The 69,167-nt window shown below is 49.8% G+C and overlaps 3 protein-coding genes across 7 annotated transcripts; 1 reads left to right on the plus strand and 2 right to left on the minus strand.

Moving 5' to 3' along the window:
• Positions 1-16,505: 16,505 nt before the first annotated feature.
• On the minus strand, positions 16,506-17,468 carry FAM229A (family with sequence similarity 229 member A). The gene is made up of 3 exons (XM_059136070.1): positions 17,213-17,468; positions 16,985-17,131; positions 16,506-16,771 (listed from the first exon to the last, which is right to left on the minus strand). Exons 1-3 carry the CDS (start codon positions 17,347-17,349, stop codon positions 16,669-16,671), a joined length of 387 nt encoding a protein of 128 aa, XP_058992053.1. The 5' UTR covers positions 17,350-17,468; the 3' UTR covers positions 16,506-16,668.
• A 117-nt stretch (positions 17,469-17,585) lies between these two features.
• TSSK3 (testis specific serine kinase 3) lies at positions 17,586-20,417 on the plus strand. 2 transcript variants are annotated; one of them, XM_059136069.1, is made up of 2 exons: positions 17,586-17,722; positions 18,863-20,417. In XM_059136069.1, exons 1-2 carry the CDS (start codon positions 17,710-17,712, stop codon positions 19,522-19,524), a joined length of 675 nt encoding a protein of 224 aa, XP_058992052.1. In that variant the 5' UTR covers positions 17,586-17,709; the 3' UTR covers positions 19,525-20,417. The 2 variants fall into 2 exon arrangements, with proteins under 2 accessions (XP_058992052.1, XP_058992051.1); XM_059136068.1 differs by lacking the exon at positions 17,586-17,722 and adding an exon at positions 17,801-18,129.
• On the minus strand, positions 19,697-43,680 carry BSDC1 (BSD domain containing 1). 4 transcript variants are annotated; one of them, XM_059136066.1, is made up of 11 exons: positions 43,617-43,668; positions 43,293-43,353; positions 38,358-38,474; positions 36,203-36,370; positions 34,533-34,587; positions 31,461-31,576; positions 30,977-31,045; positions 30,724-30,802; positions 29,013-29,492; positions 23,179-23,282; positions 19,697-21,693 (listed from the first exon to the last, which is right to left on the minus strand). In XM_059136066.1, exons 1-11 carry the CDS (start codon positions 43,625-43,627, stop codon positions 21,661-21,663), a joined length of 1,293 nt encoding a protein of 430 aa, XP_058992049.1. In that variant the 5' UTR covers positions 43,628-43,668; the 3' UTR covers positions 19,697-21,660. The 4 variants fall into 4 exon arrangements, with proteins under 4 accessions (XP_058992049.1, XP_058992050.1, XP_058992048.1 ...); XM_059136065.1 differs by lacking the exon at positions 19,697-21,693 and adding an exon at positions 22,681-23,004 and having other exon boundaries at positions 43,617-43,678; XM_059136064.1 differs by lacking the exon at positions 19,697-21,693 and adding an exon at positions 22,681-23,007 and having other exon boundaries at positions 43,617-43,678.
• Positions 43,681-69,167: the final 25,487 nt, after the last annotated feature.

Below are 69,167 nucleotides of genomic sequence, written 5' to 3' on the forward strand. Positions count from 1 at the left end.
GAACTAGGGAGTGGTTTTCAGGATCTCACAGAGGGCTCCATGAGGAGCACAGAGGGGGTCAGCAGGGAGAGGCCAGGCGGCCATGGGCTCGGGACCCCAGGAACTCGACTCCTCGGCATCCTGGAACATCGGGTTCTGTCTGGTTGTCAGTAGCACCCAGGTCTGCAGCCTCTCTGCCAGTCATGGGCCTTGGACCTGGGGCTGGATCCGGGGGCACCTTAGCGGCTCTTCCTCCGCATCCAACAGGTCACCAAATCACAGGGACAGGGATTCTGTAGGTTCCCTTTCCAATTTTTAGTCCAGTTAGCCCTCTTTTTTCTTCCTTCCCCTCCCTCTTCCCTTGGTCTGTGCGAACGAGAGCATGTGCGTGTGTGCGCACGTGGGCGTGCATGGAAGTGGGGTGGGGTGGGGTGGTTGTGTAACCTGGCCAGGGCTCAGTCACTGAGCTGACTCTCTGGGGCTCAATTTCCCCAATAGCCAAGGGGTGTGTCATCAGCTCACCTGCCTATCTTCCCCAGGCTTGATGAAGTCACCAGAAATTCAACCCGGGTGCCCTGGGCCGCCCGGAGCCTCCGCCTTCCCCCTTCCCTCCCCTCTTCCCAACTTTCAGTTTCTGTTCAGATCCTGGGTGCCACGGGGGGGGGGGGGGGGGGAGGAGGCAGCCGAAGGGGTAGAATGTGGATTGCTTACAACTTTCCAACCAAAATTCCCCTCTTCCGGGGGAGTCCCTTTAAAAGGGAAACTGAAACCCTGTCCGCCTCCAGTCCCCAGTCCCACCCCTTCCTCTCCACACTGTTTGGGTCCCTCACTTCTTCCATTCAGCCTCTTCCTCCAAATGATCTGGTCCCACCTTGCAGCTTTGTGACCCCTCCCCTTGCTTGGCCTCCCAAGGCGCACCCTGTAAAATGAGGACACTGAGTGCCACCTGAGGCTGTGACAAGGGTTCAGCGGGGTGTTTTAGGGTTGAGACAATTGTAGTGACGAAGCATCATGTCCTAGCTGTGTGGCTGGAGACCTGCTCTGAGCCTCAGTGTTCTCATCCGCAAAGTGGAAATGATAATAGCCAGGCCTGGGGTAATTGTGCAGTAAATGAGCCGGTGCCAGCAAGCGAAACCCTTCTACCCATCACCTGAGGCACAGAGCAGAAAGGAAGCAGTCAGCAACATTCACAGGTGCCACCGAGTGAAATGCTGGGCAAGAAGGAGGCACCAATGGGCATTCAACAATGTGCCCATTCCCTTCCCGGCCTGGGGGAAGGTGGAGGCAGGAGGCCAGGAGGCCCCTGAGACGACCTTGCATCCCCTCCCTCAACATTCTTCTGGGGGCAGTGGTAGAAGGACCCCCCCCCCCGGGCTGTTCTAAGGATGCTGAATTATTCAGAGGGAGATTTATTTGGCTCAATCAATTCCTTATATGGTAAAGGAGTCTGTCTCTGATTCTCAACTTCTCTTCCTGCAGCCCAAGAACTGTCCCATTGGGATCTTCTCTTAGTGACTTTTCCTAGAAAGACATGCTAGGAAGTCCCCCTCTGATACATCTGTCTGTCCCCTCTGAGCCTCTCCTCAAATTCTCCTTCGCTCCTGTCTACCGAGGTGTCCTGATATGCTGGTGGCCCTCCCTGAGCACTCCAGGTCACGCCTCAGAGAGATCAAGCTTGCCGCCTGTCTCCTCCCTTTTTCTCTGGCTCACTGGACTTCGACTCTATTGGCTCTTCAGCTCCTCAGTGTTGAGCTTCCCCTGCCTCAGGGCCTTTGAACATGCTGTTTCCTCTGCCTAGATTGCCTCTCTCCACTTCCCTACTTACTGAATTTCTACTCTTCTCTCTCTCTTTTTTAAGATTTTATTTATTTGACAGACAGAGATCACAAGTAAGCAGAGAGGCAGGCAGAGAGAGAAGAGGAAGCAGGCTCCCTGCTGAGCAGAGAGCCAGATGTAGGGCTCCATCCCAGGACCTGAGATCATGACCTGAGCCGAAGGGAGAGGCTTTAACCCACTGAGCCACCCAGCCACGCCCACTCTCTTTTTTAAGGTGTTATTTATTTGAGACAGAGAGTGAGGGAGAGAGACCATGAGTGGGGGTGGGGAGTGGGAACAGCAGAGGGAGAGGGAGAAGCAGACTCCCCTCTGAGCAGGGTCTTGACACGGGGCTTGATAAGGGGCTCAATTCGGGGCTCGATCCCCGAGACTCCAGGATCATGACCTGAGCCCAAGGCAGATGCTTAACTGACTGAACCACCCAGGCACCCTTCTACTCTTCTCTTAAAACCCAAATCAAACCACTCCCGAGGACCTCCAGGTAGAGAGGCTCTCCCCACCACATACTCTATAGCTCTGGGCTTAGGGCTCTCACTGCTCTGTTGCCCAAGATGGGAACCTGACAACCGCCCCCCTCAGCTCATCATCCCCCTTCCTCCACCTCCAGGATGGCGGCCCTTCTCACCTGTGCCAGGGGCCTGCACCACAGCTGCCTTCCCGTGATCTTCTGTCCCACATCCAGCCTCTCTAGCTGCTCTCCTTTGCCTTGGGGCCGCTTTCCAGTAGAGGGTGCCCAATAAATAATTCTTGGCTGATGGGGTAAATGTGCTGAGGAAGGCAGAAGGAATGAAAGGGATGTCAAAATCAAACATGTCCCCTTGGTTTGAAACCTTTCTGTGGCTTCCTACTGCCCTCGGGGTGTCTGTCCCTTATACTGAAGGTTTCACCCTCAGTGCCCAGGACACAGTTCGGACTGCCCACCAAACTATAACCTTGCTCTCCCTGCCATTACACAGGGAGTCCCTCAACCTGGTCTGTCCCTTGGCCAGGCAGTAGGGAGACACTGGGTGGTTGCAGTCACCCAGGCAAGATACGATGGGGACCTGAACTAAAGGTACAGAGCGCAGCCCACACCAGCATTTCCAAGCTGCACCTGTCGCCAGCGTGGGGGCTTCCACATGTAGCTTTGGAGTCAACATCTGAGATGCCCGTTAGAGGCCCCGGGGACAGATCAGGCTCCCAGATGGGTCCATGAGCCTGCACTTCAGAGTTTGGGGTGTCCCAGATTTTTTTTTTTAAGATTTTATGTATTTATTTGACAGAGAGAAATCACAAGTAGATGGAGAGGCAGGCAGAGTGAGAGAGGGAAGCAGGCTCCCCGCTGAGCAGAGAGCAAGGCAGCGGCTTAACCCACTGAGCCACCCAGGCGCCCCTGGGGTGTCCCAGATTTGAACAGGACTAGATGGATAGATGGAATTCACCAGAGAAGGAGTGGCTCGAGAAGGCAGCTCCAGAGGCTCAACAACATTTCGACTCTGGGAGGGGAGCTAGCGGGGGCAGCTGTCGGTCAGTGAGAAAGGAGGAGGTCCAGGGGTGGGGGTGTCCTGGAGGCCGAGGGAAGCAATGGTTTCCAAAAGGAATGAGTGGCCCACCATGTCAAATGCTGCTGAAGAGGGGGAGGAAGATGGAGGGAGAGCGGTGTGAGCGGTGTTCAGGGGGCAGAAGAGGCGGGACTTAGGACTAAGGACTGAGGGAGCTAGTGCGTGAGGGAGAACTGAGCACGAAGCCCAGGGAGGGAGGGCCCAGCTCAGGCAATGGGGGGAAGGAGGTGCCAAGCCGCACACGGGAGCCTAGAGGAGGAGTGGTGGGTACACATGGAAATGGAGAGGTCAGTTTGGGACAGGCTGAGGTGGGGTGACTTTGGAATGTCATTAGGATCAATGGGTCTAGAGCAATCAGTGTTGGAGAGTAAGATGTGTGTGTGTGTGTGTGTGTGTGTGTGTGTGTGTGTGAGGAAGTCTATACGCTGCTGACAATCAAAGTCTCTGTCTCGGGGTGCCTGGGTGGCTCAGTGGGTTAAAGCCTCTGCCTTGGGGCGCCTGGGTGGCTCAGTGGTTTGGGCTGCTGCCTTCGGCTCGGGTCATGATCTCGGGGTCCTGGGATCGAGCCCCGCATCAGGCTCTCTGCTCCGCAGAAAGCCTGCTTCCCTCTCTCTCTTCTCTCTCTCTCTCTGCCTGCCTCTCTGCCTACTTGTGATCTCTGTCTGTCAAATAAATAAATAAAATCTTAAAAAAAAAAAAAAAAAGCCTCTGCCTTCGGCTCGGGTCATGATCCCAGGGTCCTGGGATCGAGCCCCATATCGGGCTCTCTGCTCAGCGGAGAGCCTGCTTCCCTCTCTCTCTCTGCCTCCCTCTCTGCCTACTTGTGATCTCTCTCTGTCAAATAAATAAAACATTTAAACAAACAAACAAAAGTCTCTGTCTCTAGCCTGGATCTCTCCAGGACTCTAGCTATCCTTGGAGATCACTCTGGATGGCCCACAAGGACCTACAACAGCAGGAAAATAGGCCCCGTGGACTAGAAGGGATGGAGCTGTTGGCGGGAAAACCAGGGAGAGACAGGTCCAGATGAAAGCGATAGTGGCTGGGATGAAATGAGGCCAGAAGGCAGAGGAGAAGACAAAGTCCAGAGATGTTCAGGGAGCAGAGAGCTCCAGAGACAGGGACTGGGTCCCATGTGGAGGGAGAGGGGTTGAAGGTGGAAGGGAGATGCTTCTAGAAGTCTGCTCCTATGAGGAGCTGGAGTGGGGCTCCTCTGTTGTTACCTGTTTATGTGACTGAAGCCCCCACAAAGGGCATGGATGAGCCATCCATAGGCCTCATGAGATGGGGAAGGGGGCTGCTGTTGGCCACTGAATAACCGAGTTAGGGTAACCCCCCAAAGACTCCCTCATCTAGCCATCAGTACCTTCTGCCAGATCTTTGTAGGGAGGCTTGGACAGGATCCACTCCTGGCCTCAGCCTCAGGTAGAAGCTGGGAGAGTGTGTAAGAGGGAGCCCAGGGACAGGTGCCCTGAGGCCTTGGACCTGGGTGAGGGCCAGAGGCTACTCACTGCTCACCAGCATCGACTCTGAATCCCCGGCTCTAGACCTGGAGATGTCATGAGGGGACCATGTCCCTTCCTTGCTTGAACCCTGTCCATGGATCCCAATCTCCTCCTGGAGAATGTCCAACCCCTTGCTTTGGTGTTCAAGGTCTTGGAAGCTCCAGGTCCAGTTAGCTTCATTTTAGGCAGAGCCCCGGTGGCTGCCCTTCTCACAGTTACCTCAATGCGATGATCATTTCAGCCTATAAACGACCCAGCCTTTCTCCAGGCTGCCCATTCAGCCTAGAGGGCTATTCCCGGTGTGTGCCTACCCAGTGCCTGCCCTCAAGGGTCCCCTCCTGAGGTCTTTCCTGACCTACCAGAGGACTCACTGTGCCCCCAAACAAACTAACGGCACCCTCCCTCCCGTGGCACTTCACTGAGCTGGACTATGTCTCTGCTTTCCTCCTGCTATGGCACTGTGAGAGTCTGGAGAGCAGGAGCCGGTTGGGTTCCTCCATTCTTCCCCGTTGAGGGGGCCCCAGGGTGGGGGAGGGGCAGAGACGGGGGCAGTGGAAAGGTCAGGAGTGACAGCTCTCCCGGCCCTGAGGGTTCAGTCTAACTCAGCGTGTGGGTGAACGGGGAGAATCAAAATGATCACCCCAAAGAAGAGAGAGGCGAAAACGGCTTTATTTGGGCTGTGAAGGGCGGAAATATGGAGATCCCAGGGGAGAGACCAATGGCAGAGAATCTTCCCCACAGAGAGAGATGCGGGAGTTTGCGGTGCTCCGAGAACACCTCCCTGCTCATCCTGGCCTGGCTCCAGTCAGCCTTGGGACCATGATGCGATGAACCTGAAGCCTGTCTCCCCGGATCCCTGGAAGGCAGACATCCATGAGTCTCCTCTGGAACCTTTAGGCAGAGTGTGTGTAGCTGGGCACCCCACACTGCTTGGGGTCACACACAGCTCTGTCACCAACTAGTGGGTGTCCTTGGGCAGGTCATGTAACGGCTTGGAGCCTCAGTCTTCTCCTGAGGACAGTGGAAATAACAGCGGTACCCACCCCGAAGGTTTGTGATTAAGTCTCGAAAAAGAAAAGGCACGCAAAGTTTTAGCACACTACCTGGCAGAGAGTAAATGAGCAATACCTATTAGTTGTTATGATGATTACTGTTTTGTCAGGACATCTGGGTTCTGATCCCAGTTCTGCCCCATTTCTCTCTCTGGGCCTGCCTGAGTTTCTGTCCGTAAAATGGGGTGTTGAAGGACTAAGTGAGAAAATGGATGTGGCAGAGGCTTCCAAGATGAGTGATCACCCTGCCCCTCTCAGGTTCACCTCCCTGGGGCTGCACGGGGGTGATCACCCCCACTCTGTCAGGTCTTTACTGGGCTCTGTCCAGGCAGGACTCCTCTGCCCGCAAGCAGAATGAGAGGAAGGACTGTGGTTAGATAGCATGAAGGACTTCCTGCCAGGCTACAGGATGCTAACCCTGGAAAGGAGCCAGAGGTCGTGGGACTGAGACTGCTGGTGAGAGGGCCTGCTTCCAGGGGAATGGCCAGGCCAGGCTAGGCTAATGAGGCCAGAGTAGCCCAGAGGGTGAATCAGATCAGCAGTGACCTCACTTCCAGACAGCCTGGAGGGGCCCTGTTTAAACGTGCCTTTCGATTCTCAAGATCACAGAGAATCAGAGACACAGCAGCAGGGCTACTCCAGGGCAGACGGCCAGAGGCGAGGGGCCACGTACCAGACATAGGCTGTTCCCTCCACTCAGAACACTCTTCCCAGAATCTAGAGTGGCTGACCCTTCATCCTTTGAGCCTTGTTACCTCCTCAGGCAGGACTTGACCAACCCATGCATTCACTCAACATTTACTGAACCTCTATTATGAGTCAGGCACTGTAGTAGACAGGACAAAGTCCCTGCCCACTCCATATAAAGTAGCACGTGGCCCACCCTATTCTTCTCCAACCCAGCGCACTGTTTATCTCTGACTTCTTTCTATTGTTTCTCTAACCAGAATGTAAGCCCCATGAGGGTAGGGACTTGGATAGCTTGTTTTACCAATGTGAACCTGATGACAGGGTATAAACCTGGCACAAACTAAAATAGGCCTTTGATAAGTATCTGTTGAATAAATAAGTGGACATAGAGATTAGAGACAGATGGACACCCAGAGAAACAGTCACGCTCAGAGGCAGAGTCAGACATTCAGAGAAACACACAGGATGACTGCCACAACTGTGACTTCAAGGCCACCCAAGCCTTCCTTTCTCAGGTCATTCAGCTTGGTTGCTAGGTAGAAACCTTGTTTGGAACTCTATTTTACTTTATGCTTATGATTATGATTATTTTTAAAAGATTTTATTTATTCATTTGCCGCAGAGAGAGAGTGCACAAGCAGGGGGAACAGCAGGCAAAGTGAGAGGGAGAAGCAGGCTCCCTGCTGAGCAGGGTGCCTGATGTAGGGCTAGATCCCAGGATGTTGGGATCATGACCTGAGCCCAAGACAGCCGCTTAGCTGACTGAGCCACCCAGGCGTCCCTATTATTATTATTATAAAGTAATCTCCGTGGCCAACGTGGGACTCAAATTCAGGACTCTGAGATCAAGAGCTGCATACTCTACCGGTTGAGCCCGCCTGGCACCCCTATATTATTTTACCTTTTGAGGTCCCCTCTGATGAACAGAAATTTTAATATAGTCAAATCTGTCAATCTTGTAAAAACTCTTCCTGGCGGTCAAAGAAAGGAAGGGATGAATAACCCACAGAGTCCCACAGCTGGCCCGAGGGGTCCTCCCCACTGCCGATCAGCCCCTCCAGGTACTGGAGTCTGAGAAGCTGGGCTGCGGAGGTCCCATCGGTACCTTGCCCTTCCCCCAACCATCTCCGCTAGGCCCCGCCCCTGGAGCCCCGCCTCCTCCTCCTCCTCTATCGGCCGCGCCCTCTTTTGGCTCCGCCCCTCACCAGATCTCACGGGCGCAGGGGAACTAGATGTCTCTTCCTCTTGCCCAGGAATTGGTAGTTAATATTCTGCCATCGGTGCTTCCACCTAGAGGGAGGGAAAATTGGGCCGACAGAATGGGGGCAAGGCTCCGCCCCCGTCCACGCCCATTTCGCATAGCCCCGCCCCTTCCTTCCACTCTCTGCAGCCTCAGGCCCCGCCCCTCCCACCCAATTTCGCCCCCTCCTCCTGCTCCCAGGCACCGTCAAGCCTATTCTATCCAATCCCTGACCGGCCCTGGGCTCTGGGGATTCGCCCCTCCGTCACAGGCCCCGCCCCTCCCGCCCCCTCCAGGGCCTCCGCCCCGCTCCGCGCGCTCACATGAGGCGCGGACGCGCGCCGTAGCAGCTGGGCCAGCGCGCGGAGGGGACGTCGGCCAGGCCGGTGGCCCCCGGCAGCAGCAGCAGGTTGCGCGTCGGCCAGCGCCAGGCGGCGCCCGGCGGGCGGCGGCGCTGCGGGCTCAGCCAGTAGTCACCCAGGCTGCGGCGGGAGGCGGGCGCCGGCAAGGCCGGGCCCCGGCAGCCCCAGAAACACAACTCCTGGTCCAGGCGGTGCGGGGGCGTGGCCCGAGGCCGCCTGCGGGGGAGACGGGGCAGCGGTCACCTCGGAGCACCACGGGCGGGGAGAAGGGGGCCGCCTCGAATCCGACGCGGCGAGGCCTGCGTCGGAGTCACTCTTGGTGGAGGGACTCTTTAGGAGGACAGGGAAGGGCACTGGAGGGCCTCATGGGGTCCTCGGCCCGGACGCCACCTCCCCCAGCTGCTGGACCAGGCCCCTTTATGCCGCCGGCGCCCTCCCCGGGGCCCCCCTCACCGGGACAGAAGAAAATTCACCACGAAGTGGGCAGTCTCGGTGAACAGCATGGCGTCCAGCCGGCCCGGCCCGACTTCGACTTCTTAAATACCCGCCGGGGTGTGTGTGGGGGCGGGGAGGCCTGAAAACCCATAGTCCCCCCGGGACAGCCAGCCGTTTTTAGCAGGAGGCATCAGTGGGCAGAACGGGGTGGGGGTAGTACCAGGCCCTTTGGCATGTGGGGTCTAGTCCGTGGTCTGACCTCATCAGCCGTTTTGGTGGGAGGGGGCCAGGCACCGGATTTTGAGATCTCCTGAGACACTACCACTCCCCACCTCCCCACCCTCCCCACCCCAGTCCCCAGGACCAAGGACAGTAAAGGCGGCAGCAAGAGGGGGCCAAGGGCAGTAAGGTCAGCTGCAGGTTAGATAAACCTTACCCGTGGCCGTGCTCAGGCAGAACCCACACCTTAAAAGGTGGCCCGCCTCCCCAGGCAAAAGATCCCCCCCACCTATGCCTCCCAAGGATCTCTTACAAGAGCTTTTTTCCTTACCTCAGGGCACTTTCAAATGTGAGAGGCGGCCACCTCTAGTTTAGGAGTTCTTATCTAGAGACAAAATATGAATGAACTTCTGGGGAATCCAGGACCCCCTAAACTGTCTCAAAGTTCCAAATACACATATATTTCTGGAAAGAATCTGGAAAGGATCTCTGACAGGATCACACTGCCGGTCCAAGAAAAAGCTAGAAGCTCTTGATCTGGTCTAACACACTTGCTTGGGAGAAGGGGAAACTGAGGTTTAGAGAGTGGTTGAGAAAAGCCAAAAGTAAAACCCAGCTTTCATACAACTCTGCCCACCCCTCCAGGAGGTGAGACAACCCCCTGTGCCCTCCTTCTGAGTGGAGCATGGGGTTCAGGGCTCAGCTCAGGGCTTAGAGCCCAGGCTGGGCCCTGCTCCCCGACCCCCTGGGATCTAGAGGAACTCGCTGGCCCAGCTCCCTTTCCCACACTGCCAGTTTGGGCTATTTCCCCCCCAGTGACTCACACTGGCTGCTGGGGAGAGTGGGCAGCTGTTCCGTGCCCCCAGGGCCCAATACAGGCCCTGACTTGCCCCCCAATTGTGTGGCCATATTTGGGGATTTAATCTCTTGTTTTCCCTCCTTAGGGAATCTCCCTCCCCTCATCCCTTCCTCTTTTTCCTATCTCCAACCTCTCCCTCCCTGATGGCTCCTTCCCAGCAGCAAACAAACAGGCTCTAGTCTTCTCTATCTTTGAAAAAGAAGAAAGCCTTCCCTCAACCCTATGTCCTTCTCCAGCTCCCCTTCACAGCCAACATTCTTGAAAGAGTTGTGTACACATGCTGTTTCCACTTCCTCACTCAGCCCCAGCAATCTGGCTTCCTCCCACACCATTCCACAGTAACAGCTCTGCTCCTCAAGGTCATCACTGACCTCCTTGTTGCTAAAGCCAAGGGATGGTCCTGAGTCTTTATCTAACTTGACCCCTTAGCAGCGGCTCACTTCGATACAAATTCTTCCTGCTTGAAATACTTCTGTGTCCTTTTTTTTTTTCTGGACATTGTGCACTCTTCATTTTCCTGCGATCGTACTGGCTGCCGCCACATGGCAAATTTCTCATCCTTTGCTCACTGCCTAATCATGGCCCAAGGAAATCTCGTTGGTTCCCAGGCCTTGGGGATCTGCCTCTGTTAGAGACTCACTTCTCACTTTGAGCCTTCTTCTGTCTTCTCTGCCCCACACCAGTCTCCTGGCACCCCTCCTACCTCCCTCCTCCAGATGTCCCACCTCCCGGGAAATATGCCCCACACCTACCCTTCCTCCCATCCAGGTTCCCTAGCTTGGCCGTTTCCTCAGTTACCAGAACCAAAAATCTGGGTTTTGTTGTAGGAGCTTCTCTCTCTTTTCATATTGAAGCAGCTATGAAATCCTATCCTCTCCAGAACATTTAGTGTTTTTTTTTTGTAAAGATTATATTTATTTATTTGAGAGAGAGAGAGAGAGCTCGCACAATGGGAGGAGTGGCGGAGGGCGAGAGAGAGAGAGAGAGAGAGAGAGAGAATCTCAAGCAGTCCCTTTCCATTCACCCCCCCCCCCGGGGGGGCATGGAGCCAGACTGACTCGGGGCTCAGTCCCACCACCCTGAGATCACAACCTGAGCTGAAATCAAGAGTCTGACACTTTATCAACTGAGCCACCCACGCGCCCGCCCTGGACATTTTAAAAATCCCATAGCTTCTCTCCATTTCCACCGCCAGTGAGTGCCTGTCCAAAGCCCCCTCGCCTTTCACCTGGGCCCCTGCAGCCGCTGCCTGACTTGAATCTGTAGCCACTCTCTATCCCTAACGTGGTCTGTTCCCACAAAGCAGCCAGGATTGTCTTTCCAAAATATGAGTTTGTTCCTCTGCACAGTGTCTTCAGCACCAAGTTTACCCTTGGCATCTACCAGTACCGGTGCCAGGGATAGTCCCCTCATGTCCTTGCCTGGGTCACTGCTGCTTGTCTCAGCTCCAGCTTGTCTCTGTTTGTCCTTTGGGGAACCATTCCGGGCCTCCTAGCTAGCTCTGCTGTTAACTTCTCTTCCCAGCACTGGGGCCTCTCCTCTGTGGCCTTCTCAAGCGTTGTCTAGCTAGTCTAATCTGTAGACCTTCTCCCAACTCCTGAGCCCTGCCACTCGAGGCCCCTGGGGTGTCAGGAAGAACCTGACAGAGGCCCTGCCCTCAGTGAGTCCCCAGTGTGGTGGGGAAGGCAGACATTCACTGAGGAGCAAGGTATGTCTGAGTACACAGTGGGACAAGCAGGTGCTATGAGAGGGGAAGGTCAGGTGGTCTGAGGAGCCTTCTGCAAGAAGGGACAACTGGGGGAGGTTGGAAGGGTAAGTGGGTTGGGAGAGAGGCTGCTCCAGGCAGAAGGAGCGACATGCTGAAAGTGGAAGAATGTTACCTGCATCGCTGGGGGGGATGTCTGGTGTGGCTCGATAAGTGATGCAAAGAAGCCATTGATGAGTCTTAAATAGGATAATGGTATGGCTGGGTTTGTGGTCTTCATAAATAACTCTGGACTTGGGAATGACGGGTCCCTGTGGGGCAAACGGACTCTGGTTGCCTGGAAAGAAGGTGAGGGCAGAGACAGGGAACAAGAATATTTGTGTTGGCTTCACCCTGGAGAGTGGGTGGGGAGAGGCCCGCAGGTGCTGGGACACCGGTATCCCTGTGGTGTCCAACCCTCTAACCTAGCTGGTGTCTGGTTGCCTGATGTCTTCCCTTGGGCCCTCATCCAGCCTTTTCCCTGGAAGAGCAGGTGGAGGCCCGAGAGGCAGCAGGCTGCTGTGAGGGCCTCGGAGGAGGCAGAGGGGAGGAGAAGGGGAAGTTGGGCCAGAGTCCGGATGTGACGGGGTTTCAGGGAAAGTGGCATCTGGGGTTTCCTCAGAGTCTGGAAATTCCACTCTTTCTGGTTCCCCTTGAGGACCACCCCCCACACCGCCTCCTGTTCTGAGGTGCTCCAACTCAGGAGTCCAATCCCTGGAAGACCTCTCTAGGCTTTCTAGGGGCTGTGAGTCTCTGTCTGAAGGGTTGCGTCTGTGATGGATCCCAGGACTCAACAGTCCCTAATGTCAGCACCCATTTCCCATGAGCTGGCCCAGTGCCCATGACCCATGACCCCTTGTAGTCCTCACACTAGTCCTAGGAGGCATGTAGCTTACTTGTCCCCGTCGTACAAGGAGACTTCCAGGGCTTAAGGAACTTGCTAAAATTCCCACAGCTTAAATTTGAATGAAGATTTGACTGACATCAGAGGCTGCTTTTAACTCTGTGCTATATTAAGCCCGTCGACCCCCTGGTTGATTGGCTCAGTAAGGGAAGGAGGCTTTGTGGGGTATTTGCTTATGGTTGGGGTGGCTGTCCCCCCCACCCCCATCAAGCAACGGGAAAGGGTAGTACTGACGTCAATTGTTGCCATGACGATACAGCAACCTTTTCCCTGCCATCTCCATGGTAACCTGGGGGTCCATCTGTACTTCGCCCCCTCCTTCTAAAAGGGGGTCCTTTAGGGAGGGGCTAGCTAATAAGGTATCTGAGAGGCAAGTCAGGGGAAGCCGTAATTGGAGTATGCCCCTTTTCCCAGGTCCCTCCTTATTCTTTGGGCCCAGAGAATAAGGTTGGGCTCAGGGAGTCCTGCCTTAGGGTCTGGGGGCAGCTTTACCCTTAAGGGTGAGGGAGGAAGCTCTCTCTTTCCCACTTGGTGATTCCCCTGGAAATGCCCCCCAACCAAGATCCTAGGCTCACAAACGGAAAAGCTGGGAACTGGCAGAGAGAGGCAAGAGGGATTCCCCAGCCCTCTCCAAGGCTGGACCTCACCCAGGCCCAGGGGACATGACTGGCTGGCTCTCTGCTGCCCCTCAAAGCCAGAGGTAGGAGCAGCAGCAGCCTTTCTTGCTCCAGCGCTGTCTGTGCCCGAGACTCCTGCCTGGTGCGGGAGATGCACGCAGACTTCCAGCAGGTGTCATTAGCCCCATTTCACAGATTTGGAAATGGAGACTCAGAGAGGCTAAGTAACGAGACCAAGTTTGCACAGTTAGAAAATTGCAGAGTCGGGGACGCCTGGGGGGCTCAGTTGGTTAAGCGACTGCCTTCAGCTCAGGTCATGATCCTGGAGTCCGGGATCGAGTCCGCATCAGGCTCCCTGCTCAGCAGGGAGTCTGCTTCTCCCTTTGACCCTCCCCTTTCTCAAGCTCTTTCTCTTTCTCTCTCATTCTCTCTCTCTCAAATAAATAAAATCTTAAAAAAAAAATTGCAGAGTCGGGACTCAAATCTAAGAATTCAGGCCAGTGACTTTTCCGGGGGAACAAAGGAAGAAATGATAACAGGATGGACAAGGGGAAAAGAAATCGGTGAGCGAGCGCGTCAGGTTGGAGCGTGTCATGCTGTCACCTGTAGAGCGAAGCTCAAATCCAAGCCTCCTTGGTCCAGCTTCTCTTCGGTTAGGTTCTTCGTCAGATCCCCTGAATTCTGAGCTCTGCCAGGGCCAGGGATCTGTCAGATTCAAGTCTAGGTTCTCAGCACCTGGTGTAGCCCATATGGGTAGGTGTTGGAAAAAGGTGATTGAACTGATTTCTTGGAACACCCCTGCACTTTCCAGACTTCAGGCCTTTGCGCACAATATTCCCTCCACTTAGTGGAACTAACTGGCCCCAGGGTCTGACCCCTCCAGGCAAGGTGTCTGTAATGTTCGCCTCACTGACTATCCAAGCATATGGGGGATGGCTGGCAGTCAGTCTTTTTTTTTTTTTTTTTTCCTTTTTTTAAAAGGTTTTATTTATTTTAGGGAAAATGAGAGAGCTGGCGGGGAGTGGAGGTGGGGGAAGCGTGGAGCCCAATGTGGGGCTTGATCCAATGACCTGAGATCATGATCTGAGCATAAACCAAGAGTCAGACACTCAGCTCAACCAAGTCATGCAGACACCCCCCTTTTTTTTAAGTGTATGTGTTTAAGCAAGCTCTACACCCAACGTGGGGCTCGAATTTACCACCCTGACATCAAGAGTTGCATGCTTTTCCAACTGAGTCAGCCAGGCAGCCCCCCAGTTTTTTTAAACTAGTAAGGAAGGAACTTGCTGAAGTGAGGTCTTCTGCCCGCTAGGCTATATGAGTCCGTGAGGGCCAGTGCCCGTGTCCTTCAAGTTCACTGCTGAATCCCCAGTGCCCTGCATGGGCCTGGTGGATGGACTTGTACTGACTGAGGTAGGGAGAGCCCAAATGAGAACCCAGTGGCCTGACTCCTTTCACACTGTCCAAGGCTTCTCAGTGCCATGGAACAGAATAGCCACCCTGGCCCCTGCCACTGTCTCTCTCTCTCTCTGGGCTTCTTTTCCTCTCAGGGATACTGAATCTTTACATAAGCTCTCTCTTCTCCTGGAATATGTGTTTTGTTTTGTTTTGTTTTGTTTTGCATTTCTTCCCATTGTTTTCTGGTGATGCTGTCCATCACCTGGCCATGCTTCCACCTCAAGGGCAGGTTCTGCTGGCCCAGCTGGATCAGTTACAGTCTCGCATTTCCCTGAAGATGGTAATTGGCCAAAACAGTGTGCATGCGACTTAAATGAAGGGCCAATCACTGCCCTTCCCAAGGTCAGATAAACTGAGGCTGGGAGAAAGCACGTCTCCCTTCTACTGCAGATTTCCAAACTGCCACAGCCATGTTCCCTGCCCAGAGGAGATAATCAGGGATAAGAGATGAACAAAGGAGCAGTCCTGGTGGGCCCAGCAGACACTTTGGTTTCTACAGTTCTTCCTTTGAGCTTAGGTATCTGGAAAGCTTTTATTCTTCCCAGCCACTGGAAACAACCAATTCTTTTTTTGGCATAAGTTAACTTCATTTGTTTGTAAAGGAGAGACCTTACCAATACAGAGGCCAATAATTTTTTCTCTCTAAACTTACAGTGGTCTTGTAAGAAGGGGGGTGACTGTTTACAGGAAGGCCCCCTTCTAGCACAGCTCAGCGCGGGTTATGCCGAGTAGGGCCTGCCTGGCTGGAGTTTGATGGGGATGGAAACAGCTAGATTACTGCACTTAATAGAGTGAACTGAGAGCCCCGGGGGCTCTCTAAGAATGGAGGAGGTGGGGAATAAGGAGGAGAGAGAAGTCAGCACTGTGGCCTGAAGCCACGGATTCTTCTGGTGGGTGAAAGGGAAAGAGAAGCAAGGGAAGACTTTCCAACACCAGGGTGTTTGAAGGACCAGGCACTGAGTGGTCGTCTAAAATCCTCACTTTGAAGTAGACCCTTTATTGGCAAACATCATTTCCTCTTTTTTTTTTCTTTTTAATATTTTTACTTTACTTTTTTAAATTTTTAATTCCAGTTAGTTAACATAGTGTAATATTAATTTCAGGTGTACATTATAGTGACCTCTTCTCCTCTTTTAATGAGTCTCCTAAGTTTGGGACTGCCTGGGAGAGAATTAATGTGGAAACTGAGAATGGTGGTCCTTTTGGGTGAGTGTGGGATTTTGAAGTACTCTAGGGAGGGCTGGGAATTCTACTCCATGTGGATTAGCGGTGTTAGGTCCTTTGCCTTTAGATTTCAGGGGACAGGAGAGAGTGAACCTGACCTCTGGGTTATGTGTATTTTTTCCCCAATATTAAAATAATACAGACTCATTAAAAAACAAAACTGGAAAGTGGAAAATACTTGTTCAGCTAAATGCTATACTTCCAGGCATACTTGGGTCATGGATGGATTTTAGAGTATTAAGTCTGAGGACACTGAGAAGTGTGCTAGCCTATCAACCATCATCTGCGGGAGCCTGGGCAAGTGTCTCAGGCTCTGTTCCCTCGCCTATAAAAGGGGAATGAGAAATCAAGGTGTTTCAAACGACTTCTCTCCCAATCTTTTTCTGGTTCCACTATTCCTAGGAGAAATCAGGCTCTAGATGGCCCCTAACCTGAGGCGCCCAGGGTCACAGAACAGCAGGTAGCAAACTCTAATTCCAACTCGGGAGCATTAAATGGGCGGGTGTGGTTGGCCATTCTCTTTATTCTGAGTTGTCTGTCCAGCCCCTCCAGTCGGGAGCTTCTCTGGACCCCCGGAATCTAGCACAGCTATGCGGATTGCATTGGAAAACCCAGGAGAGGGATGAGGAGAAGGATGAGGCCAGGGGCCGAGGGGAAAGATAATCCTGGAAGGGGTCAGGATCAGTAAGAAGTTGGGTGCAGGGCGTTTGGGCCGACGGGGAGGGCCGGCCTCTAGGGCTAGGTCTAAGGGAGGAGGCCGCCAAGAGGAAGGAGCTGTTGGATGGGGCGGAGCAGTTTGCGGACCGATGGACGGGACAGACATACACGGCCAGCCCGGAGTGGAAAGAACAGTTTATGCTGTGCTTTATTAAAATGTGCATCATTCTTTTATTTTAAAATGTGCATCATTGTCTCGTGCTCGGCGCGCGCGACCTCAGCGTGGTGGCCCGCTGTGGGCCTCGTCCCCGCCCGGCTCCCGCGGAGCCGCCGTGCGCAGGCGCACTCAGGTGGCGCGGGCCCGGGGGCTCCCGCCCATGGCCAGGTAGACGTCGATGGGCACGTGCAGCAGCGTCAGGCAGTGGCAGCCCGGGCAGCGTCGAAGCGGCCTGAGGAAAGTGGGGCCCCGCCTCTGCTGTTGGGAACGCGCCTGGGGACTGCACCCGGGCCAACCCGCCCCCACGGGGGTTCCGCGGTGGCGGAGGGTGGGGGAGGCCCTGACGCCGGGACGGGGTTATGGGCAGGGAAAGCCTGGACGCAGGCGGTCCGGAGGCCCCGCACAGCGGGGACGGTCGGGGCGACGGGGAGGGCGCCGGCCTCACCTGACCGGGTTGTGCTCCGTGGCCACCGGCTCCGGGCTGTCCTGGGACTCGGGGGCGGCGGCAAGGCCAGGGGAGTCTCCGGCCTCAATGGGGAATCTTCGACCCTGCGGGGGCTCCTGGGCACTCATGTCCAGGCCCCGGGGCGCTCTGCGAGGGGAGTGGCAGTCAGGCCGCTCCTGGGCCGCCGGGCGCCCCCTGCCCGCGCCCGCCCCCTGGGCCGTTGCTCACCTGCCGGAGGCCGAGGCCGGTCCCAGGCTGGAAGCAGCTGCCGGACCCCTGGCCGCGGGAGGACGCTCCGGTCCAGGCGGAGCCCGGCAGGTGTCTGCGGCGCGCCGCGCCCCGGGCATCGAGGGGGCGGGCTGCATTGTGACCCGGGCCGCGGCGCGCTGACCTCACAGAGCCCGTTCCTCTCGCGGGGAACCACCCTCCCTCCCACCCCCATCGACTCGGGAGGCCCGGCACTCAGTGCGGCCGCGAGCCGGGGCTGGAGGGCTCCGGCCATGGCGCCTCGGCACTGGGTCGGGCCGACCCCCGGCAGCCCGATGGGGGCGCAGGAGGCGGCTGCAAGCAGCCGCGAGGTGGCGTCCACGAAAAGGAGCAGCTCATCCCGGGCAGCGCGCAGACGCCCCCGAGCGCCCCGGGGCGGGATGCGACTCCCTGCCCGCCTGGGGGACGGGGGCACAGGCGCGGCGAGGACTTAACCCGTGGTGGGTTTGGTGGTGGTGATGGTGAGGGCAGGTAAGGGCACTGACAATTTTGGCCAAGGGTCACACAGCATTTACATCACAATTGGGCCGGAGTTTTAAAATGTCTGGCCCTCTCCCTCCCCACCACCCGTGGCTGCTGTGTTCAGACGGAGAATGTTCTAGCGCTGGGGGCGGCTGCGCATGAAGTCCTTGGGGGGAAAAGGAGCAGGCCAAGGGCGATGGTGGAGTAGAGCTGCCTCACCGAGGCAGCATGAGCTGAGAGGGTGATAGGAAGGAAGGAGGCGCTAGACAGCATGGAGGACTTTCTGCTCTCCAGTGGGTACCAGCTGGGCAAGACCATTGGGGAAGGGACCTACTCAAAAGTCAAAGAAGCATTTTCCAAAAAACACCAAAGAAAAGTGGCAATTAAAATTATAGACAAGATGGGAGGGCCAGAAGGTGAGCTGGGGCCCCTTTGGAGGAAGGGAGGGCTGGTTGAGGTGGGTGGGCACTTCCTCCAGTTGGGAAGGATCGTCCCCTCCTCCCGTTTGGTCTGGAACCAAGGAGTGCAGGGGAGTTTGTGGCTCCGGGGAAGAGGAGTGGGGAAGAGGGGGATGCTGGCAGTCCAGGAACGTTGCACCTCTAAACCCCAAGATTAAAGTGGCGGGAGGTAAAGGGTTCTCAGAGGCACAACCCCAACTTGCTGGGCCTTCCCTGTTCCCTCTGTCCGCCACAGAGATGGGCAGAGAGGCCCTGGCCTAGGCTGGCAGAGGATAGGAGCTGCTGCCAAGGCAGGCGGAAGTGAGAAAAAGGAAGACAGGGCTTGGGAACCGTGGGTCAGGAGGCAGGTGTGTGAGGAGCTGGCCCACCACGCTGTGGGCAAATCAGGCCTCATACCTGAGATTCAGTGGTTTTGTCTAAAATCCCTCAAAGCACTTTGATATCTGTGGTTTCACAGGTTGCTCACAATAGTCCCTGAGGGTACAGGGAGTTGTTCCTTTGAATAATATATTAACTAAAAAATAAGTGTGAGCATTTTTTGCAATGTCCAAGCAGCTAGACTTTTACGATTGAATGGGAACCCAGGCACCAGAACCAGACACGGTGGGCAGACAGAAGCTGGGAGGCAGGAGACAGTGGAGAGTTATGCCCTTCCGGACTTGATACCCCACATCTTTTCCCATTTCCTCAGAATTTATCCAGAGATTCCTGCCTCGGGAGCTCCAGATTGTTCGCACCCTGGACCACAAGAACATCATCCAGGTGTATGAGATGCTGGAGTCTGCTGACGGGAAAATCTACCTGGTGATGGAACTGGCTGAAGGAGGGGATGTCTTTGACTGTGTGCTGAATGGGGGGCCACTGCCCGAGAGCCGGGCCAAGGCCCTCTTCCGTCAGATGGTCGAGGCCATTCGCTACTGCCATGGCTGTGGTGTGGCCCACCGGGACCTCAAATGTGAGAACGCCTTGTTGCAGGGCTTTAACCTGAAGCTGACTGACTTTGGCTTCGCGAAGGTGTTGCCCAAGTCACGCCGAGAGCTGAGCCAGACCTTCTGCGGCAGCACAGCCTACGCCGCGCCCGAGGTGCTGCAGGGAATCCCCCATGACAGCAAGAAGGGGGACATCTGGAGCATGGGTGTGGTCCTGTACGTCATGCTCTGTGCCAGCCTACCTTTTGACGACACAGACATCCCCAAGATGCTGTGGCAGCAGCAGAAGGGGGTGTCCTTCCCCACTCATCTGGGCATCTCGGCCGAATGCCAGGACCTGCTCAAGCGGCTCCTGGAACCAGATATGATCCTCCGGCCCTCAATTGAAGAAGTTAGTTGGCATCCGTGGCTAGCAAGCACTTGATAAAAGCAATGGCAAGTCCTCCCCAATAAAGCAGGGGGAGAAAGCAAACCCAAAAACCCGCTTCTAAGATGCTGATATGTATTTTACACTTTACTTCTCTCCTGAAACTTACCTACACCCTCCCCAGCTTTACTTCTCTTTCCCTTAAAAGATCTTCATGCAACCAGAGGGCCTCATTCAGACTTCCCTTTTATTACAGCTAACAAGTGATTTTCACACAGGTGTTTAACTCAAGTTAATGAAAAATAGACCCCAGAATCATACACACACACCGGGGAGGAGAGGGGAAAAGTGACCAAGAGCAACTGGAACCATCGCTGTTGCAACTTCCTTTCCAAATAAAAGCAGAAGCGTTGGGAATGCAGAGACGGCCTCTTGACTCCTTGCCTCAGTGAGAGGCCTGCTGGGGGCCCGGTCTCTGCCTCACCCCAGAGTCTAAGCTGAGTCTAAGGTGAGGACAGGGGACCTCCTAGGGACCCAGACCACCCCTGCTGCCATCCCTGCCCCTTCCCCAGGCTCGACGCCAGAAGCCAGCCTGCACACTGTATTTGTCCTGCCCTGCCTCTGGGGCAGCCACTGCTGGGGATAAGAATAGACCCCCAGACACCTTCCAGCTTCTGTTGAATCTCTTTAATGCTGTTAACGGCAAGTCTGGAAAAGGTTCAGGACAAAGTTCTTTTTTCTTTCTTTTTTAATTACAAAACTAACAGCTGTTAGAATCTTTTTTTTTTTCCTTTTTTCTTTTCCTGGCTACAAAATACTCTGGGGAGATGCATTATAATTTAAAATATATAATATTGCACAAACAACCAAAAGGTTAATTAAACTAAAATAATTACAAAGAGAAAAACCCCATCCCATCAAAAAAAAAAAAAAAAGATTCAACATTCTTTCCATCCCACCCCCTCACTGAAGGTCTGGAGTGGAAGTGACTGCCACTCTCTTAGCACACCTGACCACACTCCCTTTAGATCACTGGTGAATAAACCAGACTCAGTACCAGAATCACCGAGCAGCATCATGAAGCACCAGGGTCTCCAGGAATTCCTGCAGTCCCTCATTCCCCCAAGAGAGGAACAGCTTTACCAGAGTGGAGGGTGAGAGCCACAAAGACTGGGTCAGTCTTCAGGAAGAAGAGCTTTTGCAGAAGCCTGATGAGAGCCTCAAGAAGTTCACCCCCAGCATATCCCTTCAAGAAGCAGAAGGGCTGAGGGGGAGAAGCTGGGCTTACCAGAGTCAGAAGTACTCGGCTTCGATCGCTGCTCTGTACTGTTGGTAGCTGGCTTGTGTCCTAAGCTACAGGGGGGTGGAGGTGGGTAGCTGGTTGGACAAGGTATCCCGCCAGGCAATGCACAGAAGGGCCTGAAGTGACCCCCTCCCTTCTCAGGGAGGGGAAGAAATGCAAGAGCAGACTCTTGCTGGTGGCACAGCTGGGCTAAGGACTTGGGTGCATCTGACACAAAGAAGCCCTGGGAGAGGCATGGGGACATACCAGCCTGGGCCAGACAAGAGGAAGGAGATGGGAACTCAGGGTTTGGTCTCTAGATTTGGAACCACGAGGAACCTTTCTGGGAATGGAAAATGCCTGGGAGGGAGAGATTCCCCAGGAGAGGCAAGTTTCCCAGAGAGGAATGCCTCTTACTCACTGGGCTAGGAACCAGAATGTGCTTGCCATCCCGGTCTAGCCAAGGACGGTGGGATGGCCTTCCTTGCCTGCTTATGGGTGGACAGAGTGTTGTCTCCGCTTCCTCCAGGAGATGGTGCTTAGCTTCCGTCTACACAGGTAGAGGGGCTAAAATGATCCCTTGGGACTTCCCAGCAAGAGTCCCTAAGAACAATGGGTGTTCAGCAGAGAAATGTAGGCTCTTCTGGTGAGGGGGTTAAGTCTCTTCCCCCTTGAATCATCCTATGGTTGGCACAAGTCAGAGTTCCTGGTTTGGATTTAGTGAACCCCTTCCCGGATGTGAGCAGAGGTCCAAAGGACCAGCAAGGAGCCACCCAGAATCTGTGCCCAGAGCTCTAGTTGACAGAGGCCATTGGGGGGACATTCTCAGTCAGTGTCTTCCAGGGCTGGGCGGAGACGAGCGAGAGGGTGGGAGGTTCTATGGGCGGGGGAGCTGCACGCTCCGGCTCCCCTCATTCCCAGTCCTCCCACTCGACATCTTCCAGCTGCAGACAGAAGGGCATAATGGAGAGCACAAATACATATTTACTCCTCTGAGTCAAGCCCAGGCCCAACCTCCCCTTGCTGCCTCCATTTCTGCATAGTCCCCCCCGCAACACCCCCCCCTGCAAAGACCAGCCCATCCATCCCCCCCACCCCAGCCTCGCCTGGGACCATACCCTCCTGCCCTCTGGGAGAGTGAACCACTGTCTTAAGGAATGTGTCTGGGGAGCAGAGCTGCCCTCCGCCTAAGTGGTGGGTCTGCTGCTCTGATTATTCCAGACCCAAAGGAAATGCTTCACCAGCCAACACTGGATGCTAGAAGGGGACACGTTGCCTCCAGGAGCCATGTTGGTCAGTCCCTTAAGGAGAACTGGAGAGGGGCACTGTAACCAGAAGCAAGGTGGCACTGGGCTCGGGCACTCACAGGGTCTTCCTCAGGGGCTCTAGCACCCTGCTCCCCCAGCTCAAGTGTCCCCAGGGCACTTTCTGTCGGCCTGCTGTCAGCTGATCCCGGGTCTGAGAGGCGGTAGAATGACTCTGCTTACGTAACCAGCTGTCAGGTTTTACAGAGGGCCGTAGAAACACAGAAAGCATCAAGCCCCTGTGACATGAGAGGGGCTCAGGGGCCTTCTCTGCTCTGGGTATAGTGAGGTCACAGGAGCCAAAGACTCTTGGGTGGGTCTCTACCTCTCCCTGGGCTTCAGTTTTCCAATATGAAAACCGAGGCCCTGCCTGTCTCTCTCATCTGTTGCCCTCTTTACAGCAGGTTCATGAGCTACATGGTGGAAGGATTCATGTGGTTCTTGGGTGACAGTGGAAGAAACATTGACTTGAATCAGATGTCTGGGCTGGAGCCTCAGTCCTGTCACTTAGTAGTTCTGAGAGCTTTTCTCCCTGTCTTTCATTCAAAATGACCCACTCGACTCTGGCAGGTAAAGAAGCCTAAGAGCTTCTAGTTGGACTGGGTTTTGTGGTGGCTTCAGTAATGTTCACTGCTACTCCCATGTCTTAGGCACGATGCCTAACATGTCTAGGTGTGTTATCTATCACAGCTTACAAGCGTCTAGGGCCAGTTCTAGGTTTTCGATGGGGAAACAGAAGCTCAGGTTAAGTGACTTGCCCTAGATCACACTGCCGTTTGCCCCAAGGCCAGGAAATCTGTTCAGGTCCCATCGCTGGGGACCATGAATCAGAAGATGTGGGGCAGGGTTTGGAGCCTGCGTTTTTTTTAGTAGTTCCTCAGGTGACTTTCATGCAGAGCTAATGTCAGGAACTCTCCCACCATCCATCCTGGAACTTAGGGCAAGCAGAGCCTGCTGATGGGAACAATTCAGGGCCTGAATGGAGGCTCCAGCACCCTTCCCAGAACTACCATCTCAGAGAGGAGCAGGGATCCACCCTTAGGGGATGGCTGGGCCCAATGGGGAGAGTCCTCAGACCTTGGGATCATCGGGCTTGCTTCCCTGAGGCCAACCAGGCCCACTCACCTCCCCAGAGGCATCCACTTTGGAGAGTGCCATCTGCACTTCTTCTTCGGTCATGTCCAAGTCAAAGTCCTTTTCCCAGTCTTCACTGATGTCCGTGCTTGAGCCTGGAACCGAGATCCACAGCGTGAAAGGCGGGAGGGGGTATGTATGGACAGTCTATAGCTGGGGGTGACGGAACTCTTTAAAAGGGCCTGGCAAATATACATCAAAGGTCTCACATTCTGTTGTCACTCTGGCTCAGTGATCCTCCTTTTTGGGAATCTATTCTAAGGAAAAATCCTGGAGTCAAAGATTTAACCAAAAGGAATTTCACTGTACTGTTTATAGTGATGAAAATTAAAAAAACAAAAACAAAAACAAACTTAAGAGTTCACTGATAGGGAATTTTAAAAATAAATGGTATAGTCACATAATAGATTATGAGACTTTTAAATGTTAGGCTGCAGAACACTTATACACATGGCAAAACAGTCTAAAACTATTAAGTGAGAAAAAGGAAGTTACTATAGTGGTGACGCAGTCTGGTGTGGAGGCTCCCCATAGCCACAGATATCTTCCAGAAGAAATACACAAAGAACATTTTCCTTTTCACTTACTCCACTCTACCTTCACTGACCTTGCTAGTCCTGAAACACACCAGACACATTCCTGCCTTAGGACCTTTGCATGGGCTTCCTTGTACCCAGAACTCTCTCCTCAGACATCCACCCACAGGCCAACTTCATCTCCTTCACACCCTTGCTCAAATCGTCCCATCTAAATGTGGCCTACCCTGACAGTCCTACTTTATTTATTTTTAGAAGATTTTATTTTGGGGGGCGTCTGGGTGGCTCAGTGGGTTAAAGCCTCTGCTCAGGTCGTGATCCCAGGGTTCTGGGGTCGAGCCCCACATTGGGCTCTCTGCTCAGCGGGGAGCCTGCTTCCCTTCCTCTCTCTCTGCCTGTTTCTCTGCCTACTTGTATTCTCTGTCTGTCAAATAAATAAATAAAATCTTAAAAAAAAAAAAAAAGAAGAAGATTTTATTTATTTGAGATAGAGAGTGAGGTAAAGAGCATGAGCGGCATGGCCAGAAGGAGAGCGAGAGGCAGGCTCCCCGGCGAGCAGGGAGCCCAATAAGAGGCTTGATCCCAGGACCCCAAGACCATGTCCCCAGGGGAAGGCAGACGCTTAACCGCTTCACCAACTAGCCAGGCAGGCGCCTCCGCTGCCCCAAACCATCCTACCTTATACTTTAAACTACTTGTTTTTTCCCTGTTGTATTTACCAACTTTCGAATATATCACAGCATGAGACTAACTCTGCTTATTTGTAATAACAGAGGAACTGGAATGTGCGCTCCCCGAGGGCAGGAGCTTTGTTTTCCTTTCTCAGGTCTGCCAAGTGCTCAATAAATATTCATGGAATCCTTTTCTAAAGCAGGGTTGGCAGACGAGGCGCGGGGACCAAATCCAGCTTACTGCCTGTTTTGGGAAATTAAATTCTGGAGCAGGGCCATTGCCATTTGTTTCCCTATTGGCCACGGCTGCTTTCCTGTGCCGACAGCAGAGCTGAGGGCGTTCCATCAGACTGAAGCGTTTGTGATCTGGCCGTAGAGAGAAAAGCTCTACTAATCCCTGCTCTAGGTGATTCCGATGTCTGCTAAGTTTGGCAGTCACTGCTCTCAACATGCACATTTGGGTATGACTTACAGGCAATATTAAAAAAAAAATGTACACGTGAAAGTTATTCTAAGAAGAAAACTACAAAAATAGATTTTTAAAAAAAGTAGATGCGGAAAAAAAGTATATGCAGCATGATTCTATTAAAAAATAAGCCGAGATGTTTGTACACATACAGAAAAGATGCATAACATACCCACAATAATGCTAACAAGAATTACCTTTAGGAGATGAGGTTGGTGGGTAATTTTCTTTTTCTTTTTTCCCTAAAATGAACATAAACTACTTCGTATTTTTTCTCGTCTATTAAAAGCACCTTCAAAAAGAGTAGGTCCCTGATCTCTCAACAACATGACCTATAAACACGTCCTTGCTTTTTCTTGCTCAGCTTGCTCCTCACCAGGGACTCAGGCTCTGACACCCTTGCCCCAAGCACCCCTACGGTCCTTATAAGGGGTCTTGTACTGTTCTTCTTCTTAGCCACCTGGCTGGCCACAAGCAGCCTTGTGAGATCATGCCTGGTCTCTGGAGCCACGCAGACCTGTGAATCCCTACTTTTTTATCTATTGTACAGTCTTGGGTTAAGTTATTTTGGGCTTCAGTCTATTTATAAAATAAGGATAAAACCACCCTCTTTGCAGAGAACCACACAGGAGATTACAATGCAGACGACTGCCTCCCAACCCCCCTCATTCAGACCCTGCAGGCCCAGGTAAGTGGCCCAGAATTCTGCATTATGAATAGGTACCTGGGGACTCCTTGTAGGCCTGGGCCTGCAGTTCTAAGATACAACAGTGATATCAACGTGAAGTGCACGTAACATGTACACATGGTGGGAATTTAGCAAATGGGGCTGTCAGAGGCACTGTCTCCGAGGGAAGTCGTGTTGCATGTGGCCCCGTGACTGGCCAGGGCAGACCAGCAACAGAGGCCCGGATCTTCAGATGCCACATCCAAGTCTCCCTATGTCTTTGGGACACTCAGGTGGCACACACTGAGCTTTCTGTGGGTCAGAAGCCCAACTCCTGAAGGATTCCTCATCTCAGAGCTGTGGCTGTGGCCATGACAGCTTTCCCTGACCTCAGGTTGCCCTCCAGGGATGTGAAACTCTCATTTTCAGGCTTTAAATTCAAGGGCAGCCCTTCCAGGGGTGGAAAACAGAGTATCAGCTTACAGTTTGGAGCACTTCCTATCCACCCTCTGAGGCGAGTATGAACAGTCCCGATTTAGAGGACGAGATGAAGGCTTCGAGTGGCAGAGATGAGAATCAGGGCTTTCTTTCTCATGTGCCTCCTTCCCCCATCCTGTCCTGTCACACGACAAGAGTGCTAAGATCTCCCTGACACCGTGCGCGTGGCGGAGAACAGACTCATGCCAAAACAATTTAAGCTTTCATGAAGTTTTGCTGTTGTTTTTTTAAGAAAGGGGAATTTTCGGGTGATTATTAATCTCACAGTGTTGTCACTCAACTCATTTTATTCTGTTTAACCAGAACTCTGCTTCCCCAGAGAAGAAATGGAGGCAAAAGCCACTGTCAGGCCAGTCACTGGGGAAGGAGGGCCGTGAGCCCAGGGCTCCTCCTAGCTCGCGGCCACAGGCCTATCCCCAGCTCTCCTCCTCCCTCCTGCTGAGGGAACCTGAGCAGGCTAAGTCCAGGCTCTGAGATTAAGTGGATCTTGGGACAAAATGAAGGCAGAAAGCAGCTCGACAATGACAGTGACTGCCGCGGGACCTTGGGAAACCCTGTGGCGAGGCCACCGCAGGAGACTCTGCTGCGCGCAGGGACCAAGCTCTCCTCTGTCCTCTAAGGATATGGACATAAGAGGGAAAAGGAGTCACTGTCTCCAAGCCTTCATTCTTTTAAGATCCTCTCTCTCTACTCTGTTTCCACTGGGCCCCCCTAGTCCAAGACCCCAGCTTCCCCCAACTAAGTGATGACAATTGCTTCTAGTGGGTCTTCTGCAGCGACTCCCCAGCCCTCCTGCAACCCCCCCAACCCCAGAGCGTGTCAGAGGCAGGAGAGCAGAGGGATGGAGAGCTCGTGCTACAGCTTCTCCATAATCTCATTTTGTCCCGCTTCAACCCACCATTAATTCTTCTGATCCCGCTCTCGCATGGCCCAGTTCTACATAACCACTACCTCAAATGGGCCTGTTGCACCACCCAGCCAAACCCCCCACTGCCTTCTGGGCATCACCTGTTCTTCCACCTTCCCCAAACACTGTTTTACACTTTTCTGAATACTTGGTGGGTGGGTGATTGATCTGTTTCCTTCCAGTGGAAAAAATGGGGAAAATTACTCCGATCTCTTGGGCTTCTGTGAAGATTGAATGATGTGCATATACAGTGCTTAGCACAGACCTATACAGACATAATAAGTGCTCAGACATGGTTCCTTATTATCATTTCCCAAAACAGGGCTCTACTCAGATCTCCTCCCTGAATGAGGGCTTATCGTGAAACAGTTACCCCCAACTTACAGAGTATTGAATAAATGGGGCTTAGAGAAGATCAGTAACTTCTCAAGTCATATGGTTTAGGAGCAAGGTTGGGGTTTGGACCCAGAACTTTCTGAACCCTAGAGCCCGAGTCCTTAGCCCCGACATATAAAGCTCTCAGTACCGGTCAGGCCAAGTCCAACCTTCCAAGTTTGCCTTAAGGTTAGGCTCTTAATTTCTACTTCTGAGCTAATCCATCCATCCATTTTGCTCCTCTCTCTCCTAGGAGATAATACAGCAACAAAATGGGCTTCCGTCACCACTCCTGCAAGGTGCCCCGTGGCCTCTGCTATCCACGCGTCACAGGTCCCTCATCCGGGACTACCAAGCCCCCCGCACCTGCCCCAAACTCTCCACCTCTCCTCTACAACGCCCGTCTCCTCGGTGAAACAACTGCCAATGCCGGAGGTTCCTTCTTTCTCTGAACTCCAGCACTGAGCCTGGCCCATACTGCTTCATGCTCCATCATAAAGACTGCAGCTTTTGCCCCTCCCTCCTCAGTGTCTCATAAAGAGTAGGTAGGAGCTCAATGGATGACCTCACTGAACCAGAGCCAGAAGGGAAGCATTGTGTTGGAAACTGGAAACCCTACACTGCTGTTCCCATCAGGGAGCAGGGTAGGGGTGGGGCGGGGCCAGTCTCCCTTCCACTGCAACAAACCAGTCCTCACTGCGCTGTCAGGCATGGGCTCACCTGCTGGGCAAGTTTTGTGGCTGACTGGTACGCGTGTGAGCAGAGACTGTGTGTGTGTGCGCGCATGCATGTGTGTTTCAGGAGAGGCTGGTGCGTGTGTGTGTGTGTGTGTGTGTGTGTGTGTGGAGTGGCCTTTCGGACAATCAGCTATCTCTGAAGAGGCAGTCTGGATGTGGCAAAAAAGTCAACACCAGAGCTATCACTGTCCTTTAATTCCAGGAATTAGAGAGGTTCCCCTTTGACAAAAAGTCAGTCTCCAGTCTAAAATTCCATTACACAGATAAGAAACTAAAGCTTTATTACTTAAGCTGGGTCACAGCAAGTTCATGAGGATTCATTTTATTCTTTTTTCAACTGTGCCTCTAAGTGCTGTTTATGTTTCAAACTCATAACAATGAAGTAAGCTTAGGGAAGCTACATGACTTGCCTGAGGTCACCCAGGGGAGAAGACCTCTGACATCCATCAATGTCACAGGGATTTCCAACCCAGCACAAGGCTGCATCGTCCAAATGCAGGGAAACTGGCACAGGGTGGTAGGTAAGGGCACGGGCTCCGAGTCCGAGAGACCCGGGTATGAATCTGGGCCTGCCACTTCCCGGTCATGTGAATTTGAGCAAAGTTACTTAATGTTTCTAAGCTTCACTGTTTTCACTATAAGAAAGGACAATAATACTGACCTCGCTGGGCTGTGAGATGTAATGAGAAATTAAGCGAACCTGGCACAAACCTTACTTTGTTGAAACTAAGACCCTAACGATTGTAAGATGCACTCTCATTTCAGAAAACAGGTACATTTTAAATGCATGAAATATGGTAATAAACACTTAACAGACAGCAGCTGTCATCATCATCAGTATCACAAATGAAGGACAACTGCTGCTGGGATCCTCCCAAGGGGTGAGGACATAAGTCTGCCTTACAGACTAGCAATGCTAGTCCCCCCTCCCCCTGCCGCCCCCAACCAGGGCTTTGGCCTTGACTTACCTTTCTTTCCATTGTTAGAGGGGGTAGACTTCCCACTGTCGGAGTTCAGCTCAAACACCCGTAAGTCTGTGAGCACCTCCTCCCTCAGAGTCTCTACTCTGGCTGGAGGCCTCGGCTCTGGGCCACTGGGGCGGCCAGCAGGGGTGTGGGGCTTCAACGGAGCTGGGGGCGGGGGCCCAGTCTCACCCACATCCACAGTCAGACCCTGGTCCTCCAAAGATGCCTCTAGAAGCTTTTGGGACAGGTCCTTGGGCAACCCTGGTGCCTCGGCTGCAGTAGCAGGTTTGGCGATCTGCGTCACGAGGGAGACACTCTCGCTGCTCTCTGACGGGGTCACCTCTGTAGGAGGCTCAGCTGGAATCACAGGATTCTCTTCACAGGGGCTCAGGGGGCCAGGTCCTCCTTCAGGGGATGTGGAAATTTTGGCCACAGGAACCTTTGCCTCTTTTGGAGACGTGGGTGAAACGCTCACAAGCTCCTCTGTCGAGAGAGAAAGGGGAAGAGGGCTATGTGCCCTGGTCAGCCCCAAGGCAACCTTGGAGCGCTCTGCAGACAGACCTCAGGTTCCTGCCAAAGCTTACTCTGGTCAAGACTAAAGGGTGCCAGCTTCCTCATCCTCTCCCCATTATGGTTCATCCACAGATACTCCCTGTCGGTCAAAAAATCTCCTACCCATGAGGCCTAGCATATGGCTGGTGGACACTCAGCTTCCAGCAGCACAGCCCAAGGTGGTGTCATAGATTAGAAAGTTAAGATCTGACAGTAAATCAGTTCTGGGTTCAGGACCAGCTCTGCTATATCCTGACTGCATGATCTTAGACAAAACACTTAACCTTCCTTAATAAGGAGAACACTTAATAGATGTGTTAACGGCCTACGGTGGCTCTAACTTACTGCCTAAGCCAAGCTACCAGGTAGAGGATGCTCGGCTACCTCCGTAAGCCAACACTTTCCAATGGTTCCTGAACCCGGCTAGGCATGCACTTTACGAGGAGAGCTTGTCAGAAATACAAGTTTGGGAGCGCCTGGGTGGCTCAGTGGGTTAAGCCTCTGCCTTCGGCTCAGGTCATGATCCCAGGATCCTGGGATCGAGTCCCACATCGGGCTCTGTGCTCGGCAGGGAGCCTGCTTCTTCCTCTCTCTCTTTCAGCCTGCCTCTCTGCCTACTTGTGATCTCTGTTTGTCAAATAAATAAATAAAATCTTAAAAAAAAAAAAAAAAATACAAGTTTGGAGGTGCCTGGGTGGTTCAGTTGGTTAAGTGTCTGACTCTAGATCTCAGCTCAGGTCTTGATTTCAGGGTCACGAGTTCAAGCCCCGTGTTGGGCTCCCGTGCTTGAGCATGAAGCAAAAAGCAAGTCTGGCCACATCCCTCCAGAGTCTCTTTAGAATGGGGGGTGGGGGGTGGGAAGGGAATCTGGAATTCCAGTCAGCATCCCACGTGACTCTGAAGGGGCTGGTCCACGGGCTGGCAGGGGAATCTGCTGCTCCTGACCCAGTGATTTCTATACCTGAACCAGGAATTCCACCAGCCCAGGCAAACATTCCCTTGTTAGCTGAGCCTGTCCTCAGCATATACAGATGCTGTATATATGCCCTATGCTTTCCTGGGTATCAGGTCTCTTCTGGCAGAATGCTCACAGAATGGCCAGATGGTCCCCAGAGGCACGACAGGACCTGTTACTTGCCCACCACCTCTCACTATCTCTTACCTTCTTCCTCCTCCCAGCCAGGCTCTTCAGAGATGCTCTGTTCTGCCCGTTGCTTCAGGGCATCCCTCCGGGCCTGCTCCTGAGTGTGTTGGGGGGTGGGAAAAGATGGCCAGAAGCGGTCAGAGCCAGCTCTTCCCAGACCCTGGCCCTGACCCCAGAGCTCTTGGTACCAGGTGCCCCTTCTTCCCTCAACAAAATCCAGCCTACTTCCCCAAGGGCTGAGTGGAGGACCTCCCAGGCCAGGCCAGCATACCTGCTCTAGTTGATGGACTTTATAGAAATACCGAAGCCAGAATTCTGAATGGGAAACAGCTGCTGGGACCTGGAGGGAGGGGACAGTGGAGATGAGACTCTGGGAGTGGTTGTGTAGGGTCTGTGTCCCCAGTCTTATCAGCCTGCCCATAGCTGCTCTGGATTTCAGATGTGGTTAAGTGGCTGGGCGGTTCTTCTCAGAGCACTTACACCCTCCACCCCTACACCCACCTTCCCGACCCAGCTTGGCCAAGGAAGGAGAAAAGAATTCCCATTAGGCTTTGCTGGCCCTTCCATTTCTCACATGAGTGCCAGAAATCAGCTTTACCCACGTGGATTCTTAGCTTAGGACCTGGCTGGTCTGCCTCTAGAGTCTCTGATGGCTCTTTGGGCCAGATGACTCCGGAGTGACTCTGGATATGTCCCTCCCACCTCCCGACACCTGAAACCAAAGCTGGGTGAGGTGCTGCCAGCTGCGCCCTCACCATCTTGGTGTAGAGGGCCCGGATGGAGGGGCTGCCTACAAGGAGCTCTGAGATCTCCCCCTTCTTCTCCTCCAGGCAGAACTGGGAAAGCCAGGCGTCAAACAATTCCGGGGGCCCTGCAGAGGGACAAACACTGATGGTCAGTTTCCTGGGTCTGGAGAGGGAACACTAGGCCTACAGAAAAGACACCTAAGCATGGACAAGGACAGTGAGGGAAGCTTAAGGTTTTTTCCAAAGCCATTTTGCCAAAGGTGGGGGGTCCGGAAGGGTAATGGGGTAGTAGGCCCCACTGATATCATGGCAAGGCACTGAAAAGTGATCTCTAGGACGGCCTGTAGTCTGCATGTTCTCACAAGCCTGCTCACACTTTAGCCCACTACACTTGGCCACTGAGCCCCCTCCTCTCTGAAACCACTATTCTCAGGTCCTCACGGGCCCCATGTTTCCAGTCTAAAGGCTACCTCTCTGCCCTCCCTCATGTGACCAATCCATCTCCTGATCCTGGGAGCCCTCTTCTCTCCTGGCTTCTTGGGCTTTTGTGATTTTCCTCCCACCCTTCCAGTTGTTCCACCAGAGTCTTCAGTGGGCTCCTCCTTTCCTCTCCTTAGCTCTTCTCCTTCTCTTTTTTCCCATAAGATGAGCTCCACTAAACCACAAGTTTCAACCACTGCCTCCGCTGACAACTCTTCCATCTTCACGGCCCCAGCTACCCTTCTGGGCTCCAGATCCGGGGGTCCAGGTGTGCTCCGGACATTCCTGCCTGCTCAAGCACAGCAAACCCCACGTGTGTTCACTTTCTTCTCTCCCACGCTGTCCCACGTGGTTATCCCCTAGAGCCCTGGGGGCCCTCCTGGACTCCTCCCTTATCCGATCCCTCTGCATTCCACTTCCTCAGTGTCTTTGTATGCACACTGCCCTCTTCCATGCACCTGCCACTCCCTAGGCTCTGGCCTTCCTACCAAGCCTCCTACCCAGTCTGCCCATCTTCTGTCTTTCTCTAGTTTACCCTTTACAACCATGCTTGATGACTCTTCCACAAAACGCAAAATCTAATCACCCCAGCCCGCAAAACCCTTCAGTAGTTCTCTAGGGAGGGCTTTTATTTTTATTATTATTATTATTTTTAAAATATTTTATTTATTTATTTGACAGACAGAGATTACAAGTAGGCAGAGAGACAGGCCGAGAGTGAGGGGGAAGCGGGCTCCCTGTTGAGCAGAGAGCCCAATGCGGGGCTCGATCCCAGCACCCTGGGATCATGACCTGAGCCGAAGGCAGAGGCTTTAACCCACTGAGCCACCCAGGCATCCCATTACTTTTTTTTTTTTTTTTTTTTTTTTTTTTTTTTTTTTTTTTTTTTTTTTTTTTTTTAAAGATTTTATTTATTTATTTGACAGACAGAGATCACAAGTAGGCAGAGAGGCAGGCAGAGAGAGGGAAGGGGGAAGCAGGCTCCCTGCTGAGCAGAGAGCCCTATGCGGGGCTCGATCCCAGGACCCTGAGATCATGACCTGAGCCGAAGGCAGAGGCTTTAACCCACTGAGCCACCCAGGCGCCCCATCCCATTACTTTTTTATTCAGTAAATTTTTACACCCAATGTGGGGCTGAAACTCACGACCCTGACATCAGAGTTGCATGATCAGCTGACTGAGTCAGGCAGGTATGCCCTCTAGAGAGGTTTTTATTTATTTATTTTTTTAAAGATTTATTTTATTTATTTTAGAGAGAAAGTGAGCGTGAGCAAGTGAGTAGGGGGGCAGAGAGGGATGGAGAGGGATAAGCAGACTCCTCTCTGAGTCTTTGATCTCAGGACCCTGCTCTCACGACCCTGAGCCAAAACCAACAGTAGGAAGCTCAACCGACCGAGCCACTCAGGTGCCCCTAGGGAGGGCTTTTTTTTTTTTTTTTTTTTTTTTTTAAAGATTTTACTTATATATTTGACAGAGAGAGAGATCACAAGTAGGCAGAGCGGCAGGCAGAGTGGGAGGGGGAAGCAGGCTCCCTGCTGAAGAAGAGCCCGATGCGAGACTGGATGCCAGGACCCTGAGACCATGACTTGAGGCAAAGGCAGATGCTTAACCCACTGAGCCACCCAGGCACTCCTAGGGAGGGCTTCTTAAGCTAGGACCCAAGAATGGGCTTCAGAGGGTCAAAGAATTCCCCTGTTGCATTATAAAATTTTGTGGAGGGAGGGCTTATCATTATCAGCAGGTTTTTAAAGACCTCTATGACTAAAACAAGGTTAAGAACCACTACCTTGAGGCATACAGAGCAAAATTCAAACTGCTTAGTCTGGCACCCAAAGCCCTTCTGATCTGGCCCCCACGGGGCCCCCACCGACAGCTCTCATTGCCTCCTTCCCTCACATGCCCCCTTGTCAGCCTTCCCCAGTGCAGAAGCTTCAAATATCCTGTCACCACGCTTGAAAGGCCTTCTCCCACTGCCAAAAGTAAAATTAGTTTACTTCTCTTTTCTTTTTTTAAGTAGACTCCACACCCAATGCGGGGCTTAAACTCAGCACCCCAAGATCAAGAGTTGCAAGCTCCACTGAGTCAGGCAGGTGCCCTGAAATTAGTTTACTCCTAATTCACCCTTAAAACCTCCATGTCAGTGTCACCTCCTAGGTTCCCCAGGTCAGGCTGGATGCTTTCCTTCTGGGCTCCCATCTATGGAAGCAGGACTCCATCCCTACTATCACTGCTTCCACGGTTGCCCGTTTCTCTTTCTGAGCTCCAGTTCCCAGCCTGGGACTTGCTGCATGGCAGGGCTTGGCAAACAAATGCTCAAGAGAAGGCAGACAGGGCAGCAGGGCTGGGGTGGGATGGGGGCCTGAGCGGAGTGGGAGGGAGTGGAGTAAAGTCTCTGTAGACCAGGAGGAACACAGTTCAGGCTCAGGGAGGAAAAAGGACTGACAACCCATCCCGCTACATGTAAGGTGCGCTCTAGCCCCACTCTTGTCCCTCCACACAGGGGAGCCGGGCCTATGCTATCAGAGACAAACAGGGTGCTCATCCCAGAATCCCCCCATCTCGCTTCCCTACAGGCCTGCCCCCTCACAGCTGCCCCCTCACCATCTGGTTCATTGCAGTAGGTTGCCGGGTCTGACTGCAGGCTATAGAGGCGAGCCTGTAAGAAACAAAGAACAGGACTTCTGGAGTGCTAGGTAGAGAACACATGTCCTCTCTGGGAGCAGACCCTACCATTGTTGTTAATTTAGGTGCTTTGAAGATGTCCCTCCCCTATACATATCCTCCCACTAGAAGTCAACCTCAATCCAGCTTCTCCCCCTGCTGGCTGCCAGACCCACGGGGCACTCATCAGCTTACCCTATGGCTAGAGAGGAGAGCACTGTGCTATGAGGGCAAAACTGGGGCCTTCAGAAAAATAGTCTTTCCCCTAGTATTTATTCTGCCTTGGGAACTAAGAAAATACAGTGTAAGCAGACTACAAAATTATATGTATAAAATGCTTCTGAATTATGTGAAACTTGAAAAATGTTAGTTCAAATATATTAATAAAGCCCAAATTTATGGGTAAATTTTGAAGGAATGTAGCTCCCTCAAATTAAAACCATTCATCAAGAACTTCTTAATATTTTTTTCTTTTTAAAAGATTTTATTTATTTGAGAGAGTGAAAGAGAGGTGAGGGACAGAGGGAGAAGCAGACTCCCCACTGAGCAGACAGCCTGATATGGGGCTCGATCCCAGGACTCTGGGGTCATGACCTGAGCCGAAGGCAGATGCTTAACTGACTAAGCCTCCCAGGTGCCCCAAGAATTTCTAAATTTCATAGCAGTCTGCCAAATGAATTACCTCCTGGGTTCCTGTTAAGGTCACAGGAATGACAAACAGAAAACCTCACCTTCCTTCCTATTACGTGAAGCAAAGACTGGCTGTCTTCATCAGAACTTCAGCAAGGGCCTTTGTGATCCACTGCTGTTAGAATTTAAAATCCTACAATTTAAGAAATTTCACACTTCTACTCAAATGGTCACTAAGTGGTGGTATTAGTGATAATACTTGAAAAATCATTGTGTTTCAAATGGAATTTCAATGTGGTAAAAATGCTACGAAGGCCCAGCTGCCGTGACATCACACTGTGCATTTAGGAGAAAATACTCTGAAATGTAAGAAGTAATGCTGAGAAGATAAAATGTGTAAGAAATATCCTGCCGCTGTGGTTGATTTAGGTGCTTTGAAGACATCCTCGGCCCATGCACTCATTCCCACTGGAAATCAGCCTTAACCTCAGTGTTGAGAGGATCATGCCCGTAGAGCAGTCCTTATTACGGTTGAAAGCTGAAGGGAATCTAAATGTACAACACGAGGAAAATGAATAACGATGCTATCTTTACTTGCAAGAATTCAAAGACATTACGATGATGGTAATTAAGAAATATGCTAATATATTTTAAACATTTTTTTTTATAGCAGGTTATGAAATGGCAGGTATAAAGTGCCTTTTCGGGTAAAAAGAAAAAAATCCAAACTATCTTTACCAATGCTCGCAAACAAAAAGAAAGGACAGGTTAGACACCAAAGAGAGATCAGTGATTCTCCTTGAGGGATGGGATTACGGATTTAGGAATCATTATACTTCTGCTTACTAGTATTCTTCAATTTAGTTACATACACATGTTTATTTTCTGGCCTGAACACGTATCACTTTTGTGAGTGCACGTTGGAAGCTAGAACCCAGTGCTGGTAGGCACCTGCAGAGGAGGATGCATGTAATGGATACCTTCGTGCCATCATAGGGCTCAGCTGTGCCAGAGGGTGTGCCCATCAGGGTGATGACATCGCAGTCTATGGTTTTGTCCGGTGAGGGAGCAAAGGTGTCGGAGATCACCCCTAGGAAGTCAGACAACCCCTTCTTCATTTTCTCTGTTGCCCCCGAGGAGCCTTCAGTCTGCAGAGAGAAGCAGGCAGAGGAAACAGGTGGCCCAGCAGCAGGCTATAATCTAGGGGATGGGTACTGAGGGGTGAAGCATCAGGGGCAAAAGTGTGCTCTCTATGTGGGGACCAGGGATGTGCTCATGACCTCTCACCCCATCTCTGGGATTGGAGAAGGACAGAGGCAGCCAGGGTCCCTCTGTACACCAGATGGGGGTGTGGAATGGGGACCCAGTAGGCTTGGGTAAGTCAGAGAAGAACTCTCTGATTGGTTCATCAAAATTTCAAGGCCAGTCAGGGTGATCAAAAGTTGGCAGGAGAGGATGCCTGCCATACACGGTAAGTGGGGAAGAGGACCTCTGGATAGAGTAGTGGGAAAGGTACCACTTTTGGAGACCTAAACCTCCGTGAGTCTGTTTCATGATCTGTAAAATGTGGATAAACAGACTTCCTTGAGAGGGCTGCTGTGACAAAAAAGATAAGGCATGTACAATGCCTGGCATACAACAAACATTTACCAAACAGCAGTACTGTAATATTACAATTTCATCATCATGGCTATGGAACATGGATCATCATGGCAAGTGGAACATTTTGTACAAAAGGCTGGGGAAATACGGGCAGGATGAGAACAGATATCCCTGCCTAGAGGCAAACCTGGGACCAGCTGAGGGCCAACATATGGATCAGCTAGAAGGGGCAAATGGGACACAGAGCTTGAGCCACACTGGTCAGAATGGCCTCGAAGCAAAGCACAGATGGGATGCTGACAGGGCCAAGCTCTAAACCTCATGGAAACCATAATATTTACTCCTGATGAGGCTATCCCAGCATTTTACAGCTGGAATCTAGGAGCGTGCTGGCACATGCTGGCACAGATATACAATCAATGAATGAAGAAAAGGAATGAATAAATGGAAGAAACGAATGGCATCTGTGCTCCTGGCTGGACTCTAGCAGATCAGCAGGGTTACTCCTTGTCGTCCATGCCCATCAGCAGCTGGGATTAGCAGGCAGACAGTAATTTACAACAAGTTACAAGAGTTAACTAAATAAGGTTGGTGGAAAGAACTCCAAAACATGTTTCTCATAACATGGCCTCTAATCACAGGGCAAATGGTTCAGCGGAAGCTCAAATGAAGAAAGTGCAATTGTCCCAACACTAAAGGAGAAACTGTTCATACAAAACCCGTATATTATACCTCATCAGAAGCTTGAAATTTGCAGGGATAGCCAACCATACACAACTTTCACTTTTCATGCTGACTTTTAGAATCTAATTCCTACCTTGCAATCCGCTATACGTCTTTCTTTGATCAATAAAAACAGGGCCAGTAAGAATATAACTTGGCACAGCCTTTCTGGAGGGTAGTTTTGCAATAAGTATCACAAGGCCTAAAATTGTAATCACCCTATGATCTTTTCCAGTATTTTATTATAAAGAAAATACTAAGGGCAAAAATTTAGCAATCGGAATGTTCAATGTGGCTCTGTTTATAGTACCAGTAAAAAATGCAGTAGGAACCTAGGAACTGGCTGAACCTACAGAGCAAAGTAACAGGCCATTTATGATGCTGGAGAGCGTGGTTTGCAATGATCAAGTCAGAAAGTAGGTTACAAAACATGACATTCAGTTGATTCCAGTTTTGAAAAAGAAAGTGGACCTAAGGAACATATCCCCCAATATTAACAGCTGTTATCTTTGGGAGATGGAATTAAGGGTGTCTCTAGGTCTTTTTCTTTTACTTAAGGTATTCTCGAAATTATCTATAATGAATGACTTTGCTAACAGGAAAACATTTGCTGACACAATAAAAAAATGGGACAGCCTGTTAATACTTCTTCCACGTAGCTTGTTTGCTCGACAGACACCATTCTTTCAAAGTGGGAGCCTCTGGCAGAAACAATTACTTAGTAGTACAAAGGTTGGGGTGTCCCCACTGGGGGCCTGGGTCGGGTCAAGCTGGAGGGACAGTCACTCCAAGGGCAGAGGCAGTACTCACAGCTAGCTTCTCCTTGACCACGCTGGCTGTGGCCGCAATGGTGCAGGCTGTGTCATGCTGTACCACCTGGGTGAACTCCGTCAGGTCTCGCTTCATGAACTCCAAGGCTTCGGAGGACTACGGAAGACAAGAGAGGGATGACAGAGCCAGCTGGCACCACTACCCTTTGTTCCTGTTCTCTGGGCTTCTTCCGTCCCAGAAAGACACATGGAAAACTCAGGTGCCATGGCACAAAAACAATGCTGGCTTGTCTCAAGCCCATGACCTGGGATTACCGAACAGCAGCACACAGAAGGACTTCCTGCTGCTCTGAGAATGGGGATGAGTCTCAGCCTCAGCACTTAGAAGCTCTGGGGCCACAGGTAACATCAAGTCTCGGGTTTCTCTTATAAAATGAGGGAGGTGGCCCTGTCAGTGGTTCAAGAGCAGGCTGGGGAAGGGTCACATGTTGTCTGGAAACAAAACAGAGTCTGACGTGTTGCTCTGATATGCTTTAAGTTGTGATGTTTGTTTCAATTCAAATAACATGAAGAAAAGGTATGTGATTTTTTTAATCAACGGAAAGTGTTCCTACTTTTCCTTTTTTTGTTACAGGGAGATTCAGTCGAAATATGTGGCAGTATGTGAAATTATTTGTCTGAAAAATTTCATGAACCTGTCACATTAGCTTAGAAAGCATTTATGAATAATTCTTGACAATTTAATGCCAGTAAAAAGGTGTGTGGTTTTTATACTCAACAAAGGGGATGTCGAGAAATACTGGACTGGATTCTCTCTGACGGGTTCTTGGTTCTACCACGCCAGGATTCTATTCATCCATAGAGCAGAATGGATATTTGCTTCTGTCAGACTGACGTGCCACTCGTCCTGCACTCAGATGACATGAGACCGCAGGCCATCAGCTCCGGTCTGAGTCTTGCCCTGCTTTGTTTCATCCTTACCCACTCTGCGGGGTACCTTCCCATACTACCTGTGTTTGCCCTGGCAAGCCTTCTCATTGTGTGTGCGTGTGTGTGTGTGTATTAGCATTTTTGAGGGTTCTGGTGATTTTTTCTTTGGGGAAGGGACTAACTAGTTTTCATCAGCTTGGGACGTCTCTGGATGGGGCAGTGTCATCTATAGATAAGAAGCTTCTCTGGGAGTGGGAATCATATCTCCATTTCAGACTCAGGACAACTTAATTAGGGTGGAGGGGTCATTTATTAATTCACTCTCTCCATCCACTCTGCCATCACCTTGGTCTAGGCCAACCTGCTCTTTCAAACTGACTCCTTGCAGGGTGCATCAAAGACCTCCACTACATTCTCCTTGTGCCACTGCTGCGAGCTTTGGAAGTCAAAGCGAACCAGGCTGTCCCTGCTTTCCATTCTTCAGTGCTTACACAGTATCCTATGAGCAAGCAAAAAATCTTTACCTTCACTTCCAAAGCTCATCTCATCTCTTCTCTGGCAGACTCTCCCCTACCACTGTGTCCCTCTCTGAGCTCTAGCTAGCTTTCTGCAAGTTTCTAAATGCTCTAGCATCCTCCCTACCTCCAGGGTGTCTGAACCCATGACTGTAACTCTTCGGAACACATACGTGAACAAACACAATGAATGGCCCCCCTCACCTGGTTAACTCTGGTTCTTCCTTCAGATCTATGCTTATATGTCACCTCCCTAGAGAAGCTTCCCTGATGGCACCTCAGATTAGCTTGGCTTCCTGCTTCCCAGGGTACCTGCATGTTCTCTAACATTTGTCATGCTGCAGACTTATCACTGTCCGTTCAATTATCTAGCTTGATAACAGAGTTCTGTGAACATCGAGCCCGTGTTTTTTGCTCACTGATTCTCTCCCTGTGTATGACATAGAACCTGGCATGGAGTAGGTGCTCAAAGAAAGTCTGCTCGTTAAATTTTCATGTACATGGGCACATTTTAATTAATTATATAACCATTGCCATGATAATGTGATGAATGGCTGTCTCTCCCTCACTAGACTGTGACCTCTGAGGGGACCCGTATGAACCGACAGGGTGCTTGCCCTCAAGAAGGTCATCATCTACCGGGAAAAATGCTCCCATGACAGTGTCAGTGTACAAGACCAGAGTGGTGACCGGTGTTTTCTCAGGAAGTTAGAAAGACTTGATGAAGGGAAGCCTGGATTGAGCACCTCAAAGAATGAGCAAGAGAAGCCAGTAAAGGAAGCCGGGGCACAGCAGGGCCCAGGGTTTACTGCAGCCTCTGAGCATTTTAGTCCTAATGAACATTGATGGAAATGCAAAAGTAGTTTGGAAGAAAGCTGGAGAGGCTGCCAAGGGCAACTACGGTGGGCCTGGTCAGCCGTTGTGGGAGTTGGGGAGCCGCTGAGAGTTTGAAGGAGGGGGGACAGGATGAGTTCTGCATTTTTCATAGGTCACTCCAGTGACTGGCCTGACAAAAGTGACAAGATTAGAAGACGGAAGAGAACCCATCAGGAGGTTGCTGTCAAGTTCAGAAAAGGAAATGAGAGAATATGAATAAGGATAGTGCTGGTCAGGATGAAAGGATGGGACCGGTTCAAGAAATAAGAGCAAAAAAGGTGGATTTAGGGATTAAATAATGTGTTGAGTGAGGGCAAGAGAGAGTCAAGGAAGAGCCACTGGCTGCTAACCTAGGTGACTGGGTCGATGGACCACTGCCAGCTGAAAGAGAAAATGCGGAATGGGGAGCAGGCTTAGAAAGAAGGTGATGACAACGATTTTGGTCACGTAGGATGTGCGATGACAGCGGGCTAACTGGGACAGTCATCCAGCAGGAGTTATTCTCAAACAGTAAAGCTCAGAGAAAAGGACTAGGAATCACACGTGAAAATGGAGAAGTCTCCCAGGAAGAGTTTGTCGAGTGAACAGAGCAGTGAGCTGAGGACAAGACCCCTCAAAAACCACACCTTTAAAGGGTAAGAAGGGAAAGTCACGCAACAGTGAGGAAAGAAGAGCCAGGAGATGTGGAGAATTGAGAGAGAAGCAAGCCACAAAGCCAAAGGAGTAGAGTTTCAAGAAAGAGGCTGAGTGATCACTAGTGTCAAATGCAGCCGAAAGGCCCAGGAAGATAAGAGCTGAAAACCACCCGATGGATTTGGCAAGTGGTAGGTGAAGCTGAGTGTGTTTACCGATAAGCTCACATGTGGTGGCCACAGGGATGGGGAGGGAGTTATGAGAGATTATGTTGTTGACTTCAAATATAAAAAGTAGGAGGCGAGGGTTTCTCCTAGAGGTAAAAAAGAGGAAGTAGCTGAACAGAGCACTGGAGGGAAGAGTAAGGTTTGGGGAAAGTTTCTCGAAGATAAGGGGAAGAAAAGCAAATCAGAGACTGAAAAAGCTTGTTGAGGGCTGGTGCTCAGGCCTAAATAAGCTTGGGGAATCTGGGGTTGGACCAAGGAGCAATGCCTTTATCAGTGTCTGTGCGTAAATGCAAACAAGCACGATGCCTGCAGGAGGAGGGAAGGAGCAGAGGAAGACAGATCACAGCACCAACTCAGAACCGTGGTCTCTAGGGCAATGGATGCTAGGGGTGCAAGGGAACTGAGGGTCCTGGGAGCTGAGTATTCTAGATGGAGCCGCAATGGGAAGGCAAGGGGGGCAAGGCCAGAAAAGCACTGAATCACCAAGGGAAAAAATGGAAGTAAAAAATGGACTAGTGGTGTTTAAGAGGTTTCCCCAGCACCCTCCTCAGGACTTAATAAAAATAACTGATGCTTATATACTACTTATGGTGTGCTAAGTATTGTTCCTAGTGCTTTACACACATTATTATTTAATCCTCACAACAGTACTATCAGGTAGGTGTTCTTAGTACTCCCATCTTACAGATGGGGAACTCAGGTTTAGAGAGGTTAAATAACTTGTACAAGTTCATGTAACAGTAACTAGCTGAGAGGGAAATTAAGTCCCCTCTTTCTGAATGGGGAACTGTCAAAGGCAGAAACAACATCCACACCCTGGCCTCAAACAGGGAGCTTCCCAAGAACAAAGATGGAAAGCCAACCAACTATCTATGAGTTATGGTAAGACCGGCCTCGAGGGCAACACACAGAAAGTCCTCGCCCCAGTTGCTGAATGAATGTCAGATTCTTTCCAGGAGATCGCATAACAGTATTCTGAGGTCCTTTGAGAGCTTTTCAATTAAACTTCAGTGTGAAATTCTCTTATTCCTCAACAACAACATAAACAACTCAGGACATTCTCAGATTAGCTAGGCTGTAGCTAGCTGAGAGGCTGAACAGGAGTATGCAGTCTAAAGGAGGTATTAAAATGCCCCCCAGAGCAGAGGACTGATTTAACTGAGATCAGAAGCCTCCTGGAGTCTGCCCTGAAGCAGGACTCACCCCAATTTCTTGAAGTAAACAGTAATTAACTTTTCCTCCAGGATTCACTTGGGCTGGTTCTGACAAACTAGTATGGGGTGGAACAGAAACACACAACAGCCTTGTCTATTGGCAGAGCCAAGGCTCACTCATCATCCCACAGGGATTGCTGCCTCCCCACCAGACTGTGAGCTTTGTGAGGCCCAGGATAGCATCTGCACCCTCAGGACCTGTCAGAGTGCTAGCTGTGGAATTCCAGTATTTGAATGACTACAGAAATAAGTTTCTATTGCAGACTTCTTTGTAATCGATCAAAGGTTCTCTCTTCTACGAAGCTGTGAACTTCCTTAGCTGGAATAAACTGCTCTTCCTATGGATTCCTACAAAAAGGAAGCTCCGGCCTTTAAAACAATCTGTATTTCACCGTGGCTTGTGTCACACTGCTCCGAGTCGGGGGTCAGTCCTCCCCAAGACCGACAGGGGTAACAGTAGGGCCCGGGTGGGCCTCATCTTTGAGGCCCAGCGCCCACACTGGTCGGGCGGGGCAGCTTGGACCTGCTTGTATGAGGCGGCGCGAGGCCCTGGCGGAGAAAGGGCGCCGGCCCGGCTTACCTTCTCCTTGACTGCCTGGTAGCTCTGTTGCAGCCAGCTCCGCCACCAGCCCACGTCCTCCCTGCGAAGACAGATATATCTGGCGGCCCTGTGGTGCGACTCTTGCCCGCGCATGATCGGGTCTCAGTTTCTCCCAGAGATGTGGTCCGCGAGCCCAGACTTGGCAGACCGTTTCCCCACCCCCTCGCACTGAGACTCCACCCCGCCCTTTCAGCCCCGTCCACTCCCGGGCTGGCCTCCTGTTCCCCACAGGGACCCTGGCCCAGCACCCCGACCCTGGGAGAATTCAGGCCCCAACGCCCGAGAGCTGGATGACGGGCTCACCCTTCCGCCATCTTGCCTGCATGACATCACCACTATTTACTGACCTCTGACTTCCGACACGGCACTACCCCCCCTCCCAAGCACCGCCCCAGAGCGCCCGGCCCAATCCTCGCGCTGACAACGCCCACAGCCCAATCTCCGCCCCGGCTCATCACTAGGCCCCGCCTCCATGAGCTCGGTCCAATCTCTGTCTAGAGTTCGCTCTTAAACTCCGCCCCTGAACTCTCGGCCCAATCCTCACTCAATTCGGTTCTCAAGTCCACCCCCAAGTGTTAGCCCTACCCCCACTAGCACCTACTTTTTATCAAACTGACTTCGGATACGGTGGCTGCCGGGGGCCACGTCCGCCGGCCTGGACCGCGGAGGTGTACTCGCAGAGGCAAGGAAGGAAGGGAGCGGGTCTGGAGCTCGAAAGTCCGGATCCTAGAGCGCAGGGCTAGGACCACCCCCCTTTATGAAACAAACCGCGTAGCGGTTGCTTGGGGTCTCTTCGGGCTAATTCAACAAGCGCAGAGCAGGGCACTGGGCCAGGGTCTGCAGGTGTACGGAGAAAAATTCTTCAACGGACATGGATTAGCTTGTGAAAGGGAGAGACTTTCTGGATCTGCTACCCATCAAATACCATCACCTCTTGTCTGTTTACTGGGAGAGCTTTAGTAATCCCCCCACCTCCGTTCTGTTTCCCCTCTTTACAGGATTGTTCCTGTCATACCTGCTGTTTCTCCCATCTTAAAAGCGTGGAAATAAATACCAACACTCTCTTGATCGGACACCCTTTCCCCTTTACAGCAAAACTTCTTTAAGACTTGTATGTACTCACTGGCTCCAATTCCCGTCTCTTCCCATCATTTATTGAATTCACTTCCGTCCCGTTTTTGCCTGACTTGTATTGGGATGCTAAGAGCAATGACCAACTTTCAATCTTTCTTTGGACCAGCAGCATCTGACTTGACACAGTTGGTCACCTTCCTACTTTTAAAAACACTATCTTCACTTGGCTTCCAGGACACCAGTGCCCTTCTGACTCTCCTCTTACCTCACCAGCATCTCCTCCTCACTGTTCTCTACTGTTTTTTTCATTGACCTCTTATTGCTGGAATGTCCCAAGGCTCAGAGCGCCCTCTCTTCTTGTGTGTCTGTAATCATTCACCAGATGATCTCATCAAGTCTCATGATTTTAAATGCCATCTATACACTGGCTGCTCTCAATTTTTTTCTTTAGCCCACACATCTCTGAATACCAGGATCATTATCAATATTTGGTTGTGTAATAGGTATAATAAACTTAATATGCCCCCCAACTCCTGATGTATTAATCTCAACTTTCTGCAAACTTACTCAAAGCTATAAATGGCAACCTCGTTCCTTCAGTTGCTCAAGCCAAAACGGGGAGGATCTATATATTTTTTTCAAGAATAAGCTTTTTTCTTTTTTTTTAAGATTTTATTTATTTATTTGACAGACAGAGATCACAAATAGGCAGAGAAGCAGGCAGAGAGAGAGGAGGAAGCAGGCTCCCTGCCGAGCAGAGAGTTCGATGTGGGGCTCCATCCCAGGACCCTGAGCCGAAGGCAGAGGCTTTAACCCACTGAGCCACCCAGGCGCCCCGCAGGGGATATATTTTTTATCTTTTTCTTTCTTACTCCAAAGCTAGCTGCTCGGCAAATTTATTAGTTCTACCTTTATTTTTCTTATTTATTTATTTATTTATTTATTTAGAGGGAAAGGGTGGAAGGGGCAGAGGAAAAGGGAGAGAGAGAATCTTAAGCAGGCTCCACACCCAGCCTGGAGCCCTACACAAGGCTCTCTGTCTTATAACCCTGAGATCATGACCTGAGCCAAAATCAGAGTTGACCCTTAACAGACTGTGTTGGCTCTACCTTTAAAGCAAAACTAGAACCTGGTCTCTTCTTACTATCTCCCCTGCTACTATGTAAATCACAGCCACTGTTTCTCATCTAGATAAATTCGAGAAACTTTTAACTGGTATCTCTGTCCCAATCTTGCCTTCCCATTGTATAGCCTTAATTTATCCTGAAAGTAGTGTCTTGAAAAATATACAGAATGTAAAATGGCGCAGCTGCTCTGGAAAACAATATGGCGATTCCTCAAAAAACTGAGCATAGAATTACCATACCGTCCAGCAATTCCACCCCTTGGTATATGCCCAAAAGAACTGAAAGCAGGATTTTTTAAAAAAAGATTTTATTTAGGGGCGCCTGGGTGGCTCAGTGGGTTAAAGCCTCTGCCTTCAGCTGAGGTCATGATCCCAGGGTACTGGGATCGAGCCGCACATCGGGCTCTCTGCTCGGCTGGGAGCTTGCTCCCCCCTATCTCTCTCTGCCTGCCTCTCTGCCTACTTGTGATCTCTGTTTGTGAAATAAATAAATAAAATCTTTTAAAAAAAGATTTTATTTATTTATTTGAGAGAGAGATAGTGAGAGAGAGAGAAGGAGCATGAGGAGGGGCAGAATAAAACTCCTCACTGAGCAGGGAGCTCAACATGGGGCTTCATCCTGGATCTGGGATCCTGACGTGAGCTGAAGGCAAATGCTTAGCCGATTTGGCTACCCACGTGCCCTGAAAGCAGGAATCTTAACATATTTCTACACCCATGTTCATCTCTGCGTTTTCTTAATAGCCGAGAGGTGTGAGAAACCCAAGTGTCTGTTGACAGATGAATGGATAAACAAAATGTGGTATATACATATAATGGAATATTATTCAGCCTTAAAAACTAAGGAAATTCTGACATATGCTATGGTGTGGATGAATCTTGAAGACATTACGCCAAGTGAAATAAGCCAGTCACAAAAGGATAAATATTATATGATTCTATTTATATGACATACCTGGAGTAATCAAAATTCATAGAGACAAAAAGTAGAGTGGTGGATACAAGAGGCTAAAGGGAAGAGGGAATGGGGAATTATTGTTTAATAATGGGTTTGGAGTTTCAGTTTTGTATGATGAAAAAATTCTGGAGATGTGAATTCACAACGCTGTGAATGTACTTACTGCTACTAAACTGTATAGTTGAAAATAGTGAAGTTCTAAGTCTCATGTTCTATTTATCACATTAAAATTTCTGTAAATCAGGGGTGCCTGAGTGGCTCAGTCGTTAAGTGTCTGCCTTCAGCTCAGGTCATGATCCCATGGTCCTGGGATCAAGCCCCACATGGGGCTTCCTGCTCAGCAGGAAGCCTACTTCTTCTCCTTCTCCCACTCCCCCTGCTTGTGTTCCCACTCTCCCTGTGTTCTCTCTGTCAAAATCTTTTTTTTTTTTAAAGATTTTGTTTATTTATTTGACAGATAGATCACAAGTAGGCAGAGAGGCAGGCAGAGAGAGGAAGGGAAGCAGGCTCCCTGCTGAGCAGAGAGCCCGATGCGGGGCTCGATCCCAGGACCCTGGGACCATGACCTGAGCCGAAATCAGAGGCTTTAACTCACTGAGCCACACAGGTGCCCCCTCTCTGTTAAAATCTTTAAAAAATATTTTGTAAATCAGATCATGATCCTCCTCTGCTCCAAATTCTCTGATGTCTACTTATTGCACTCTGGGAAAAGCTGCTAAGTCTTCACAATCTCCTTTAAGAAACTATGTAGTTGAACTGACCTCAAACTACTTTGCTCATTCTGTTCCAGCCATACTGGCCATTTTGATGTTCCTTGAAAGTTCTCAGCATTCCCCTCTGACTCCAGGCCTTTGAACTTGTTCCCTCTGCTTAGAATGCTCTTATCCCAGATATCCATGTGTTTCAAACCCTCACCTCCTTCAAATCTTCACTCGAATATTGTCTTTTACGCACTCTGAACACATTATTTAAAATTGCAACTTGCATCCTTGCATTCCCATCCCTCTCTCTGGCTCATTTTTTTTCTCTACACCACTTACCGCTGTCTGATATACTATCTGTTTTTACTTTTAAAAACAGAAAAAGGGGCACCTGAGTGATTCAGTTGGGCATCTGCCTTTGGCTCAATTCATGATCCCAGAGTCCTGGGGTCGAGTCCCACGTCAGGCTCTCTTCTCTGTGGGGAGTCTGCTTCTCCCTCTCACTCTCCCTGTCTACTCTCTCTCTCTCTCTCTTTCAAGTAGATAAATAAAATCTTTAAAAAAAAAATAGCAGAAAAGAACTGTCTGCCTCCCTGTGACTCAAATGTGTCTTCCATGAAGACAGGGATTTTTTTTTAAAAACGATATTATTGGGGCGCCTGGGTGGCTCAGTGGGTTAAGCCTCTGCCTTCGGCTCAGGTCATGATCCCAGGGTCCTGGGATGGAGCCCCGCATCGGGCTCTCTGCTCAGCGGGGAGCTTGCTTCCCCCTCTCTCTCTCTCTGCCTGCCTCTGCCTACTGGTGATCTCTGTCTGTCAAATAAATAAATAAATAAAATCTTTAAAAAAAATTAAAAAGATAACATACATAAAACCAACATAAAAACATAAAAATATCTATAACATATTGTTAAGTGGGGGAGAGGCAAGCAAGATACAGAATATGAAATGTATGGGGCGCCTGGGTGGCTCAGTGGGCTAAAGCCTCTGCCTTCGGCTCAGGTCATGATCCCGGGGTCCTGGGATGGAGTCCCGCATCGGGCTCTCTGCTCCACGGAGAGCCTGCTTCCTCCTCTCTCTCTGCCTGCCTCTCTGCCTACTTGTGATCTCTGTCAAATAAATAAATAAAATATAAAAAAAAAGATATTATCACCAGAGATAGGGATTTGTATTTTATTTATTTTATTTTTTTTTTAAAGTAAGCTCTATGTCCAACGTGGGGCTCAAACTCACAACCCCAAGATCAAGAGTCCCATACTTCATTGGCTGAGCCAGCCAGGCTCTGCTGAAGACAGAAATCTTTGTGTTGTTTACCTGTCTACTCCTAGCACCTGGACCGGTGCCTGGAGCATAACAGACACTCAATATTTGTTGAGCAAATGAAAGAATGAATGTAAGGAGAGTAAGGACAGAGACAGGACTAATTTGGAGCAAGCTGGAGTGGCTAACATGAGAAGGGAAAAGAGGAAGATAGAGATGAAGCTGTAAAGGTCGTTAGCATCTAGTCCTGAGACCCTTGGAGGCAGGGCTAAAAATTCAAACTTAAGCCACAGCCAGAGGAGAGTCATGGAAGGTTTGTAAATATGGAACTGGCTTGTGCTGTGAAGGTAGTGGGACCAAGTGACCAGACTCTACTGCTAATAGGTCTAATGATGTTATTTATTAAACAGGTGAAGCATTTTACATAGTGTACCTTGTGTGATCTTCCCAGGAACCCTATGAGGTAGAAACAATTTTTTAAAAAGATTTTATTTATTTATCAGAGAGAGAGAGAGAGCGGGAGAGAGCGAGCACAGGCAGACAGAATGGCAGGTAGAGGCAGAGGGAGAAGCAGGCTCCCTGCTGAGCAAGGAGCCCGATGTGGGACTTGATCCCAGGACGCTGGGATCATGACCCGAGCCAAAGGCAGATGCTCAACCAACTGAGCCACCTAGGCATCCCGGTAGAAACTATTTTTAATCTCCATTTTGAGGAAGCTGAGATTCAGGGATGGAGTGACTTTCCCAAGGCTGATTTGAACCCAAGACTGTCTAATCCAGTTTCAGCAAGTCTCACAAGTCTTACCTCATCCAGCCTCCGTCCTGCTTTCCACCTAGCCGATAAGCTGCAGACAGACAAGGACAGCAAACTACTTTTCGGTTGGCATTAGCTCAGTCCCTGGCCCCAGGCTTGGCGCAATGCTTGCCCGTGAGGTCCTCAGTGTGTGTGGACTGACTGGGACCCTTTGCTTGGATTTCTGGTCCTCCTCATCTGCTCATCCCCACACCTGGTCCCTTGACTCCCTTCACTGCCAGTCAGCAGATCTGGGTTCAAATCCCAGTTTAATTGCTTCTCAGTCCTGTGGAATCAGTCAAGTTAATGTCCCCTGGCTTTATTGTCTTCATCATTAAAATGGGGATACTACTCCTGGTTGTTGTAGGGATTAAGTAAAATAAGTAGGACACCTAACACATCATGTGCCAAAGTCCTTAGTATGGTAATTATTACTGTTTTATCCCCTTTCCCCTCTCCTCAGAGTCTAACACAGTGCTAGTCACTGGTAGAGGGATAATAATCATCTGTTTAATTAAACAATATTTTGCAAGAACACTGGATTTTGATTAGCAGAGTACATTTTAACCCTGGGTTATGGGTATTGGTCACTTTTTCTCACTGGAACTGTTTTTTTTTTCACCATCCTTAGGATCTCTACATTTTCTCCTAGCTCTTAGATGAGGTATGAATGTATAAATTTGGCCCATCCCTGGCCCTCAGACCCTCCTTTAGCTGACATTCCCCCACTCCTGCCCTGCTGGACACCTCTTGGCAGATGGTTCTTATCCCAGGCAGGATCTTCTTGGCTTCGGCTCCGAGGGAGACCTGACATCGTGGGGCCGCCAGGGGGTGCTATGTTCTCATTCAGGTGAAGCTGGTTCCCGGTCTCCAGGCAGAGCAGATGGAAACAGTCCTAGGATGCCCTCTGGCTCCCCTAGAGAAGCTTGGCTTCCTATGTGGAAGGCAGCTAGCCCTGGGATGATCCTGGGAGGTGAAATCTCCAAAACCCACCCTGATTCTACTATGGAGATTTCAGAAGTGTTGGGAGCAGGACCCGCTACATTTGTGGGACCCAGTGCAAAATAAGAATGCCTGAGATCTGGTAGAGGCAGCATAGGGCATGCCTGAAAGCCTATAGAATGGTTCTAGTCCAGCCTTTTAGAACTGACTTAAAATTTTAGAAATTGTATAAGCTGATTGTTGAACACAGCCATTACAAAAATTATATAAAAATGATATGAAATAGATTATATAAAAACAAAGGTAATAAATGTCCTAAACTCATCACTATACAATTATTTTTATACATTTCATGATCATCTATGCCTTTGAAGTGGCTTACATTTATTGTACCTATTTGCTTCACATCTCTTGCCAACTCTGCTCAGTGAGGTCACATTGGTAGTTTAAAATCAAAGAAGGTTGGAGTACTGAGGTCATCAGACCTACAAATATCACAAATCATGTCCCCCCTCCACCCCGAAGCCAGTTAAACTTTTACCAGCACACCCTGGGTCCTGGTTGTACTCCTAATGTCCTGTGCTGTGTGATCTCCAGCAAAGCTCTTTTCCCTCTGGCCACCCATACATTTGTGTATCACTTTATAATTTACCGAAGGGAACACTTTTTTGTGTGCTGGGCACTGTTGTCTCATGCAACTCTTACAACCACCCAGGATGTGGAGTGCTGTGGTACAGAGAACAAAGGATGTTGGCACAGTAGAGTTAATGACTTTGGCTCCTGGGATAGCTGTCATCAAGACTCCAGAAGGTGGCGCTGTGGTCTAACTCAGAGAAGCAAGCCACCTTCCCTTTCTGAGCCTGTCTCATATTGAAAAAATGTTAATTAATAATAATAATAATAATAATAATAATAATACAATGTCTTTCCAGCAGCTTCCAGCATTTTTCTTGAGACACACACACCAGAAGCCTGCTCCCTAGCTATACCTAAGACTAGGTAGAGGAAAGATCTAGCCCTCTTTGCTCCTGCAGAAGGTCAGAGCTGTAGGAAGAGAAAGATGGAATTTCCTTCTTACTAGAACATCAGAGAGAGAGGGTCTTCCCCCAAAGGGAGACTAGGGTTGGATCGTTTAAGAATTCAGGAAATGCCAGCACAAAATATGACGCTTTGATATACTGATTATTTTGAGCCTTGCCCCTGAAAAAACAGCAAATTGGGGAAGAGGCTTTCTCCGAATTCCCCCTACCTGCTCAATGACAGATCCTTCAAAGGAACTCATTTGTCTCACATCCCCTCCCCTGGGACTTCATCAACCTGGGAAGATTGGCTTTTATCACAGGAGAGACTAGAAGTCGACACCACGCCACAAACCATCTATCCCCTTCTCTTCTTCTAAGGGCCCTTCATTTACTCTCTCCCCTGAGTGGCCTACATCTCTCCACCCCTTCCCCTATTAAAATGTGATATAAGCCCTCAATTCCCATTCCTTTTTGGGGTATTTCTCTTTTTCCTTCCTCTGATCCCCACTTGCATGTAATATCAAAAGTGAATAAATTTGTATTCCTTTTCTCCTATTAAACTGTCTGTTATCAGTGCATTTCATAGACCCAGCTATGGAACTTAGGAGGGTTGAGGGAAAGTTTTTCCTCCCCTGTAATGGGGGGGGGCAAATATTAACAGTCCTATGTATTCCTCTAGCTGCCAGATACATACACCCTGTGTCCCAAACTTACACTTGCTTCCTAATTAGCAGAAAGCAGCTATGACTGCTATAATTAAAAAACCGTTACTCCCCAAGGAAGGAACCACAACGCCTTGATGTTCCTCCTCTAGCTTTCTTAAGACTCTTCAGTCTGTGACTAACTGGCAAGGTTAATCTCCCTGCACAAGGGCCTGGAGACCATGGTAGGGGAAAGGGAGGGAAAGGAGAAACATCTAATATACATATGTGTACACATCAAGGAGGGAAGTTCAAGTAGAGGCTATAATCTTTTTTTTTTTTAAAGATTTTATTTATTTGACAGACAGAGATCACAAGTAGGCAGAGAGGCAGGCAGAGAGAGAGGAGGAAGCAGGCTCCCTGCAGAGCAGAGAGCCCAACGAGGGGCTTGATCCCAGGACGCTGGGATCAGGACCTGAGCCAAAGTCAGAGGCTTTAACCCACTGAGCCACCCAGGCGCCCCTAGATACTATAATCTTTACCTCGATAAGACATTTTAAGGCTGATCTTGTGGGGTGCCTGGGTGGCACAGTCGGTTAAGTGTTTGGCTGGGGTCATGGGCTCAGGGTTGTGAGATGGGGCCCGGTTTTGGGCTCTGCACTAGGCATGGAGTCGGCTTGAGGTTCTTGCTCCTTCTCCCTTGGTGCCTCCCTCTTCTCTCTCTAAAATAATAAATAAAACGTTTTTTAAAAGGCTGATTTGTATTTATGGCTTTCCTTCTTGACTCTACCTCTTCCAGGTTTCTTCTGCCTGGACAGCTAAGTTTTTTTTTTTTTTTTAATATTTTATTTATTTATTTGACAGGGAGAGACACAGCAAGAGAGGGAACACAAGCAGGGGGAGTGGGAGAGGGAGAAGCAGGCTTCCCGCTGAGCAGGGAGCCCAATGTGGGGCTTGATCCCAGGACCCTGGTATCATAACCTGAGCTGAAGGCAGACACTTAATGGCTGAGCCACCCAGGCACCCTGGACAGCTAAGTTCTTAACTCACAGAAGAGACCCAAACTTTCATTCCTGAGAGATCTGGGCCCTGGGGGGGTCCTCTTGAATAGAACTGCAGCCATCTTGCAGTGACTGTGATCATGGGATTTGGACTAGGAATAGGATCATTAGAGCATACAGTCAAAAAAATTTTTTTTGAAGATTTTATTTATTTATTTACTTGAGAGAAAGAGAGAGAGAGAGGAGTAGAGGGAGAGGGAGAAGCAGACTCCCCTGCTGAGCAGAGAACCCAATTCGGGGCTTGATCCCAGGACCCTGGGTTCATGACCTGAGCCAAAGGCAGGCGCTTAATGACTGAGTCAGCCAGGCGCCCTCAGTTAAATCTTTCATTGAGCCTCCTTGTCTCAACTGTGTGGTAACAACTTATTTCCCCTTGATAGCCAGAGATTTTGACCCCAGAACATACTTTGATTTCTCCTTTGCTTGCCTCTTCAGTGGCGTGAGGTGTTCAAAATGGATGGCTAAGTGGCAGTTTCAACTTCCAGTTCATTGGGAAAACTGGGTCACTTGGTGAAGGCATTCCTCCCTTGGACACTACAAGCTTTTTTCTTTCTTTTTTTTTTTTTTTAAGATTTTATTTATTTGTTTGACAGATAGAGATCACAAGTAGGCAGAGAGGCAGGCAGAGAGAGAGGGGGAGGCAGGCTTCCCACTGAGTAGAGAGCCCGATGCGGGGCTTGATTCCAGGACTGTGGGATCATGACCTGAGCTGAAGGCAAAGGCTTTAACCCATGGAGCCACCCAGGCACCCCACACTGCAAGCTTTTAACACAGCTCTCTTCTCTCTAGTCTCATGAGGCCAAGAAGCAGGTAGTGTTTGAGTGTGTCAAGAAGTTTCATTGTGAGAGAAGCCACTCCTACATCAAGCCCCTTGGTTCTTGAGGTGCTGAAGGAGAAACAGTAGGTTCCCTGGTTCAGAGCATTCCTGGACCCTGTGGAATGCTCTAGAAGGCTGACTAACAGAGCACATGGTAAGCCCAGTGAATCCTGCAGGTGTCAGCTCAGTGTCTCACTTCTTTTCTTGTGGAGTGACTTCCACGGTCAGAAACAACATCTTGTGAGATCACGAGACTGTGTATAAAGTGCACAGATGGGGGTTTCTGGCAGAGGCGAGCAAGACAGGAAAAGCAAATTCAAATCCAGAGTAAGCACAAATTCCCCATGAGGGACAGAGTCCTATCTCATCCATTTGCCCCTTGGTAGTTGGCCTGAGTCCTCGAGGTATGACATCAGATCTAGGGTCCAGTGCCAGGGGCTGCTGTGGGCAAACTGGGGGTCAGTAGTGGGGGCTGCCAGGTTGGCCTTGGTGAAGGGAAGACCCTCTTCTTCTTTTTTTTTTTTTAAGATTAATTTATTAGAGAGAGAGAGAGAGAGAGATAGCATGCGCGCGCATGGGCAAGTGGGGGGAGGGGCAAAGGGAAGGGGAGAGAGGCTAGCAGGCTTCCAGCTGGTCACAGGTCTGAGTGGGGGTGGATCTCAGGACCCCTGCGATCACGACCTGAGCCAAAACCAAGAGTTGGATGCTCTACCAACGGAGCCATGGAGGCGTCCCGGGATGTCCCTCTTCTTGAGCCCATGCATTCTTAGTCTCCACTCCTGTCATCTTGCTCCTTTGTCAGTGAACCCACTGAAGGACAGCTGGACTGGCTGGGAGGAAAGGTTATCTAGTTAACATCCACTGAACATCCTATTTGCTGATTATTAAAAGCATCTGCCTTCGGCTCAGGTCATGATCTTAGGGTCCTGGGATCAAGCCCCATGTTGGGCTCCCTGCTCAGTTTGCTTCTCTCTCTCTTTCCCCCCTCCCTCTGCCCCTCTCCCTGCTTGTGCTCTCTCTCTCTCTCAAATAAATAAGTAAAAACTTAAAACAACAACAACAACAACAAAACCAACTTCCGCCACAGTAGAAGCCTAAGGTCAACATTTGAATGGCATACCTGCTGTCTCACGATCACGGACCTTTCTAACAAATCTATCTTTCTCAAAGCTCCTCGTCATGAACTTCCAATCTTGTAAGCTGCTCAAATCATCAGTCACTGCCCATGACCTGGTACAGCTCCTCACCTCAGGCCATCTCTCCTTCCAGGGAAGGTTGGTAATGAGATATGCTGCTTACAGTTCTGCCTGCTGAGGGATGTTCTACCCCATTATCCTTTGGGACCACATACCCATTTCCATAAAGCTATTTCTTGCTGTTTCAGAATCTGTCATCAGAAAACCAGGCTCTGATATTTCCCCCTTTACAGTGGCTCCTTGTTGCAATCACTCATCTAGCTTGGAGCATTCTACGGGCCCAGGCCTATTTCGGCAGGTCTGTCCTTGCTCCTCCATCCCCAACCTTCTGTTCCCAAGTCTCTTCAGTAATCTCCTTCAGTAGCCACTGCCTAGGATTCAGTGTTGATCCTAATTTCAGGCCATCTGTCCTTCCAAAGTAGAAACCCACAAGCCTCACTCCCTCCGAGTTCTACCACAGGACAACTTCCTGCCTCTGCTCTCCTTCAGAGTCATCCTGAGAAGGCTGCTCAAGCCTTAACAGTCCGTTTCTGGCTGGTGCCAGGACACACATAAAGTCATTCCACATTTCTTTCCTCCCCAGTCACCTGGGTTGAAGTCACTCTCGCAGCGTGGCGGGAATGGACACTCTGGGGGTGAGAACACCCTGCCCATTGCCCCTTTGAGGCTGTTGAGGCCAAGTTCTATTGGGACCATTTCCCCTTGAGGACTGCTGGGCATAAGGATCAGATGTCCATTGGATCGACAGGCAGCTCAGGTTACTGGGTCCCCTGGGGTGCCCCTCGGTGCAGTCCACCGAGCCCAGCAAAAACCCAGGAGCTATTTCTCTAAAGAAAAATGCTCACTTATGAAGGAAGCATGGCTTTGCTCCCGAGCCCTAAGGGCCTGTTTCCAGAGGGCTCTCAGTATCTGGGGCTGACCCCACAGAGTGTCCTGATTTACTTCAGGTGCTCTGAGCCCTGGTCTGTTCACTTATGAGGGCTAAAAGGCTGAACTCTGTGCATCGTGTGGCCTGGACCAGGGAGGGAGACCTATTTTGCCCTCTCTTGTCTGGTGCCTTACTCAAAGCTAGAGACCAGCCAGTGGGTAGGAGCAGTGCACCGGGATGTTCTATGTTGCCAAAATCCAGAGACCTACCAAGCATTGGAGCTCCTTCTAAGATGAAGGAAATCCAAAGTGCAGCAACCAGTCCTTTGCCCGGGAGGGAATGTCCTGAAGGGATCTCAGAACATATGGCACTCAGAGTTTTAATGTTGGCATTTCTCTTCCATGATGGGATTTATCTTCCATTCTTTGGCACCTGATCTTCTCTTTCTTGGGTTCTATCAGCATGGGGACACCAGTGTGACAGCCTGTGGGATAAAGGGACAGACACCTGGATTGATTCTTGACCCCTAGTCCAACCTCCTTCTATTTGAGGATTTGTAGAGCAAAGACCATGTCCCACGTTCCCTTACAGCTAAGGAAGGTTCTGGATGTAAATTCAGTTTCTTCAAGTAGGTGCACCCACATGAGACTTGGGAAAGCAGAAATAAGACAGACATCATCTCTCCGCAGCGGGGGCTGCTGGCAAGCCAGATCTGCTTGAAACACCTGGAGCAGTTTCTGTTTTCTGCACTGAACAGACTGATAGAGACAGCAGTAGGGTCAAGGCTCCCACAGACTAAATTAGGGCATTCAGCAGCAGGGTTGGCTTTTCTTTGAAGTAGGATTGTAAGCTAATTGCTTCTCACATATTCTTTGTCATAGTGGAGAAAAATGCATTTGCCTGATCAAGTTCTGGGGTGGTCCTGATATATGCCCCCCAAAAGCCACAGCTGGAATGGTATTTGTAAATGGGGTCACCATTTGTTTACGTTTACAATATTCTGCCTCCTTCAAGACTGTTTTTTCCACTTTCCTAACAAAGACGTGGATATTAATGGGACAGAAATCACCACCTCTGCCTATTTTAAGTCTTTCATGGTGGCATCATTTCTGTGATGCTGTCAGGATCTTTTATTTTAATTTATACTTTATGGGAATGAGGCACTTCGGTGACTCGTAGTTTGTTTTTCCTATCCTAAAAGCTGTTGACCTATGGCCTGAGAGCCGGTGTAGGCTCCTTCATTAAATTCCTCTCTGCTTGAAATACATAGGGTGGCCTCTGTTTTCCTGACTGGACACTGATTCATACATTTCCCATAAAGCCCACACTCGTGTGCAGCTCAGATGCATTCTGGGTATCCAGGAATTAGTGTGGCCATAGTCTGATTGTTCCCAAAATGTCTGAATATTTGTGCCCAAGTTCTCTGGAGAAAAGACAGGAGAAAGACTCATGGTATGGTCCTGCTGTGTTATTGTTGGATCTTTCTTTAAGGGTCCTTAACTTTCTTTTTCTTCAGTGGTCTAGGTATCTGAATTGACTCAGGTGTGGGAATTGGATGAAAGACCAAAACTGTTTATTGTATCAAGATAGGCCTTTTTCGGGGTGCCTGGGTGGCTCAGTGGGTTAGGCCTCTGCCTTTGGCTCAGGTCATGATCCCAGGGTCCTGGGATCGAGCCCCGCCTCAGGCTCTCTGTTCAGAGAGCCTGAACTTCAGGGGAGCCTGCTTCCCCTTCTCTCTCTGCCTGCCTCTCTGCCTACTTATGATCTCTCTATCTGTCAAATAAATAAATAAAATCTTAAAAAAAAAAAAAGATAGGCCTTTTTCACTGATCATGGAAGTTGTTTTTTTTTTTTTTTTTTTTTTCTATTACTGTTATAAAAATTAAGAGCAACCCTCTTGGGTCCCCTCCCTCTTTGAAAGTTTTGTACTATCACTTTGCTATCACTCAATAAACTTTGCTTTGCTGCCCCCCAAAATAAAATAAAATGAAAGAATAGAATAAAATAAAATAAAATAAAAGTGGGAATGTAGTAGTTTGTCCATGATCAGCTAGTTGTTTCCCAAGATCTCTGTGGATCAAACCATTCTGATTTCATGCCAACTCTGCTGTTTATTCCTAACACTTCCCACTTCGTATTTGTTGGGTAACTGCCACTACTGGGTTGTGTCACTCCAGAGTCCGCCCACCCTCCTTGAGATGAGAGTGTATTTCAATTATAGGCCCACCCACTCTCATTCCTGGCTTAGAAATGATGGTCAGGAAAGTGCTTTTTAATGATTTTGGCACTCCCCTTATCGATTGTCCTTTAGCTTTGGTAAAGGAGGGGGTAATTCTCGGCCTTTTCAAGGCATATAATTTTGGGGTTGGTCAGCAAGATGCACATACAGATTCAATAAGTCATCCTGACTCCTGAGATCATTGAATTTATTCCTCTGGTTTATGCCAAGATATTTCCACTGCCATTCAAATTAATGACAGGTCGGTACTATATGTAGGTTTGCATCAACCAACACTTCAGATGACTAGAGTAACAGCTACCAGTTGTCAGGGCAAGCACCCTGGATAATGAGTCTCCAGTGAATACACTCAAACCAAGAAATTCATTTTGATCTGCAATTATATTCTGGGTTTCCTTAGTTAAGTTCTCTCCTAATTTATCTCCATAAATAATCACCTGTTTTTTCCCAAGCAATTAAATAGATTCCTGCAACTGTTTTCTTTGAGCAGAACTCCTTTTCCCTAGTTTTTATCTGCTTTTCATCCTCCAGGACCTGTCATGTTTGGACTTTGGTTCTGCTCAAGGGTCAAGAAGGGATTTAAGTTTTCTTTAGTGATGAGTGTTCAATCTTATCAATTAAGGATCAAATTCTTCAGGTAAGGGAGGTGAGAACACCTCAATGGATTCAACAGTCAACACTCTACACTCTTGCTGAGAAATTTAATCCGGTCTCATAAGCTGGATTAAATTTATTGAAAAGAATCTCTCTTAATTGACCCATACTTAGCTGAACTTGCTGAATTAACCAATACTCTTTCTCCACACTTTAAAAAAAATTAAGGTAAGATCCACCTAAAATACAATTAACCATTTAAAAGTGTACAATGCACTAGAAGTTAGTATAGTCACAATGTTGTACAACCACCCCTTTGTTCTGGTTTCAAGTGTGGGGCGTTTCTGAGTGCAGAGCTCTGTGTAACTGACCGCTCACGTGGCATGCCCATTAAGCTGTCTGCCTGTCACCCAGCCCTCACCCCAGTGGCCATCCTCCTGTTTCTTAGGCACGCACCAATCTGTTTTTAGAGCCTTCCTACTAGCTCTTCCCCTGCCTTGAATGCTCTCCTGTTTAATCTTAGCATGGCTCACTCCTCATTAGGGTCTTCCCTGAAAGGTTGCCAACTGAGAGGACATCCTTGACCCTCGACAACATAGTCATGGAACTAAATCACTTTGTTAGATCATTAACCTGTTTTTAAATTTTATTTATTTTATTTTTTAAATTAACATATAATGCATTATTTGTCTCAGGGGTACAGGTTTGTGATTCATCGGTCTTAAACAACACCCAGTGCTCACCACAACACATACCCTCCCCAGTGTCCATCACCCAGCCACCCCATCCCTCCCTCCCCTCTCCACTCCAGTAACCCTCAGTTTGTTTCCTAAGATTAAGAGTCTCTTATGAATTGTCTTCCTCTCTGGTTTCGTCCTGTTCCACTTTTTCCTCCCTTCCCCTATGATGCTCTGCTTTGTTTCTCAAATTCCACGTATCAGTGAGATCACATAATAATTGTCTTTCTCTGATTGACTTACTTCGCTCAGCATAATACCCTCTAGTTTCATCCATGTCTTCACAAATGGCAAGATTTCATTTTTTGATGGCTGCATTATATTCCAGTGTGTGTGTGTGTGTGTGTGTGTGTGTGTTTACCACATCTTCTTTATCTGTTCATCTGTTGATGGATATCTGGGCTCTCTCCATAGTTTGGCTATTGTGGACACTGCTGCTGTGAACATTGGGGTGCAGGTGCCCCTTTGGATCATTACATTTGTATCTTTGGGGTAAATACACAGTAGTGCAATTGGGGTCATAGGGTAGTTCTATTTTCAACTTTTTTTTTTTTAAAGATTTTATTTATTTATTTGACAGACAGAGACCACAAGTAGGCAGAGAGGCAGGCAGAGAGAGAGAGAGGAGGAAGCAGGCTCCCCGCTGAGCAGAGAGCCAGATGCGGGGCTTGATCCCAGGACCCTGGGATCATGACCTGAGCCAAAGGCAGAGGCTTAACCACTGAGCCACCCAGGTGCCCCATCTATTTTCAACTTTTTAGGAACCTCCATACTGTTTTCCAGAGTGACTGCACCAGTTTGCATTCCTACCAACAATGTAGGAGGGTTCCCCTTTCTCTGTATCCTCACCAACATCTGTTGTTTCCTGACTTGTTAATTTTAGCCATTCTGACTGGTGTGAGGTGGTATCTCATTGTGGTTTTAATTTGTATTTCCCTGATGATGAATGATGTTGAGCACCTTTTCATGGATCACCAACCTGTTTTAATTATTTACCATGCGCTTCATTTATTTCCTTTTTTAAAAGTTGTTTACTTGTTTATTGGCCATCTCTCAGTTGTTATGGGTTGAACCCCCCGTTCCTGTGTTGAAGTCCTAACCCCCAGCACCTTAGAACCTGACTCAGTTTGGAAAACAGGATTGTTGCAAATGTAAGAATTAATTAAGACAAGGTTGTACTAGGGATTCCTGGGTGGCTCAGTGGGTTAAGCATCTGCCTTTAGCTTAGGTCATGATGGGGGGTGGGGGGTCCTGGGATCAAGTCCCCCATGGGGCTCCCAGCTCAGCGAGGAGTCTGCTTCTCCCTCTCCCTCTGCTGCTCCCCCTGCTTGAGTACTCTCTCTCTAACAAATAACTAAATAAAAATCTTTTTTTTTTTTTTTTTTTTACAGACAAAGATCACAAGTAGGCAGAGGCAGGCAGAGAGAGAGGAAGGAAAGCAGGCTCCTCTGTGGAGCAGGGAGCCTGACGCGGGGCTCGATCCCAGGACTCTGGGATCATGACCCGAGCCGAAAGCAGAGGCTTCAACCCACTGAGCCACCCAGGCGCCCCACTAAATAAAAATCTTAAAGAAAGAAAAAAGAGAGAACCCCTAATCCAATATGACTGGTGACCTTACATAAAGGGAAATCTACACGCAGAGATGTTACGGGAGAAGCTCTGCGGACATGAAGAAGGCCGTCTACAGGCCCGGAGAGAGGCCTGGAGCAGATCCTCCCCTCTGAGCCCTCAAGAGGAACCAACCCTGCCCACAACTGGACTCCTAACCACCACACCTGCGGAACAATGAGTTTCTGCGGTTGAAGCCCGTTTGTAGTACTTTGATGCCGCAGCCCCGGCCCACCCATGCACCTGCTGAGAGAACTCGGCTCCCGGGGGCGGCAAGGTGGGGGGTCTTGTTCGCAGCTGTCCCACAACCCGCGGTGTCGGTACTGAGCCGGCGGCACATCGCCCTCTAACCGTTTCACGTGTATCCGTGAACCTGGAAGCTTTTCAAGGGAACAGAGTGTTGCGGGGTTGAGTGGATGAAATCCTTTCCCTCATTTCCAGAATGCTCGCGAAGCGCGGGCAAGTGGAATGTGTGCGGACTGACGGGTCAGAGGTCCTGCTCTCCAGGCCGCTGGAACCCGCGCAACGCGCTCCCGGCTCTCAGCACAAAGACGCCGTACTTCGCAGGTCCCTCAATGGGACTCAGAAGACCCCGCCGAGCTCCAGCCTTCGGCAATCGCCGTTTCCTGGTATCTCGGTACTTGTAGTTTTGTCCACTCTGTCTTCGCGGGAGAAGGGAACTCTGAGACCACAACTCCCGTCACCGCGCGAGCGCGGGCGCGGTCAGAGCGCAGCCTCCGGAGGGGGCGCTGGCGCCATTGACTAACCTGCTGGCCGCAGGGCCCGCCTTCCTAAGCCCAGGAGCCCCTGTGATTGGTCAGCTGCCTCGCCTCTCACGGAGGGGGCGACAGGTGAATGAAAGGGGGGCGTGTCGGGGCGCGGAGCTCGGCAGCCGCGCTGCTGGATCCCGCTGAAAGGTGAGAGCGGAGAAGCGGGTTGGCGCTGCAGCTTTCATTGGTTTGGGGAGGATTCGGGGCGCCGCGAGAAGTCGGCCTTGGGTGGAGGGAGCGGGCAGGGAACTCCCCTCTCGGTCGGCCTCCTTTGGACCTCTCGGCCCTGGCTACTCCCGAGACCCCCACCGCGTGAACCTGAGCTGGATGACCGACCCTCCATCCCCTCCCGCGTGGGGAGGGGTAGCGTGGCGCGGCGGTAGCTGTCCCCCATTCACTGGCATTGGGTTCTCCCTGGCGCGTCGTCCGGCTGTGTGGTCCTGGTGCCCGCCCATGGCGATGGTGCGAGGGACGGGGCGGGGGTGGTGGTGGTAATGAGGACTTGGCCAGGCTGGGGCAGTGCTTACCGCAGTGATGGTCACTTCGTCTGCAGGAGGCCCCGGGAGGGGCAAGGCCCTAGTTCCCCACCCTCAGGAGCCAAAGACAGGTCCAGTAACTGGTTCCCGTGATCTCTGCAGGGTCGTCTGGCTCTAGAAGGGGGAGGGGGGAATCCCCTTTTCTTGGGAACAGTTTAGCAGGTGAACCGAAGATGCAGTTGACCCCGAAATTTTTCCGGTGGAAATGGAAACTCTTCTCCCGTGTCGTTCCCCTCCATGGGAACGGAGGAGAGGAGTGACTTCCCCAACCTTTTTGGGGAGTCAGGTTGGCATAGTGGTTAGCATGTCAACTCTGGAATGAAACTAATTTTGGTTCCAATCCCAGCTCGGGCGTGTTAGCTATAAATCTGACCCTCAATTTCTTCCCCTGAAAAAGAGGGTACAACGATTATATCTACTGCATTAGGTTATTGTGAGATAAAACTTAATGCTTGTAAAGTACTTCTTACAGTGCTTCATGAGGAGTGGTATGCAGTAAATGCTAGCAATAGATGAGCAGTTTCCTGTTTTCTTTTTTTTTTTTTTAAAGATTTTGTTTATTTATTTGACAGACAGAGATCACAAGTAGGCAGAGAGGCAGGCAGAGAGAGAGGAAGGGAAGCAGGTTCCCCGCTGAGCAGAGAGTCCAATGCGGGCTCGATCCCACGACCCTGGGATCATTACCTGAGCTGAAGGCAGGGGCTTTAACCCACTGAGCCACCCAGGTGCCCCATCCTGTTTTCTTTTTAAGATTATATTTATTTACTTAAAGATTTTATTTATTTATTTATTTGAGACAGAGGTGGGGAGGGGCAGAGGGAGAGGGAGAAGCAGACTCCCTAGTGAGCAGGGAGCCCCATGCAGAGCTCCATCCCAGGACCCCGAGATCATGACTGGACCTGAAGGCAGACAATTCAACCAACTGAGCCACCCAGGTGTCCCTTATTTATTTATTTTAGGGAGAGGGAGAGAGAGTGTGTGCATGAGCCGTCAGGAGGAGCAGAACGGGAGGAAGTTGGAGGGGTAAGGATTTCAAGCTGGCTCTGTGCTGAGCACTGAGTGGAGCCAGACCAAGGGCATTGATCTCATAACCCTGAAATCATGTCCTGAGCCCGAAACCAACAGTCCAGTGCTTAACCACTGAGCCACCCAGATGCATACCCCCACTTTTTTTTTTTTTTTTTTTTGATGAGTAGGTATTCACTATTCTCAGGTTGCTGAGACTGAAGGAGTCTTGTCAGAGTTAGTGGGTGGAATTCAAGTCTGGTTTTGGTACCTGAATGAAGATAGTGGTGGGATCTGGGTAGGAGTCCCTGGGGAATGTGGGAGTGTGTTACAGGCAGGAGTGTTGGCATCTGCTCTCTCCTGGAGGATGTGCACTGTACCTGGTTTGTTTTTTTAATCCTGGTATCTTCCTTGTGTCAGACATTGTATGGAGCCAGTCATTGTTGAATTGAATTGAAACAGTGAGAGGGCTGGGGTGGGAGGGCAGGGTCCCTGCCAGAGTGTGGATAAATGTACTTCTGGAGAGCAGTACACATAGAGAGCTTCTTCCCAGGGAGAGGTAGTGATCCTCAGCGTGTCACAGGGATGTAGGACACCGAAGGCAAGTGACATGAATAACAATTTCTACCGTATATGCCAAGTATAGGGTTGGGGACAGACTTTTGCAAAGTTAGGGAGTATTTATGTGACCCAGTAGAATCTACATTATTTGGAGCAAGAAAGCCAAAGGAGATGGGTTTGGGTACCACTGCTGGAAAAGAGCATCTTCCATTGAAAGATGGAAGTGCCCTGGAGATAAAACCATTCTTCAGGCTAAGAGATGTTGTACCTACACTGATTTATCTCCCCGGTTTGCCAACTTCTTATCCCTTTGCCCCTCCTCCTTTCTCCCCTTTGTTTAAAAAGAGAAAATGAAGGAAGTACATACAAATAGTAAAACACCCTAACAGTATAGAGAGGTTGAAAACAGAAAGTGAGGGTCCCTCCACATACCTCTTACCCTTAATTGCTCTTCTCAAGCATAACTGCTGTGAACTCGTGCTTGTATAATCTTATGGAGGAAAAATCATGCATTGATTTTTCAGGATCATATAGTACATTTGGACAGGATCATATAGTACATTTTGTTTTGCATCTTGCCTTTCTCTCTCTCTCTCTTTTTAAAAAAAGATTTTATTTATTTATTTGTCAGAGAGAGAGAGCACAGGCAGGCAGAGGCAGAGAGAGAAGCTGGCTCCCCGCCGAGCAAGGAGCCTAATGCATGACTCGATTCTAGGACCCTGGGATCATGACCTGAGTTGAAGGCAGTGGCTTAACCAACTGAGCCACCCAGGCGCCCCTTGCCTTTTTCTCTTAATATATCTTGGTGACCTTTCCATAATGAACACACACAACTCTAGCTCATTAAAAACATGGTTGCCTAGTATTCACCTGTGTGATTGTACCTCATTGATTTAACTTGTCCCCAACTGGTGGACATTTCAGATCATTTTTACTTTTGCGCTAGTACTAAAACCTGGTGAATGGACATTTCTGAACTTGTAATTTGGTATTTTTTGGCAACACATCTGAAAGGGTAAATTTTTACATTGAAATTTCTGGGACAAAAGAGGTGTGCATTTTTAAAAATTTTTACATCTTATATTTATTTATTTATTTTTAAATTTTGAGAGAGAGAGAGCACATACATGAGCTGGGTAGGTGGGGGGGCAGAGGCAGAAGGAGAAGGAAAGAGAGAGAATCTTAAGCAGGCTCCATGCTGGACCTAACTACCGGCTTGACTCAGGGCTTGATCTCACATCCCTGAGATCGTGCCCTGAGCCAAAATCAGGAGTCAGATGCTTAACGCACTGAGCCACTCAGGTACCCCAAAAGAAATGTGCATTTTAAGTTTTGTTTTTTTTAAAGATTTTATTTATTTATTTGACAGAGGCAGAGAGAGGGAACACAAGCAGGGGGAGTGGGAGAGGGAGAAGCTGGCTTCCTGCCGAGCAGAGAGCCTGTTGTGTGGCTCCATCTCAGGACCCTGGGATCATGACCTGACCTGAAGGCAGAAGCTTAACAACTGAGCCACCAAGGTACCCCTAAGTTTTAATAAATATTGCCAAATTCCTCTCTGAAATGGTGTTCCAAATTACATCTGCATCTGCAGTGGATAGAAGCACATTGAAAAATGTGATTTTTACCAGTCTGATAGGCTTTCTTTTGGTTCTTTTTCTCTTTCTTTCTTTCTTTCTTTTTTTAACATTTTGTTCATTTATTAGAGAGGGAGAGTATGAACGGGATAGGGAAGAGCAGAGGGAGAGGGAGAAGCTGACTACTTATTGAGCAGGGAGTGTGATGGCTGGGCTCTATGCCAGCACCAATTCTAGGATAGATCCCAGGACCCTGGGATCATGACCTGAGTGGAAGGCAGATGCTTAACCAACTGAGTCACCCAGGTGCCCCTTTCTTTCAGTTCTGAAAAAGAGTGGAGTGTGACATTGAAATGTTGCATTTTCTTATATCTTGTTTTTCCCTTCATATTTTGAGAGCCAAAGGCAATGGCAGGAACTGCGGGGAAGACTTGGCTGGAGTAGTCAGAAGAAGTGGGAATGACAGTGAAACCTTAGTCCCGTGACAACTTTCAGGGTTGATATTTTTGGGAATAGTAGAATTGTGCAGCTATCTGGCAGTTTTCCTCCTTTCTGAACCAAATGTTAATTTTACTTTGGATAAGAAAAAAAATTCCAGAAATTATGACATAACTTCCTTGACTTTAAAATGAATATAAACAGATAAGAATCATCTTGATGACTTAGGCCCATCAATGATAGCCCCAGGCTACAGTTTAGTGCTGTCCTTAAGCCATTTTGAATATGTAGGAGCATTTAATATGCTTAGCTACATGGCCTCAGGCTGATATTTTGAAAAAAATTCCTGGTTCTATTTTTTTAAGTAACTTTTTTTTACCTTTTCCTAGCTGTCCGTTCTCACTTTTGTCAGTTTACTTGCTCCGAGACACTCTTCGACTTCTCTCCCTACTGGGTTGTCTAGTTTCTAAACTTAATGCATCACTTGCTATAAATACATAGAAAGTAGGTGTGAATAGCCTCTTAATAAGGTTGTTGGGGGTCTGGTCTGTGCAATTAGTCTGTCTGTGCCATTAGTACACAGACCTTGGGGAGTCTCTTTTCCCAGTGGAAGGGCCTTTTTTGTGGGGAGGGAGTGTCTGATTTCTGACTGTGTGAGGTATGGTTTTGTTGCATTGTAGAAAAGGAGGGTGCTAAGGAGTTGGTTGTGGTTGGCAGCTCCAACTAGGCCTTTGTGATTCCAGTAGAGGGAGATGATGTACTGGGTTGTAGATACTTCTCTGTGTTCCATGCGTCAGTATGGAAAAGGAATAGTTGATGGCCAAGTTCATGGCCAAGTTCAGCTGCTTGTTGCTCAAAAGGCCACTACTCAAGAGAGAAGCCTGGCCACCTGGGGGGAAGGCAGGCTCTTGTCCAAAAGCCAACTCTGAGTTTTCTGCCTGGCCTAGAGATTTTTTTTTTTTTTTAAGATTTTACTGGGGCGCCTGGGTGGCTCAGTGTTAAGATTAAGCCTCTGCATTTGGCTCAGGCCATGATCTCAGGGTCCTGGGATCAAGCCCTGCATTGGGCTCTCTGCTCAGTGGGGGGCCTGCTTCCTGCTCTATCTCTGCCTGCTATTTTGCCTAATTGTGATCTCTCTCTCTCTCTGTCAAAGAAATAAATAAAATCTTTTAAAAAATTATTTATTTCTTTGACAGAGAGAGATACACAGCAAGAGAGGAAACACCAGCAGGGAGAATGGGAGAGGGAGAAGCGGGGGTGGGTGGGGGGCTTGAAACCAGGACCCTGGAGACACTTAACAACTGAGCCACCCAGGTGCCCTGGCCTAGAGATTTTTATTTTTATTTATTTATTTTTTAAAGATTTTATTTATTTGTCAGAGTGAGCACAGGCAGACAGAGTGGCAGGCAGAGATAGACAGAGAAGCAGGCTCCTGCTGAGCAAGGAGCCCGATGTGGGACTCTATTCCAGGACCTTGGGATCATGACCTGAGCCAAAGGCAGCGGCTTAAGGAACTGAGCCACCCAGGCGTCCCTGGCCTAGAGATTTTTAAAGGGGTTTAATCAGTTAAGGGAGTTCAATGGTCTTTGACATTTCTTGATGATATGAAACTCAATGATGCTAGCTGCAGAATTATCTCAGTACACAGGTTGTGCAAGAAGGTCTGGCTCCTGGCTACCCCGGGGTTGTGCAAGAGTACTCTGATCTTTCTGTAAAGGAGGCCAAGGCTTACTGATGCGCAAAGGGAGGTCAGTAGAGTCATCTGCGTGACCTTAAAAAAGAAAAACATTTTGTTAAAAGATTGCTGGGCTAATCAGAAAGCTGAGGCAGCTTCAAACAGACTTGCTGGCCTCTGTGGCCTGGGAGAGTTCTCTAGTTCTTCATTTTCCAAGGCCAGTGGTCTGCAAATCTCAAAGAAAGCAAATGAGTTTGGTTATAGATCAAGGGCCTTAGGTTGGTAAGCAAGGAGTTGTGTTAACTGGAAGCACATTAACCCTTAAGACCAGTTACAGTGCTGTGGCGGGATGGCTCTGTGGTTTGTGTGATGGGAAGCAATGGAGGCGAGAGCTCAGTGAAGAAGGTCAGTGTCCGTCTTTCTCATCAGCTGAAGGTTTTTTTTTTTTTTAATTTTTATTATTATTTTTTAAAATACATATATATTTTTAATTTGTCAGAGAGAGAGAGAGAGCAAGCACAGGCAGACAGAGTGGTAGGCAGAGTCAGAGGGAGAAACGGAGCAAGGAGCCCGATGTGGGACTTGATCCCAGGACGCTGGGATCATGACCTGAGCTGAAGGCAGCTGCCCAACCAACTGAGCCACCCAGGCGTCCCAGCCGAAGGGTTTTAAACTTGATTTATACCTGTTCTACTCAGCAGTTAAGCAGGGAGTCTTCCAGGATGCCTGGGTGTCTCAGTTGGCTAAGCATCTACCTTCAGCTCAGGTCATGATCCCAGGGTCCTGGGATCGAGTCCCGCATTGGGCTTTTTGCTCAGCAGGAAGCCTGCTTCTCCCTCTGCCTGCTCTGTCTGCTGCTCCCCCTGCTTGTGCTCTCTCTCTCTCTGACAAATAAATAAAAAAATTTTTTTTTTTTAAAGAAGGGAGTCTTCCTTTTTACTTAGCCAACCTCCTTTGTCCAGAGCACTCTGCCAGGTTCTGTGGGGCATAGCAAATGAGCTAAGACATGGCTCATCCCTTCAAAGGCTTGGAGTCCATTGATATTCAAGGGACAGGACATTTTAAAATTTGAGTGAGTGAACCAATGGCTGTGGAGTCTGTCAGTGTGGAGTCTCTCATTTGCAAGAGATAGAAAACCCAACTCAGACCAGCTAAAGCAAAAAGAGACTTAATTGATTTTTGGCCCAGCATGAGTTGGGGCTCAGATGGTGTCCCTGATGCTCCTGCCTGAGCTGGACTGTCTTCTTTGTCGGGCTGGTTCCCCTGGTGGCGAGGCAGCATCTCAGAAGAGATGGAACCCCCAGTAAATGCGCGTTGCCTTTTATTGCTCTGACCAAGCCACGTGGCCATCTCTGAGCTAACCCCTGCGCTCAGAAGGTGGGATACCTTGGGGCGCCTGGGTAGCTCAGTGGGTTAAAGCCTCTGTCTTCTGCTTGGGTCATGATCCCTGGGTCCTGGGATCAAGCACGCATCCGGTTCTCTGCTTAGCAGGGAGCCTGCTTCCTCCTCTCTCTCTCTCTGCCTACTTGTGATCTCTGTCAAATAAATAAATAAAATCTTCAAAAAAAAAGCAGGTGAGATACCTTGATTGTGTTAGCCTCTGTTCTATCTAGAGCCTGGGGGGATGGCACCGGCTTGATACAAATCACCTTGGCCAAGA

The sequence above is a fragment of the Mustela lutreola genome, chromosome 10 (genome assembly GCF_030435805.1).
Source record: "Mustela lutreola isolate mMusLut2 chromosome 10, mMusLut2.pri, whole genome shotgun sequence".
Lineage (NCBI taxonomy): Eukaryota > Metazoa > Chordata > Mammalia > Carnivora > Mustelidae > Mustela > Mustela lutreola.

Bases quoted from the DNA above. Each gene is read 5' to 3' on its own strand.
- FAM229A (XM_059136070.1), bottom strand. From the start codon at position 17,349: ATGCAGCCCGCCCCCTCGATGCCCGGGGCGCGGCGCGCCGCAGACACC. The intron at 17,132-17,212 runs GTGAGCAACGGC...CTCCCCTCGCAG, and splicing joins CCGGCCTCGGCCTCCGGCAG to AGCGCCCCGGGGCCTGGACA. The intron at 16,772-16,984 runs GTGAGGCCGGCG...CACTTTCCTCAG, and splicing joins ACGGAGCACAACCCGGTCAG to GCCGCTTCGACGCTGCCCGG.
- TSSK3 (XM_059136068.1), top strand. From the start codon at position 17,985: ATGGAGGACTTTCTGCTCTCCAGTGGGTACCAGCTGGGCAAGACCATT. The intron at 18,130-18,862 runs GTGAGCTGGGGC...CCATTTCCTCAG, and splicing joins CAAGATGGGAGGGCCAGAAG to AATTTATCCAGAGATTCCTG.
- BSDC1 (XM_059136064.1), bottom strand. The intron at 36,371-38,357 runs GTGAGTACTGCC...TTCTCTCTGCAG, and splicing joins TGGTCAAGGAGAAGCTAGCT to ACTGAAGGCTCCTCGGGGGC. The intron at 34,588-36,202 runs GTATCCATTACA...TGTTTCTTACAG, and splicing joins AGCCCTATGATGGCACGAAG to GCTCGCCTCTATAGCCTGCA.